The sequence below is a fragment of the Procambarus clarkii genome, chromosome 65 (genome assembly GCF_040958095.1).
Source record: "Procambarus clarkii isolate CNS0578487 chromosome 65, FALCON_Pclarkii_2.0, whole genome shotgun sequence".
Lineage (NCBI taxonomy): Eukaryota > Metazoa > Arthropoda > Malacostraca > Decapoda > Cambaridae > Procambarus > Procambarus clarkii.
In genome coordinates this window covers 26113372-26177508 of record NC_091214.1, presented here as the reverse complement: position 1 = coordinate 26177508, position 64137 = coordinate 26113372, and the positions used below count along the sequence as shown (strand labels likewise).

General features: G+C 43.4%; 2 protein-coding genes and 1 long non-coding RNA gene across 3 annotated transcripts; all 3 read right to left on the bottom strand.

Moving 5' to 3' along the window:
- Positions 1-15924: 15924 nt before the first annotated feature.
- LOC138354975 (uncharacterized) lies at positions 15925-25849 on the bottom strand. The gene is made up of 5 exons (XM_069309665.1): positions 25696-25849; positions 21771-21895; positions 20832-20936; positions 20159-20394; positions 15925-16961 (listed from the first exon to the last, which is right to left on the bottom strand). The coding sequence occupies exons 2-5, from the start codon at positions 21861-21863 to the stop codon at positions 16460-16462; spliced, it is 936 nt and encodes a 311-aa protein (XP_069165766.1). The 5' UTR covers positions 21864-21895; positions 25696-25849; the 3' UTR covers positions 15925-16459.
- Positions 25850-30920: 5071 nt separating this feature from the next.
- On the bottom strand, positions 30921-41122 carry LOC123753233 (small ribosomal subunit protein mS40-like). The gene is made up of 5 exons (XM_069309664.1): positions 40965-41122; positions 39846-40005; positions 34930-35027; positions 34111-34241; positions 30921-31305 (listed from the first exon to the last, which is right to left on the bottom strand). The coding sequence occupies exons 1-5, from the start codon at positions 41037-41039 to the stop codon at positions 31158-31160; spliced, it is 612 nt and encodes a 203-aa protein (XP_069165765.1). The 5' UTR covers positions 41040-41122; the 3' UTR covers positions 30921-31157.
- A 3930-nt stretch (positions 41123-45052) lies between these two features.
- Positions 45053-62478, bottom strand: LOC138354974 (uncharacterized). The gene is made up of 3 exons (XR_011223798.1): positions 62346-62478; positions 47872-48038; positions 45053-46801 (listed from the first exon to the last, which is right to left on the bottom strand). It is a non-coding gene; the product is annotated as an uncharacterized lncRNA (long non-coding RNA).
- Positions 62479-64137: the final 1659 nt, after the last annotated feature.

The window sequence follows — 64137 nt, the reverse complement described above, 5'->3', positions numbered from 1 at the left end:
TACCCTCTGGGAGATCATTTACATATATCAGAAACAGTATAGGTCCAAGGACTGACCCCCTGCGGGACTCCACTCATAACGTCTCGCCAATCCAAGACCTCACCCCTTACACTGACTCGTTGTCTCCTGTTGCTTAGGTACTCCTTTATCCAACGGAGTACCTTCCCTTTCACTCCAGCCTGCATCTCCAGCTTTTTCGCTAGCCTCTTGTGTGGCACTGTATCAAAGGCTTTCTGACAATCCCAAAATATGCAGTCTGCCCACCCTCCTCTTTCTTGCCTTATTTTTGTTGCCTGGTCGTAGAATTCAAGTAACCCTGTGAGGCAGAACCTGCCATCCCTGAACCCATGTTGATGCTGTGTTACAAAAGTTCTTTCGCTCCAGGTGCTCCAATAGCTTTCTTTGCACAATCCTCTCCATCAGCTTGCATGGTATGTAGGTTAGGGACACTGGCCTGTAGTTCAGTGCCTCCTGTCTATCCCCTTTCTTGTATATCGGGACTACTTTAGCTGCTTTCCAAATTTCTTGCAGTTCCCCTGTTGCCAGTGATTTGTTTTACACTAAGGAGAGTGGTAGGCACAGTTCGTCTGCTCCTTCCTTTAGTATCCAAGGGGAGATTCCATCTGGGCATATAGCCTTTGTCACATCCAACTCTAGTAAACACTTCCTTACTTCCCCGCTGGTAATCTCAAACTATTCCAGTGGTTCCTGGTTTGCTATTCCCTCTCTTATATTTGGAATTTCTCCTTGCTCTACAGTGAAGACCTCCTGGAATTTCATATTCAATTCCTCACACACTTCTTTCTCGTTTGTAGTGAATCCTTCCGCCCCTATCCTTAATTTCATAACCTTTTCCTTTATTGTTGTTTTTCTCCTGATGTGGCTATGCAGCAATTTAGGCTGAATCTTTGCCTTGCTTGCCATGTCATTTCGTATTGTCCCATATGTATGTATATATGTATACATACATATGTATTTATGTATACATATATACATACATACCATATATACCCCATATGTATGTATGTATGTATGTATGTATGTATGTATGTATGTATGTATGTATGTATGTATGTATGTATGTATGTATGTATGTATGTGAGTATGTATTCCCAGTCCCGTTAAAGATTGCCTCTCTTTCATCCAATTTAAGAGAAAAGCAACTAAGTACTGCATAATCAAATCCTTGTAACTTACCTTATCTCCTAAATGTCAACATATGTCAGTTCAGTTCATGCTGTTGATCTCAATTAGTCTTAAGTCTTAGTTTTAAGGTTTCCCCCAGATCTTTCCCAAAACGCTGTGCATATTTGTGCTTTAGGCATAGTATATACTAGTTCTATTTTTAAATCCAACATTCTACTTGTAACTCCCAACCATTCCCATCACCACAACCACTCCCAACACCACCCCCACTCCCAACACCACACCCACTCCCAACACCAACTCCCCGTGGGAAGTAGTGGAATTTATATCAATCCTTGAGCTGTAGTTGACCCCGTACCCATCTTGTGGGTGGTAGTGGACCCCATACCCATTTTGTGTGTGGTAGTGGACCCCCATACCCATCTTGTAAGTGGTAGTGGACCCCATACCCTTCCTGTGGGTGGTAGTGAATCCAATACCCATCTTGTAGGTAGTATTGGACCCCATACCCATCTTGTAGTTGGTAGTGGACACAATACTTATCCTGTGGGTGGTAGTGAGTAGTGGAAATGGCCCCAAATCTGCGCCGTTTTGCTTTTTCCGACGGCGCCAACTTGGCGCAGGGTTTTTTCCATATTTTCCTGACGACGCAAATTTGGAGCATTGGTTTTACGTTGCAAATGGCTACGGCCCCAACATGGGGCATGAGTTTTTTCCATATTTTCCTAATGGCCCCAACTTGGCGCATGAAAATTTTACCTTACAAATAGCTACAGCCCCAAGTTGGCGCCTTTTAATCCCCTTGAGCGAAAATTTCGAGGAGTAGAAGGGGGGTAACGGAAAAGATAGGCCCCAAGTTGGGGCTGTACATATTTGTAATGTAAAAACCCATGCGCCAAGTTGTGGCTGTTATGAAAATAATGAAAACTTGAAATGTTCTACAAATTAAGGGACCCAGAATGTGGAATGACCTCCCCAATCATGTCAAAGGCTGTACCTCTCTCAACCAGTTTATGATTCAGATTCAGATTCTTTATTTAGGTAAAGGTACATACATTGCAGATGAGTTACAAAAATATTGTTTGATTTAAAGAAAGAGCTAGTACATACAATACCTAAAGCCATTAGTACGTATAGCGTTTCGGGCAAGGTTGGGGGGGGGACACTTAGACTGAAACTTAACACTAATCTATATAAATACAAATGGAAATGTTCGTTTGTTCAAAATCGCTAATTTCCGAAAGTTCTTCACCGATTGCTTTGAAATTTTCACACAACGTTCCATTCGCATTCGTCCAGATTTTTATATATATACTATATAGATGTCACGTCTGTGACGGTAAAAACCATGCTTTTTCAGAAAAACTGTTTTTCATGTAAGGAAAATCTTCGAAACCTCTTTACCGATTACTTTGAAATTTTGACACAACGTTGCATTCGAATAAGCACGTCTTTTTATATATCTACTATATTCATGCCTCACCTGTGACAGGAAAAAACATGCGTTTTTTAAAAACCGCCATCTGTTGGATGAAAGAGCAACACACGCTGTAATCTTTGAAAGTTCTTCACCAATTGCTTTGAAATTTTGACATAACGTTGCGTTCGAATAGGAGCGTGGTTTTATATACCTGCTATATAGATGTCACCCTTGAGACAGGTAAAAACAAGCGTCTTTGAAAAACAGCGCCATCTGTTGCACATAATAGCAACATCCACGCTATACTGAATATGTCACGAATTCCACTTCAATGTTTCTGATTGCATTGATAAATTTTATTTGCATAGATTTCGATTTATTACATTTTTTCTTGAATTATTTTGTGTGATATTGATATGGAACTGAGCTGTGTTGGTGTGTGTGTGTGTGTGTGTGTGTGTGTGTGTGTGTGTGTGTGTGTGTGTGTGTGTGTGTGTGTGTGTGTGTGTGTGTGTGGAGGTGGAGGAAGGGAGAAGAGAGAAATGGAAGAGATGCAGACTAGCAGAGAGATGCCCTCTGGTGTTTGTCATTACCTGCTTGAATGGGGTCCTGGGAGTTCTTCTTCTCCCCAAGTAGACTTTTGAAAGTTTGGTCCACCAGGCTGTTGCTTGGAGCGGCCCGCAGGCCCACATACCCACCACAGCTCGGTTGGTCCGGCAATTCTTGAAGAAAACTATCTAGTTTTCTTTCTTGAAGATGTCCACGGTTGTTCCGGTAATATTTCTTATGCTCGCTGGGAGGACGTTGAACAACCGCGGACCTCTGATGTTTATACAGTGTTCTCTGATTGTGCCTATGGCACCGCTGCTCTTCACTGGTTCTATTCTGCATTTTCCTCCATATCGTTCACTCCAGTATGTTGTTATTTTACTGTGTAGATTGGTACCTGGCCCTCCAGTATTTTCATGTGTATATTATTTTATCTCTCTCGTCTCCTTTCTAGTGAGTACATTTGGAGAGCTTTGAGACGATCCAAATAATTTAGGTGCTTTGTCGCGTCTATGTATGCCGTATATGTTCTCTGTACTCCCTCTATTTCAGCAATTTAATTTCATTGCTTGCCACCACACCTTCTCTACCACTGACACTGGCATATTCATGCCCGTGCCACCTCTTGGGTGGCTTAATCTTCACCACACCCTCCTTACTGGGAAATAACGCGAAGAGTCATTTTAGCAAATTTTCTATTTCGAGGAAAAAGAGTAGGCAGTGAAGAGCTCAAAGTAGACTCGACATTTCACCAATAAAGGCAATAAATTACACCAATTATCTTAAAACAAACCGTTCCCTGTGCCTGGTAAGTCCACTACGGGCTCGCCATAGCCCGTGCTACTTGTCCCGCTCCTGTGCCAGGTAAGGTACGGGCTCACCATAGCCCGTGCTACTTGGAACTTGTTCCGAGTACCTGAATCTATAACAACAACAACAACTTAAAACAATAGATACATGATTCAATTCAAGTCTTCTCTCATCGTGGCTTTTTCCACATCATCAGGAATAGGAGAGAGAGGAACCATTCACAGTAATATTCGCTCCAGCGGTCATTCACTTGTCTCTTAACTCGTGTGTGGAACATGTCCTCACATCTAGCAGATATTGATGAAATCAAATCGGCTGAACACATGTAGTTTCTAATTCACTAATGGATCAAACATCACAATGTACCATTATTTATAACAAATTAGTATTAAAGTATACATCTCAATGTTAATTGATATAATAATAGGAAATGTTCAGGTCAGGGTTAAAATAAGCCGAAAATATCACTTTATACATAGAAAATAAATGAAAACTCTGGCATCATTAATCCCGTGGTATCCACTATGTTGATGTGAAAGAGACAGAGAGACAAATAGACATTGACAGACAGGCAGAAGCATCCTCGCGACATTATCCACAAAACAGCAGCAACAGGTCAGGCATATAGGGTATTATGTCTCCTTGGCACACAGACCCTCCTTCACCTGAGAATAGCTAAAACAGGTGCTGTTGTGGGTGGCTGGAGGTGCCACACAACACTCACTGTTCGACCCTGTTCGAACAGTAAGTGTGAAAAGTCCTCGTTTACAATCGAGGACCAGATTGTAAATGTATTCACGGATCATGTTCCAGAGAAAATGAGTAGGATGATTAAGATGATTGATGGGAAGAGAGAGATCTTTGCCTGCACACAAAAATTAAATCATTTACTCCTGTACCCTCCAGTGTAAACAAAACATATACCTGTTTTAATATGTGGATGCCTTATAGAGGCAGCAGGAGCATGGCATGCAACTAGGACTCTTAATGATCATGTTGCAATGCCTTTCTGGTGAGATACAGCGTTCCCTTAGTACACACACACACACAAATACAAATATAAAAGTCATTCGCCTCACCACTGACATTCGTTGCCAAATACTTGCCTTCGGAAAGCCATTAACTTGAGAAGAAATAAATCACATTGTTTATACAACACTTCAAAGCAAAAGGAAACGAGAGAGAGAGAAAGAGAGAGAGAGAGAGAAAGAGAGAGAATTCATTACGTATTTGCGTAAACAATGTTGTGCGTCACTTTTGATCCATCTAGCATCTGCAACTAGTTGATCCATCTAGCTTCTACTATTAGCTCCTTCAGCTAGCTTCTGCAACTTAAAAAAAAACTCCAGCTAGCTTCTGCAACTTAAAAAAAGCTCCAGCTAACTTCTACTATTAGCTCCTTCGGCTAGCTTCTGCAACTAGTTGCTCCAGCCAGCTTTTATACTAGCTCCTCCAGCTAGCTTCTACTACTAGCTCCTCCAACTGGCTTCCACAAGAAGTTCCTCCTGCTAGCTTCCACAACTAGCTCCTGCTAGCTTCTATAACTAGCTCCGCCACTCTTATGTATACATACACATGCATGAATGTTCATACTTCAAAATTATACATACAAGCATAGTATTACTGTAATACTAATCATTAATAATTATTATGTACAAATATCGAGACATATGCAAATTAACATAATTGAAGAATTGTATTTCTACAAGGCTTGAAATCGAGTAGCGGAAATACAACGGACGCGCTCACATAACTCAAATAACTTAACCTCTAAACCGGCTAGAGCGAAGATATTTACATCGGTTACTAGCCAAATATAGAAACAACGAATGGATAAATCTCAAAGCTATACTAAGCCAATACCTGCCCTGTCCACACTCAGATCTTCGAACGTCTCCGTTATTTGACGTCGAACCCAGTTTCCTAATCCTAAAGAGCTCTCCATTGTAAATTACTGCGAGCAGGAATTGGGTTATGCACTACATTATATTATTAAATGCCCAGTTATTCAGACTTGTCAGTTTGAGATACCTAGAGCTTGGTAATTACTTTATTTCCTGTTCTTGAGGATATCCCGGTATGTAAACAGTAGGTCGCAAGGGTGTACTTTGAAAATTGGACACCTAACCCACACATCAGAAAATAAAGGGAGTGGACGCCGTTTCAGTCGTCCTGAACCATTATCAAATGGTTAATGGTTCTATTGGTATCTATTCAAAGTTTGCTAGTACTGGCTAACTGATGGGGATCTAGATATTACATAGCTGTCTTATCTCATCGCACCTGAATTTAATTTAGGATAGCTGCATACAAGCCAAATAACTTAAGCGTGAATATTTTAGAAAAAGACACGTTCCCACGTGTCAATGAGCAATAGGGCCATTACACAACCACACCTTACAACAAACGACAGAAGCAAAAATACTGAGGACGCCGAGCAAGAACATCTGGGAGTATACAAGTTATATCGTATACATACATAAGATGGTTCACTAACGTGTTTTCAATTCTACTTAATTTTATCCAACTTGACCTAACTCAAACCAACCTAATCTATCCCAACGAAACCTAATCTAAGCTAATGCATCCTAATCTAACGATATATACGGGAGTAACAGTTAGAAACAAGACATTTGGTCACACGGGAGTCATCTCCCGTCACGCAGGGTGCAGTCGCACCTCCACAGATCTCCAGTATCAGCTCTTGATACTGGTAAGGCTCAAAAGGGCCACCATTTACGGGCTATTCATGCCCGTGCCACCTTTTGGATGGCTTAATCTTCATTAATCAATCAATCAGAAACAAGATTTGTCGGAACATCTGTGTACGATTTGACCATACGCCGCCTGTGTCGGTGATGGTCCCCCCGGCAGACGCCCACAGCTGTTGCCCAGCTGCTGCTCTCTGGCTGTCAAAAGTGTTTAGAACGATGTTTTTCTTTTTCTATTGTTTCGTAGCCTAAAATACATAACGTTACTTGTTGCGTTTGTATTCGAGTGTATTGGAAGATAGTTTGTAAACAGATGTTTGTACCAGTTTTCGACTAACAAGTGATATTATTTTTGTAATATTGGGTGTGTAATTTTGTGTGTGTAATGACACACCCACACGGACGTGGAGCTGGGGAAGCTGCACTTTGTATATAGTATTTACTGATGTGGTCTTACGGGCGCCGTCTGACATTTGTCGACATGATGTGGAACAATTTCATGCATTTGTTAATGCTCAGAAGGGGTCGGTTAGACGTGGAATTCAATGTTGGGTCATTGGACTGCACTGAGCCCTACATTACTTCAGATCAAATGATCCTTATTAATGCCACTGTTGACTCGAGCGATACCTTACAACACTCAAGATGTTAGTGCTATAGCTTCATACTTTTTAGAGCTATATATATTCCATGATTAAGTGTTTTTCAAACAGCCATGCCTGTAGAATTTTTATCATGTTGCATTTACTGTTTACACGCGTCATTGTCGTAGTTCTCAACAAAGAACTCGTGCGCTTCCTTTCTGGAACATGTTCATCATGACTGGTACTTTCTACATCTGTCAACACTGTCTCTCGGGAGTTCCGTATGGAGGAACTTCCAGCAGCATGAGTGACGAATGAAGGTGAACCAGCCGTGGTATGGTCAAAACGCCCGTTTACTAATTGTTGAAACTATATATCCTTTCTTTTTACGATATATACAGTTTCTTGACTTACGACTTGACATAGTCCACGACTAAAGTAAACTCAGAGTATATGCACCGCTTATAGGCGCCTGACAGCTGGGTGGACACTGCTTCGGATTCGTAGTCCTGAGGTTCTGGCTTCGATCCCCGGTGGAGGCAGAGACAAATGGGCAAAATGTTTCTTTCACCAGTTGCCCCTGTTACCTAGCAGTAAATAGGTACCTGGGAGTTATACAGCTGCTACGGGCTGCTTCCTGGGGATGTGTAACAAAAAGGAGGCCTGGTCGAGGACCGGGCCGCGGGGACGCTAAGCCACGAAATCATCTCAACATAACCGAGACGCAGGGTATGCTTTTATAGTGTAACCTGGATTGGTTTTGTGTTTAGCCTTTGAAGAATATGAATAACCCCAACATAATCTACTAAATATCAGTATGAATATTTTCGTCCTTCATAAAATCGGCGACTAATGTATGATTTGTGTATATCCAAGTACTGAGAAACACCTTTAAATGTATTTCGGTTCCTGGAATTTAACATGTAATCGTTGGTGTTGTTAAAGATTTGCTACCTGGAACAAAGTTCCAAGTAGCACGGGCTATGATGAGCCCGTAGTGCCCTTAACAAAATATATAATCAAAACTGCAACATTATTATATATCTCGACTGAAGACCTCATGCTGGTTTATGTTCGCCACCTGAAGTTATGGAATTTCTTCTTTGATGTTACTGATCGCGGTGGTTAAACAAATTAACTTAATAACGTTCTCATAATAATTTCTTTCAAATCATATTGATAATAACTTTAGACTTTCACCTCGGGATGTCAGGAATCCACTTGAGTTAGAATCCACAATGTCCACTGATGTGGTTGTCACAATGACTTTAAAGAACAGATTCTTAAAGGTTCTTGTCCTGCAAAGCCAAGCATTCAAGAAATTCCTAAATTCCTTGGTTGACAGGCCGCTTCCTGGGAATGCTAGCCTGAAGCATCCACTGATTGCAACAGTTTTAGTGATTGGTGGCCATTTTTTTTTTTAGATAAGTTTAGTTATCCCTCACTTCCCGATAAGTTCCTCACAAGGGAGATTTGTACAGAGTCTACTGACTTTGTTACTCTGGTGTGTAACGAGTCCCCTTGTTCTCCAGTTATGGTTTGTGCAGTCATTCGACTATAGCTGTGACTATTCGGAAATTCTGTAGCTCAACGACTGTGTTTTTCTTGTTACGTTTTCCTTGAATTTTAAATTAAAATAATTATCAACACTAAAGTGATCAGGCAGCTCGACTGTTCCATTGTTATGGACAGACTCATCAGCAGGAATCAAACCGGAGAAGATAGGCTGTGAAACCTAACAGAACGTGACGGATTATACGACGAGTGTTCAGTTCACAAGAGGAACTGAACATTTTTTGTCTATCTCAGCCTGAGGCGGGAAGAAGGGCTTCATAAGCCACACTTTCCTGCTCTCGTGACGTATAATCACGTATTCCACCCCCACCCCGGACAGCTATTTTTCCAGGAGGGAAAAGTGACGGTATACAATGGTTGGGAAAGAGACCTGGATAGGGATCTGGGGATTCATCTACTTCCCAAGCCTGGCCCCCTGGAGCTTGAGAGCTTGGTCCAACAGGCTGTAGGACAGTACACCAAGGAAAAGTGAACTAACTGTTATTGTCCCGTGGATGGGAAGAGCTTAAAAAGGAGGAATGAATTGAAACGATGAGTTGACAGGAGAAAGAGAAGAGTGAATGTGTAAAATTAACAGAAGAGAGAAGCGAAGGCTGTACCTAAGATAAAAGCAAAAATTCGAACACACCGTGAGAGAAAGGTCGTGCTAGACATTAATAGCTAAACGTCCATGGCAGCTTCCAGAGCGTTACATTAGGTTTACCGTATAATAATCAAACTCAGTTTTTACAAGTCTAATCATTTTAAATAAAAAAGCTTGTCAAGTCTCATTTTGTGGATAGGTACTGAGATTGTCATTATCCTGAGAGCTAACACATGTGAAATGGTGTTGACATTCTTAGTCAAACTATCCTCAGGCATCCCCAAACGCTCCCATTGAGGATCAAAACAGATATAAAGGATTGTCCGGGCTCAAATGGAGTTAAGAGCAAGAACATCTGTAGAATTTGTTCGGAGGTTATCAAATCATATCAAAAAATGTATTCAGAAAACAATTGTATATATATATATATATATATAATTGATTCACTTTCCTATAAATTATAGTACATTATTCATTCGCACAACGAAATAAACATAATAGCCTAACACACAATCAATTTAATTAAATACTATGTAATAAATGAAAAGGACAATTACAAGATGATGCTCAATACATGAAATAGTCATGGATATATATATATATACACACCATTAATTGTATCCAAATTTTTATGTATATACCCTGAATTTACTTTAATCTCTCTGACAATGTTAAAATTGATGAATGCATTTTGGGGTTGGTAAGTGATTGGATGAGCATAGCTTGAGAACGGGTTGAGTTATGGGTAAAGTATTTTTCATTCATAATCAGGGGATTTGGAGGCTGGATTAACAATTGTAAATTGTCTATGACAAACCAAGCTCTAAAGTTTTCATGTGGCCAAAGACAAGCAAATTCCAGACGTTAGTCCAACAATATATACACACACACAGAAGGCTTACCTGGGAGAGGTAGAACAGGTGAACACCAGGAGAGTGTCAGCAACACGAGAACAGTGATACCCCCACGCCTCGCTCCGTCACATGTCTGGAACATCGCCGCCATGATCGTGGCTTGGCGCACCTCACACCACCAAATACACCTCAGATGTGCGTTTAATTGGTTGGGTTTTTCTCTTGCTGATTTTTTGTATCCCCGTGTGTGCAGAGTTGATATTATCGTTTCCATAATTGTTACGGTTAAAACTTCTGATTAAGCTGTTTGTTTGTACCGGGTATATTTAAAAAACCAATAGTAAATTTAATCCTGGCATACAAGTTTGTCTGAATTATGTCAATTTCCTCTGATTATTAATATATAGTTTGGTTGTCAAGATATGCATACTGCTGTTAACACTTATATTTTATGACATTTTGAATTGAATTTTGAATTGAATAATGAATGAATTATTTAAACACTATTAACACTATATTTTCTGTATTTATCTGTGAGCTTCCAGGAGTCTGTTTTATGTTTACACTGACTACAAGTATTATGTCCTTAATTGCTTCACACTTCAGAAGGCAGATAAGTCATATATCTCTGGAATTTTCATAGGTTTTTCTTCCACATTCATCATTTTTCCCTCCCATCGGCTGCTGGAACTGGTGGGTCAATGCTTGCTGGAGGGGAGGCTTCAGTGAATGAGATATATATATCACCGAGGTCAAGCAGTAGATAGTTTCAATTTGCCCCTCATTAGGTCAGCAACACAATATTATGCCTGTTTTCCATGGATTTGTTAAAATTATTTTTCCTGAATGCCATTGGCAGTCACATTTCTAAATCCCGTTTGTTGTAAATTGACTCAGATCAGCTCGTATGAGTTCAAAGGTCACTCGAGATTAGCTGGCAATGTTTCAAACGACCCCTATATTGTCATCACATTTTCTGAAGTGTCCTGAAATCAAGCAAATATTCTGAAAAGTTATGCAAGTAAGTTTAGCATATTGCCTAAAATTGTTGTGAAACAAAATGTTAACATAACGATATATAATATTTATAAGACATACGCTCCATTAAGTTATGTTACAACATTTAGAGAATATTTTATGAACACCACAGGTCCACAGCTATTCAATATCCTCCCGGCAATAAAGAAATATTGCCGATACGAAAGTGAACGTGCTCACATGAAAACTAGACAAATTCCTTCAAGAAGCGTCTGTTGCTTGGGAATACGCATAAGGCAGTTGCCACAAATCAAGCCTAGCCCAGGCGGGGTTGGGGGAGTAGACGAACTCTCAAAACTCCCTACAGGTATACTTCAGGTATACTCCAGGTATGAGAACATTATCCGCAAGGATAGATTTTCCACGTGACAATAAGATTTTATATTTGAGGATAAGGCTTTCTATGTGAGGATAAGATTTTCTCCTGGTGATAAGACTTTCTACCTTATGACCGAGAATAAGACTTTATGCGTTAGAATAAAACATGTATGATAATAGGTCTTTATACGTCAGGGCAAAAAAATTATGAGTGAGGATACGGTCTTATTCGTTACGATAAAACTTTGTGTGACGATAAGACTTATTTCGTGAGGATCAAATTGATGCGGGACAATAAGACTTTATGCATGTGAAAAAACTAATATAAAAAGGATTAGAATTATTTAAACTGTATATAAATGTTGTATTTTTCCTTGTAAATTTATGTAAATATGATCTTTATATTGCATTTTATTTAATAAAGAAAAAAGTTAAAAAGGATAAGACTTTATGCGTGAGGCTAAAATTTTGTTCGCGATGACAAGACTTTATAGCGGAAATAAGACTTCATAGGTGTGTGTGCAAGATTTTTATACGTGATAGAATTTTATCACTGATAAGACTCTATACATGAGGATAGGAGATGCTTCAATACAGGGAATCTTGCATCGGAAGAAAGTTAAAATGTCAGGACACAAGAGCAGTATACACCAGGACAAGAACTTACGCATCATGGTAAGACATGCGTCTGCACAAGACATATGCGTCGGTCAGACATAAGGGAATCCTGCGCACACTGAAGTCACTCAAGTCAAAACACGTATCGTATTCCCTTTCCGTTTGATCCGCTAAAGCCTGTGTTTATGTTTGAGTGTGCCTAAGGTGTGTTGTCATGACTGTGTGAGGTCAGGTGTGCGGGAGTGTGTCGGGTGTGTGTGGCAGTGAGTGTATCACATGTGTAAGACATGTGTTTGTTTTAAAAATGAGATACTGTATGATACAAGATATACAATATTTATTATACAGCGAACCCCTTCTTGTGGATAATTGTCTGTACTTCCGTATCAGTGATAATAATTAACAGTTTGAAGCTCTTTGCAGATCATAAACATTATACAAACACTTTCAATTGCACTTCAGCAACTGCTCTTAACTCGCATGGTTTACACTACGATTATACCGTTAGTTGCGTGGTTTGCAGCTAGTTTACATCTGCAGTTTCTTGTATTATACAATGTACTTGTTCAGCTTATACACTGTACTTGTTCAGCTTATACACTGTACTTGTTCAGTTTCCACAATGTTTGTACTTGTTCAATTTACACAATGTTTGTACTTGTTCAGTATACACAATGTTTGCATGCGTTCAGTTTACACAATGTTTACACTTGTTCAATTTACACAATGTTTGCACTTATTCAGTTTTTACAGTTTTTATTTTATTTTACATGATTTTTTCGCTTGTAAGTACTTGTTTTAAAATAAAAAAAATGTAATGCTGTTTACAAATTCATGTTTGTTTTTTGCACATTTTCTCCCATGTTTCTTTATTGAACATTATACTTTACTCACTGTTCAATAAGTTCAACATTTTGCATGCTTGTTTTAGCAGCTGTAAATGTTCGTTGTGTACATTTGCGCTCATTGTCCTTTCAAGATAGCGAAAAGTTTTCTTTGGTGGTGAGCTTAATACCTATCAACTTCTTGAGTAATATTGTAATTGGTCTTACAGTTTCCAACCTCTTGGATATTGTAAGGCCACTGCAATAGCCCAGTGGATGCAACATCCAAGAGTTAGTTTAGCGTTGAATTTGGTGTTGCTCTTGGTTATTGTGGTAGCTTATTGACCAACCAACATATATACTTTAGTGTTGAATCTTGTCCAGGACTAAAGTAAACTATAAACACCGAGAAGTGAGTTCTGTATAATTCTTGGTATATCTCCTCCTTTTATATATATATATATATAATATATATATATATATATATATATATATATATATATATATAAATATATATAAATATATATATATATATATATATATATATATATATATATATAATAATATAATATATATATATATATATATATATATATATATATAATATATATTGTGTGTGTGAGAAAAGTGAGTGAGCTCAGAAAATACAGTAACAAACATTTTGCTCATTACGGGCTATTCATGCCCGTGCCACCTCTTGGGTGGCTTAATCTTTATCATCAATTTTGCTCAACATTCTTCATTACTATATGCTAAATGAGTTTGCCAAATATCAGCGCGTACCCCGTAAGAACGAAAGAGAAATTGTAACAGGCAGAGTGAGAACGAGTCCATTATCTGGAACAACAGGTGGTCAGCACAGATCTCCATACATAAACAAAAGATTGGATTATTTATTTAACATGATAAAAATGATACCGATTGTTTAATACAAGAAAATATACATTTGCATTGTAAATATCGGGTATCGCATGTTAATGCAGAAATGTTTAAATTCTTTTTTCACTAACAGATCACAGCCTACTACATCACAAGATAATTTTCTATTATGACGTAAATGAAGAAGACTTTGAGGACAGGCCTCTGTCATATTTTTATTATTGCTCTTATAAAACGTTGTTTAATAATGGAGCTTCGTTACTAAATATTATAGTTCTCCAAAATAGCTGCATGAAAGACAAGCGGATAATTTACCTTTAGTAAATTATCCTATTATTATTAATTTAATTCACGCGCGAAAAAATGTCTTTCAATGGTGGTTATTTCGCAGATACATTATTTTACATTGTTGTGTTCTCACTCTGTCATATACAAGAACAGTTCCCAGGTCATATTGCTAGAGCGAAGTGTTTGGTTTGGACGCCAGTTGGCAGCACTGGTCGAAAGCGGAGGAAGTTTGGCGGGCACCTTGCGAGAGGCCGCCTGCCCGGCACGTCTGTACTCCACACGGGCTAAGTTGGCACTGGCGAGAGGTACCCCAAGCACTGCCACCCCGACGTCACCATCACCACTGCCATCACAGCTACCTACACACTGCTACTACATTATCATCGCTACTAATATAATGATATGTTATCATTATGTTGTCATATCCGTCCCATCACCTGCTCTGATAATAGTCACAAGCACAGTACCCTTGTTATTCTTGACTTTACTTAACAAATATGTTGAGCTTTTCACCATACATCCAATCTTTAATCTGGATTCGAACATATACTTGTCTAATCACATATTGACCTTTGACCTTCCCTGAATTATGACAAAGACTAAAATATACTTGTTGGTTGGTCAGTAAGCTATTGGCCACGGCTTTAACTCTCCAACCGTTGATAGGATTTAAGGGCAACACCAGACCTGTCTTTCATAGTTCCTTCACTGCTTTTATTTTTCTGTTAGCTGGAAACATTCCCATCCATGTTGTCAACATCCCCTCCCCCTCTATATGTTCTAGCTTCCAGAACAGCGTTTTGTATGCAACTCAACGAAAAAGCTTAACACATTTAGCTCCAGATATTTAGTTCCAGCTGGGGTCGACCCAGCCCTCGAACTTTCTTGTAAGATCTCCGTAGTTCTTCTAAAGGTAATATAATGTTTGATAAATTCAAGAAAATCTGCATTAATGCAAACACTGCTTCGTATATATAGTCCTATAGGAGGCTTTGGGTAATTCTACGGATCGCTTTGGAACTACTAAATTTAGTGTTAACCATATTTTCTTTTTAGTTGTTGAATCTCTTAATCTTAATCTATGGATTTTATGTTAATGCAATTTGCTCCTTACAAGTTTATACAATAGGCTTTGTTCGGCTTAGCATTTGTCCACTATACCTTTCTCTAAATTTCTTTCTGGCTCTACTCTCATCGTTGTGTGTTTATAATTGTTTCGAGTCTTTATATGTTTATGGCTTATTTTGTTGATTTATTATGCACCCGATACCAATCCTGTGGACGATAGTAGGAAAAATTAGATGCACATCAGGTTCAATTAGATAAGCAAGTTACAAACTTATGAGCTAATTACACAGCTTAAAATATATATATATATATATATATATATATATATATATATATATATATATATATATATATATATATATATATATATTAGTAATATGTTATAGCACAATTGGTTCAAGAATTGGACCACAACAGTCTTTAAGATGAGCAATTTGCATCAGTGTCAAACCAGTTACATAAACATTAGTTTACTGATCATGCTTCCCACACTTATCCAGTGGTCTGTATAAGTGTGACTATAGTGTGTGTGAGTGTGTGTATTTGCAGCGAAGTGGTGGTTGACAGGTGCGGCCAGCATGGCCTGCTCTGCCGAAGTACAGGGGAAGGCACTCGAGGAATAGTGAACTTAACGGCATCATAAGAGGATAGTCACCTGTGTGTCCAGCTGAGAGTATTTCATTCACTCATTTATTTATTAAGCTCCCCATACGCATGGCGTGGGCGGTGGTGGAAAGAGTTACAGAGGCACATAATGGGCTCAAGAACTAAACCCCATAGTTCATTTAGCAAAGTGACAATCTTGTGAAGTTAATTACACAGTAGTTAATATTACATAAACATATACATATATATGCATACACAGATATAAGTAATGAGAGGGAGTCCATTACATAACGCTCCATAACTCGGATGTTGTAATTGGTCGAAGTGATGTGATCAGAGTAAACCCATGGAAGAACGGCAAGCAGTTTGTGAGTTACAGAATTTCCACATAATTTGTCGCAGAATTCAATAATCTTGGTTTATTGCTGAATCTTTTCGCAACAATGCTAATGAAGAATATTTGTTACATTGGAATTGTGTTTATTAATTATTAATATAATGACAATAATTATTGTTATTATGATTAATTTTTTATTTGTCATTATTAATTTTATGAGTTATCCTTTAGAACTTATAAAATATATTTTGCTATAGTAATTGGGGATCTTTGTCCTGTGATATTTCACTGATTCCATTTGTCTGCTCGAAGGCCATCCAGGCGACAGTGTGAGTGTTTTCCCAGCCTGGTATCTTGCTGAACGTTGCTATAGAAGATGGGTTGTCGTAGGCGACGTGGGCGTTAGGAATGAAGCCCTGGCTAGCATATAGCCTCCCCATGACCTTGATTACCAGTCTACCGAGCCCCAGCTTCCTGTAGCTGTCGTCCGTCCCCAACATGCCGATGCTTCCATACATAGTCGGCGACATCCAGGAGACAGGTGTTTCCTCATTTCCGGAGTAGTGCAGGTGCTGGGGGTCGAGCGGAGAGTCCTTAGTTACGCTCGAGTCGAGGAACACTCCAACAGATGGCAGATGCTGCGATAGGCTCCACGTGGACTCCAGCGGTTGCTCCTTGTTAAAGAGGCTCCTCTCCAGTAGGTGTTGGAGCCCAGTTTTGACAAGTTTACAGACGCGGAAACCTGGCTTGTTCCTGAGAGCAAAAGGGAAGAATGATATGCTGGGTACAGAGCAATGTTTTTAAGTAAACAGCCAAGGCAGCAAGCACATTTGTTACCTGATTTATACTCTCACACTATAAGTAAATCCGCTGAGTGTCCATCTTCCATAGGCACAGAAGCCGGGTCACTTATCGAGCTTACGTAATCTACTACTGGCTTAAATCAGTGTAATTTCCTCCTAAAAATCTGAGATTTTGACATAAGAAAAATTTTTAAGAGTAGGACGGTGATCGGTCCCAATATCTTGCTCCAAAGATTTTCTGGTATATCACATTGTGAATTCATTATGTATTCTTATGTAGTTTTTTATAATTTCGGCATGTAGTTTCATATTGTTCCTTAATTTACTCTATTTCAATTTTTTTTATTATTTATAAATATTTAAGTACGATTAAAAGTAGAATAGTGTTTTACCGTCTAGGTTCAATGGTAAATTGCTAAGAAAAGACCTTTAAGTAAATTCTATAAATTCCCTGCTTAAGCTTTTCCTGTTTTGTTTTATTCACTATACGTTGTAATAAAATATACGCTTCTTACTATGACAAAACTTTCTCTCTCAAACAAAGTTTTTCTTTACTAGTCAAAATCTGGCAAGTATTAAAACATTTCCAATAATAGGATTTTGGTTCCTACACTTATGTATATATAAATTATCTTTTGAGATATATACAAGAGTTGTTACATTCTTGTACAGCCACTAGTACGCGTAGCGTTTCGGGCTGGTCCTTAATCCTATGGTCCCTGGAATACGATCCCCTGCCGCGAAGAATCGTTTTTTCATCCAAGTACACATTTTACTGTTGCGTTAAACAGAGGCAACAGTTAAGGAATTGTGCCCAGTAATCTCGCCCAGTATCTCAGAGTTTATTCCACCAGTTACTTACCTGAATATTGTAATTATCCATGTTATAATGAATATAATAGCATTAAACTTTCTGCGCACACATAAGTAACAGTGAATCTAGGGAAAATAATGGCTATGACAAGCACTTAAATTACGCTCCTGTACAAACATCTGAAACCCATCTCTCAGATAATTTCACTATAAAATCAGCTTAAATATATCTGTCAAGTTGGTTAACCTTTTAATTGACAAATTACGACACTACATGAAAATGTAGTGAAATATGGAACTTGCACTTTAATAAGAACATATTAATGTTTATTGTAATGACCAGAGTTTGTCTTTATAAAGGTTTTGATAAAGTTTGAGCTCGAGTGAGAAGAAATTGTAAGGAACAAATTATGAAATCAAAAGGTTTTGGTCAGTACATCGTGCAACACTGCCTGAACATTACTAAATTGTTAAACATAAGCTACTGGCTGGCTTGGAGAGTTTTTATGGAAACAAGTAATTAAGTTGTAAACAGCCAGTAGGTTATATCAGTTAATATGTACTTAGTAAAGTCTGTTAGTGTAAATAAGATATTTGGAAGAGACGATTGGTATGACATGTGGACACATTTCCACCATGCGGTTTAATTTTAATTGTGTCTGGCTGGTGTTGGTAGACCATTACGACCAGGGTAGTCATAACCACTCACAGAAACAAGATTTTATAGAAAGAAACACAAGGGTTGGCCGTTGAGTGTCTACTGGTTTGCAGTGCTGCCGGCGGTACGATCAAGTAGTGATATGAAAACTACTGGGTGTATTTAAGACTTTGGACTTAGTGGTTGACTAAGTAGAGGGCAGCTAGTAGGGTATTAAATTTATAGATAATTTTGTTAAATATTTGGGCAGAACACATAAGAGAATGTAGATGGTTATGGTATGAGCTTTTTGCAGTATGCAACCGGAGGAGGCAGGCAAATTCAATTTGGGGATCTGTGAGTGAAGTTTTGTCCAGTTTGTCGGCATAATTTACTCTCAGTTACGACCGTTCCTTTATGTATCTGCCATCGAGTTTATATATTTTTATTATTTAGATTATAAATGCAACTTACAGCTCACTCACAGTTTTGTAGCAAGTAAAGTAACCTGTAAGAGGATATGGTATTTATGTGGTGTACCAGTGTTCTGTGTGTAATATTAACTTTTCCACCAGTGTTAATGTATTGTATCTTGCAATGCCTTGTATTTTGTTGGTGTAAATCCTTGCTTCTATCCAACGAGAGAATTGGATTTAAAGTAAATGTCAGTAGACTAAATAATTTGTTATGATTGTAGGATTTTTTTTTAATAAATAGATTGTTACCAAGCAATCTTTCTTTCCTGTGGGCTTGGTGAAGTCGTTATCTACCCTTAGACACGTACGTGGGAGTGTCTTCCTGGAGCCGGGTCTAGCAACCCACAAAGTTAGACTATTATACAGATAATGCATGTAAAGAACATTTTGGCACTATCCGAGGATAGTACTTGTGACTAATATTAAGTCCTCAGTGATGAACCGGGTATATGCCCTACCCTAAATATGCCACTGCGGACCCAAGTGTACTGTATGATCCTTCGAATGATATCATGGCAGACTTAACAATTGTTGTTAATGCTTGCAATGTGTTCTTATACTGATGTTATGCTTTACATTGTTTAATTATTTTTTTCATTTTTGTCAGCTTTTGAAATTTCATTCTCATTTATTACAACGTATTCAGTATCTTCATGCTGTTGAAATTGCAGTTAAATGTATAATTATTTATTATAACTATATATATTTATATTTATATATTTATTATATTTATTTATTATTTATTATTTATTATTTATACTATTTTGTATAATTATTCCTATTGTTTATATTTCATTTTCTTCAAACTATTTTCCTTTTCCCACCTTACATGTGTTAATAGCTGTCTTTGCCATCCCTGCCACACACACCAAGACGTTTCTAACATCTAACAGAATGAAGCTTGCGTAGTCCTAGAACAGCTCCCTCAACTGAACTGGTAAACACTTTCCTGAGTTTCTACATGAGCTTTCACTCTATGCGAAGTTTAGTTTGGTGTAGGACTTAAGACTTAAGGCCTATCAACTGCACGAGGGTTATTAAAGCCTTGACACTAGCTTACTGACCAACCAGCAAGTATACTTTAGCCCTGAACAAAGTCCAGAACTAAAGTAAACTGTCAATGTGTATACCGAGAAATGGAGCACACTTTTTGGTGTATATATCCCTGCACGGTTGATATTGCCACTTTAAAGTTCACTGTATGGTAAGGTAAGTACCAACCTGAGGAGTTCAGTATCCATGTTAGGGCGGTAAGTAAATGTGTAATTTGGATCCCAATAGACGAGGGAGCTCCCCAGCTCTTGGGCCAGCATCTTCAGCGGCTCAACCAGGTAGTGGGGAACATGGTAGATCATCAGGTGTCGTCGCCAGTCCAATAGAGGCGTCTCCCTCAGCGCCTCTATCAGTTGTTCGAATTCCGCTTCCCGGCAGTAGACGGCAATACTGGAGGGCACGTTCTAGAGGTAGAGAAACAGTGTAAGAACACCAGCGACTGTTAGTCTATTATTTCGAAATGCGCGCACGCAAGTACAAGAGGTCATAGATTCAAGCTAACGAAACAAATGTGGCAGAAAATATTAAAAATTTCTCTTTTGCAAAAAGTACAGCAGACGATTTGAATAATTGAAGTTAGAAGGCGGTTGATTCCAAAACTGTTAATACATTTTGGTTTTGGCGGCGTATGGCTGCCGGCTTCACAACATCACTAAAATGATGTATTAAATTGCCCGAACCAAACCTAACTAATGACCCGCAAGTAGAAAACTGATCATCGCATCGATTTTGCGAGCCGCTATGAATTGTAGCACATCAATTTTTGGTCTTAGGGGATTTATACGTCGAAATGCGATGTACTATGCGAGAGGGCAGGATGCAGGAGGTACGCAGTACTCACCGTCTTCTGCCACAAGAGTACGTGAGAGAGAGGCTGGGCAGGCAAGGTGTAGAACCTGGTCGTGGACAGCCACCCTCGAGCGTGTAGGAGCAGGTTGTTGTACATCTGCCATAGTTTACATTCACGTTAACAACTAAACAAAAATTAGTATTAAAAATGAGGCTTATCTTCATTCAAAAGCTCATTCTTGTTAATTAACTGAATTTTTACGAAATAAAATTATATTATTGCAATGTTTTGTGCAATATTATAGTAAGACAATAATTTTTTAATATTTTACTTGATAAATAATAATAATTACCAAAATTTTGTAGTCCTTCTGGTGGGGAGTGTTGAAAGCAATATATTTCAGTTCATAAATGTATTCAGCAATATGTATTTATATGCAGGCGATGAGTCACAATAACGGGGCTGAAGTATGTTGACCAGACCACACACTAGAAGTTGAAGGGACGACGACGTTTCGGTCCGTCCTGGACCATTCTCATGGTCCAGGACGGACCGAAACGTCGTCGTCCCTTCAACTTCTAGTGTGTGGTCTGGTCAACATGTATTTGTAACTCTAAGTCAAAATCAGATATATTTTTAAAACAAAAATATATCTGAAACAGTTTTCGTCTCACAGTTGCCAAGGAAGAAAGGTTGACTCATTGTTATAAATTAAGGCAAATCGACTCACGGTTACTGAATACATGAAGTTGTCTCGCGATCAATGAATAATGAAATGGTCCAATTGCTCTCTTGAAACTAAATTTAGCCATAACCGGCACTCATCATTTAAAATAGTTTAAGGAGCTTCTTAAAAATAATTTTCAAGAAGGGAAGGGAATTATCGGGAGCAATTGTCAAACCGCAACGACTATATCACTTGGAAGTGTTAAGGTTTTAGCTAGTCCACAGTTCTCTCCCGGAGCTACAGTCAAGTGAGGGTCAACTCACAGTGGCCGAGTAGGGTAGGTCCGCCATGAGGCTGTCAGCAAGTTCCATAAGTTTGCGCCTACTGGTCACTTGAGTGAAGATTCCCGCAGCCATGATGACTCTCCCTCCCTCACTCTACTGGTTCACTTGAAAGAAATGCATACATCGTAGGAAATATGATCATGGGACTGATACGATTAAGGACTTGCTCGAAATGCTATGCATGCCAGTGGCTGTACAAAAATCTAAGAATTGTGTATATAAATAAATTCAAAACAATAAAAATGAAATTAACAATAAGATATTTATTCATAATATTTAAAAAATAATACTCCCGAGTGTATAGTACCATGGGTATATACTGACGACCAACTAGCTAACTTTGCCCACAAGTAGATAGCCCCAGGCACTCTACCAAGCCCCACCTTAAATTGGCGGCATGTTTGACGGTCCCCCCCCCCTCCCCACCGGCTAACCGCCTGCAATTATGAGATTAGCAGAGACCAGGTCAACTTCCCGCAACCTGACCTTGGTCACTTGGTGTTCATTAACACTTAGAGGTGAGAGTTTCTTAATTACTCGGGGCCGCCAACCTGACGCCTCTCGAATTCTTGTCTGTGACTCCTGTTCTATATATATATATATATATATATATATATATATATATATATATAAATACAAAACACCTTTACAGTGTTACAGGACAAGGAAAAATCGGACTGCTCCTGGCGTGCATACAGGCTTGATTAAGAGCTTTGCTCAGTCCAGTGCATCTCCCAGGCCAGGCCTCTGGTGCCAAGACATGCCACCGGACGCTCGGCCGGGCACCCGCACCCCAACGACCAGCACTCCGGCTCCCGGCTGGCTACTGTTACACCTACCACTCGAGGGGGCGTCGGCTGCACCATCACCACCTATACCTTCAAGCACTACTGCCCGCGTTGCCGCAGGCGACACCCTGCTTACAGCCACTGTGCACCGAGCCTGGCCTTGAAGGGCTAGTCTCTGCAAGGGCGAGCTACAGCGACAATAATATCCACGAGGACGACCTGGTTTGCATACTAGGGGCGGTGCACAGCAAACCTGCTGCAGTACGACCACTTCACAAGAACATCCAGTAGTCTGCCTTGCCTATTCATACTCGGGATGGCGCCCCGGCCATTGATCCCATCCCAGGTGCTGCTTAACTAGCAACGGCAGCCTCGTAAGACCGAATCTATATCTTTTTCAGTTCAGGAAATCCTAACTTTTTTAATGGCAGACCAGGGAGTACGGCCACAGATGTGGACACAGACCAGGCAAGCAACAGTGGCCAAGGAAGCAAGCAACGACACACGGCAAGGTGGCTAACCCTGATGTAACTTATGGCCTACGTTATTCTCACATACCCCTAGTCTCTCTGTCCCATCTTGGCATACATACAACGCCTACGTCAGAAGGGACACTGCCGATAACGGCGGTCGGCAGGTGGAAGAGCGAGGCATACAACGCTTCCGTCAAGCAGAACGTCATCCAGCTCCCCAGGTGAGGACGGTTACCACAGCCAGCTGGCACTTGCCCTTCGGGGTGGGGGTTTTGGCATCGCTGGCCTGCAGGATGGCGGTGCTCCGCAGGAACCCCAGAGTGATATGCTGTCGTAGCTGTGGTAACTCAGCTAGTACATAATTGTTCAAGAACAGGTTTAATATGTTACTAAGCATACAACCAAGAAGGTACAATGCTAGGAACATGCAAGTCGTAAATAACAAAGGTTAATTCATCTTTCATAAATATACTAATAAAGGCACAATTAAGTTCTATCATTAACCGGAAAAAATGTATATGTAAATATTTATTTATACTTATGCACTGCCATACTTACATACTATGTAATACTTACCTTCATACTTAGCAATAATTATAAATTTACATTTACTTATGTAATACTTATATACTTGCATCTATATTTATTTCTATGTACCTACTTATACATTTACGTTTATAATACTCATATATGTAATAATTAAAAAATTTATTTATATATAATGAATAAGGACCCCCCCCTCCACTAGGCGTGAGTTTTTCCTCCCCGAACAGAAAATGAGACAAAGTGAAATCGACACCAGTAATTCCATCTATCATCGTACTATCATGCAAGAGGGGCCACACATCTATGGATCATACAATAAAATCAGCAGACTTCTAGATGTTACTACTGCTCAGCTTAGACATGGTTACAAGTATTTCTGGGAATTCTCATTACTGCTGATGTAGACCTGACCAAATGTATACTGTGTCAACAAAATTATTCGGTGAATTATTCACACACCCTCCGTCACTATGTGATAGAGTGCGAAAAGATACGTGAATTCAGAGACAATTCTATAACAAATGTTCCAAAAATGTGTAAATATTTCATTCAAAATTATCTGCTACCAGAAATTTTAGCCAAATATCCCCAGTTTTCTAACTGTAGGTAGTAACTAAGAGTGATTGTAACCTATCCACGCTGCCCACTGAATGGAGGCGGTTATCTTGAGATGATTTCGGGGCTTTAGTGTCCCCGCGGCCCGGTCCTCGACCAGGCCTCCACCCCCAGGAAGCAGCCCGTGACAGCTGACTAACTCCCAGGTACCTATTTACTGATAGGTAACAGGGGCATCAGGGTGAAAGAAACTCTACCCATCGTTTCTCGCCGGCGCCCGGGATCGAACCCGGAACCACAGGATCACGCATCCAGTGTTCTGTCTGCTCAGCCACCGGCTCCCTAAACATATAAATGCGGTGTGCAGGACAAACATAATTCTAGCTCTCCGCATATGTCAGTTGCTTAATTTAGAAACTGTACTTGTGGTCGATCTCGAACCCATTGTTGATGTGACGACTTATACTGAATTTTGTAACTAGCACATCAAGACTGTAACTTGCTTAGCTAAATGAATTGTGGGGTTCAGTCCCTGAGCCCATTATGTGCCTCTGTAACCCTTTCTACTACCGCCCACAAGATGGGTATGGGGTGCATAATAAATGAACTAAACTAACTGATCGTCACAATACAAATGTTTGATTCCAGCACAAATTGTATTTAATTTCATATGTACGCTGGGCGACTTAGTTGTAGGATTCCCGTCGATTATTGTGCTGTTAATCATGGCTTTACAAGAATGTTAATTCAACTGCCCAAAACGAATTCTGTCCTGCCCGAAACGCTGCGCGTACTAGTTATAGTGGCTTTACAAGAATGTAATTGCTATGCTATGTATCCTCACATCAACAATGGGTTCGACTTATATTGAATTTTGTAACTAGCTCATCAAGATTGTAACTTGCTTAGCTAAATGAATTGTGGGGTTCAGTCCCTGAGCCCATTATGTGCCTCTGTAACCCTTTCCACTACCGCCCACGGGATGGGTATGGGGTACATAATAAATGAACTAAACTAACTAAAAACTATGTATCTCACAATCCCAATGTACCTTCTTGTATATATATAAATAAATAAATAAATGATTATCCAACTTGGTGAGTTACTATGGCTCTCCGTTAGTCTTCTGTTTAATTTTAGTCACTGATTATTAGGTGTTTGCCAGTTTTTAATGGTTATTAATTTATCTTATCTATTATTTCACTCATTAAACTGGTCTACTGAGAGTAAATAAACCGTGTTGTATTCTGAATCGATTTTTCTGAAATCACTGACTTGGCAAGTGGCCGGCGAGACGCTGGTTCAAGGCCGTGATGACTCCTCTCTCTCCTATCCTCGTCCCCTCTACCCTAAACACACTATTATAGTTGGAACTGTAGCGCAGTTTGGGGACTTCTGGGATATGTCTGGTAATTTTCAAAACTGTGTAGTACTTTCATGATTACAATTTATAATGTATGAACTGGCACTTATTTTGGATGAATACTTATATAATTAGCTTTAGCACAGGAGCCTGTTATATACGATGAATTCTGAATTTACCTTCATGTTGATTCTTAAACACTTTGAAACTGTAAAAAAGCTTCTTTCATTCACAGCGCTGCTCTATATTTTTGGGACTATAGCAAGAAGGAAGTGTTGTAGGGGCGGCAGCCAGCCAGGGTCCTTCACCCTGCCACACGCCTGGTACACTGAGCTCCCGGGACGACCGTGAGATGTGTTTAGGGTAGATGGAGTGCGAAAAGATACGTGAATTTAGAGACACTTCTATAACCAAGCCGGTCGGCCGAGCGGACAGCACACTGGACTTGTGATCCTGTGGTCCCGGGTTCGATCCCGGGCGCCGGTGAGAAACAATGGGCAGAGTTTCTTTCAACCTATGCCCCTGTTACCTAGCAGTAAATAGGTACCTGGGTGTTAGTCAGCTGTCACGGGCTGCTTCCTAGGGGTGGAGGCCTGGTCGAGGACCGGGCCGCGGGACACTAAAGCCCGAAATCACTTCAAGATAACCTCAAGAAGATAACCAATGTTCCAACGATGTGTAAATATTTCATCCAAAATTATCTGCTACCAGAAATTTTAGCCAAATATCCGCAGTTTGCAAACTGTAGGTAGTAACTAAGTGATTGTTATTATTTTATTTATTTATACACAAGAAGTTACATTGGGGGTTAACAGAGAATATAAAAAATTAGTTGAATTAACATTCTTGTATAGCCACTAGCACGCATAGCGTTTCGGGCAAGCTATCCCATAACTGCCTATTGTAACATATCCACCACTGCCCACTGAATGTGGGCGGTGTGCAGGACAAACATATAAATTGTGACACTAGCTCTCCACATATGTCAGTTGCTTAATTTAGAAACTGTACTTGTGGTCGATCTCGAACCCATTTATGATGTGACTACTTATACTGAATTTTGTAACGTGCTTAGCTAAATGAATTGTGGGGTTCAGTACCTGAGCCCATTATGTGCCTCTGTAACCCTTTCCATTACCGCCCACAAGATGGGTATGGGGTGCATAATAAATGAACTAAACTAAGTTATGTGGCTCTGCAACCTTTTCCACTACCACCCACAGGAATGATATGCGAGCATAATGAATTAACTAACACTACCTGAGATTGGTGTTTATCCTTATGAGTAAATGAATATACTTATGAATATACTTACACATTTCTTGGACTTCATTGCTCGTGTTATTCTGAATTCTGCAATTTTTTCACATGCCCATTATTTAATGACGCAAAGTATGCGAATAGTTCTGCCGAGTTTAAATAGTCAAATCTACATCAGCAGATGTTGCAAACTCCCAATATTAGTTTAGCCAAATTAGTCGAATATTAATTCTTCTAAGTTTAGTTGTTCTTTCACTATCAGTGACGAAAAATCATCCCAGAAATGATGATGATCATCCCAGAGGATGAGGACCTGAGAGGATCATAATCATCTCCCATACTAGTTAAGGCTGCAGGTCATAGAACTAAAAATTCTACAAACAAGACACATAAAGGTTAATCTTATTGTGACAAATCATGAACAAGTTTTAAGATCTCAATTCAAGCTACAGGACTTAAACTTTAAAGTGTTTAATGCAACTTACACAAGAGGTAATTGTTTCACATTTATCTAGCTTGAATGTAGAGCATATATAATATGGGTCAGCTCAAGTTATAAAGAATGGAAGACCTACTCTCAAACTATGGACTTCCTATCCCCATGTTGGCCAGTAGTGGTCATCACTCTAATCAGGATCTGCTCAATATTTCACTCTGGCACATTAGAAGGGATTTTAACCCTTCAATAGATACCAAGCTGAATATGTGCAGATACTGGGCTTTATCTAGCTTTTGATTAGGTTCTAATATGTCAGTTGCTTTTATTTCTAGCTAGCAAAAGTGAGCATGAAGTTAATTTGTTGAGAACATTCCATTTTTGCTGTTTTCAAGTTTTTTGTGGGTTTTGGCCTAAAGATTTTAACATTATGCTGCTAAATTATCCTGTATAAAATTATCCCGCAACCCCATTGAACCTGCATTCATGTAGTGACATACCCCATTATCATATATGCCTGTATGTACAATATTATTTCATGTACTGTAAATATTCCCTCAATGTGTAATATGTAATTGTACCAAATGTTGTGCTTACAATTTAGAGAATTTAGGGCATCTCCATTGTGACGTATTATTGGAAATAAATTAATATTTTATGATGGCAAAAGGATGACAAAAAGATAAAAAATATATGTATAAAATCAACATTTATGCCTGCATTCAGTCCCAAGCTCGTTGGAAAGCAGGATGGGCACTTTATACACTAAACCCAAATACCATGGCAATTGCAAGAAAATAAATACTGTATAGGAATCTGAAGGTATAGATATAATCTGAAGGTATAGGTATCTGAATTAGACCTTAGTGTTACTCTTCACACTCTACACTCTGTGATACATTTGTGCTCTCATCAAAGTAACTGCATTTACTTGGAAGTGAAAACCATATTCACTTATGGTACTGTACTTATTTATAGAAGTACAGTATTACTCTGGCTAATATTGTATTGTATAACAACTTGTGGGAGTTTAAAACAGGAATATAAGTGTCATCACTTCCTAGATGTTACTACTACTTTCCCTACCACCTTATATATTTGTAATTTGTGATTTTATTTTATTTAAAACTTCATTAGACAAAATGGATTACAACATTGGTTATATGCAAGATACAAGGTTAGTTGTCACAGATTATCAAGTTCCTCCAGCTCCTCAGATGGCAGGCAGGAACCATGGATGTAGTGTTTCCTCTCTCTATCTCTATGCTGCAGAGCTGAAAAAGGAAGCTGGCAGCTCTAGGTTTTTTTGTTGTTTCAATTAACTTAGAGACCAGATCCTTCAAAAACCTGGTGGCACTTTTACCCCAGGTACAAGAGTCTCCAAGGCAATAGGGACAAAATTGTAGTGGTGATCCAGAGCTCTGTACTCACCTAGTTGTGCTTGCGAGGGTTGAGCTCTGGCTCTTTGGGCCTGCCTCTCAACTGTCAATCAATCAGCTGATCCCCCTCCCCCCCCCCCCCCACACACACACACACCAACCCGTTCTCGCAAATTCGTAAAGTCAATATTGACTTATTAACTACGTGCATAGGTGATATACTAAACATAATAGATACCCTTAAAAAGATTCATAGAAAACACCGACCTTACCTAACCTTGTTAGTATCTTAAGATAAGCATCTATTGCTTCGTAATTACAATTATTACTTAACCTATACCTATTATAGGTTAGGTAATACAGTAATTGTAATTACGAAGCAATAAGATGCTTATCTTAACATACTAAGTAGGTTAGGTAAGGTCGGTGTTTTCTATGAATCTTTTTAAGGGTATCTATTATGTTAAGTATGTCACCTATGCACATATTTAATAAGTCAATATTGACTTATTAAATTTGTGAGAACGGGTTGCACACACACACTCAGGAAGCAGCCCATAGTAGGTGTCTAACTCCCAGGTACCTCTTTACTGTTAGATGAAGAGGTATCAGGTGAAAGAAACTCTGCACATTTGTTATTCCCTCTGCTGGGGATCGAACCCGGACCCTTAGGACTACGAATTCCGAGTGCTGTCCACTCAGCCGTCAGGCCTCATCTGTATTTATGAGACCTTGCTGCTTCTCTGTGGATGGCAGCACCACCCAATATGCAATACTGAAGTCAACGAAGGTATTAGCCAAGGTCGAAACACACATGTTTCTCAGGAATGTAGGCTCAGGAATCTGTACACCTGTTGATTGACGGTTGAGAGGCGGGACCAAAGAGCCAGAGCTCAACCCCCACAAACACAACTAGGTGAGTACATGTAGTTCCACACTGGAGTATGGAATCAGAACAATCCTGGAGTATGCAACCCCAGCATACTCCAGGATTGGAGTATGCTGGGGCATACTAGAGCCCGTATCTAGTCAAGCACAAGACGAAGCTGGAAAAAGTTCAGAGGTATGCCACTAGGCTAGTCCCAAAACTATGAGGCATGAGTTATGAGGACAGACTACGTGAACTGCACCTCACATCGCTGAAAGACAGTAGAGCTATGGGAGACATGGTCACCACATACAAAATTCTCAGGGGAATTGATAGGGTGGACAAGGATGGATTATTTAACATGGGTGGCACATGCACAAGGGGACACAGGTGGAAGCTGAGTACCCAAATGAGCCACAAAGACATTAGAAAGAACTTTTTTCAGTGTCAGAGTAGTTAGTAATGGAATGCATTAGTCAGTGATGTGGTGGAGGCTGATTCCATACACAGTTTCAAATGTAGATATGATAGAGCCCAGTAGGCTCAGGAATCTGTACATCAGTTAATTGACGGTTGAGAGGCAGGACCAAAGAGCCAGAGCTCAACCCCCGCAAGCACAATTAGGTGAATACACTAACTGTCTACCGTTCTTCCAGGGGTTCGCTTTTATCTCATCTAGGTGGCCACATAAGCTCGTCAGAGTTGTAGGGCATTAGGTAATGGGGCTCTCTCTCTGCTGGGTTCTTTCCTCTCTCTCTAACTAGTTGTAGTAAGGCTACTCTTAATGATGTCACTGACATCAGTGTGTCTTAAATGCCATCCCTTGTGCTTTGGCAGAGCAGGCCATGCTGGCCATGCCTGTTAGCTACTGCCTCACTGCAAATACACCTATATTCAGTATGGATTAGGAAAGGAGGGCGGAGAGCCACTGCAATTCGGAGGGCCTGCGGTTTGAGATAGATGCTAGTTGCTAATAGGAAGTAACTTACATAGGGAGCTGTTAAAGCTCTAAGTTGAGCTGTATCATGTAGGTTGCAGCTTCTCGACATGTTGCACCTGTTTGATCTACAATGGGGCCATCCAAGCTGGATTGCTTGTGGACTTTTAATATATACCATACCTGCTTCACCAGCTATTGCCTACAAGGATTTGTTAATCCTGGAGCTTGTTAACTAAGGCCCATGATTAACCAGTCCTCAGCAATTCTTGTGGTGCAATTTTGGCACAGTTTTTTGTCAAATCCTGGTACAGTATATGGTAGGGCTGCACTGAGCCTACAAATGTGAAAACTTGAATTTTACCCAAAACATAAATCACTTAAGAACTCTATGACCCAACCAGGGTTCAAACCTGCATAACTAGGCCCCACCCCCTGGTGTACACACAACCAAAACCACTTCACCAGCGACTGCTTATATACAGTACAGTATATACATACAAAAGGGTTTATAAAAAGACAAATGATAAAGTTATGTCATGTTAGGCTAGGATTCTGGTATCAGGGTACAGGAAATCATATGCCAAAATAGCCCTTAACTAGCACTCTGATTAGTTTCAAGCAGTTTTGTTTAACAGAGACTCAACTGTACAGTAGTGTATATATATTACAAGAATCACTATGGCAGCTAACAAGAAAGTAGAATTACAACATATTATACAGCAAATAATTATATAATCCATGGAGACTTTTCAAGAGGTTTATACGTTTTCATGCTCAGCAGGATTGTAGTACTCGGAATAATCATATTCGCGTAAGGGAACATCGTAGGTTAGGAGACCATAGTCACGAGCTTTTTCTACAGCCACTTGCAGTTCCTTGTGACGCCTTTGACAGAGGTTTGTTTTCCTGCAAGAAAAGTAAGCCTTTAGGAAAATATAACCTACAGTATTAATCATAAAGCACTCTCCATGCAATTTAATAAAGCCAAGATTAGAAATGAAGTGGTATATCTATAAAAATTATATACTGTATAAAAATATACAGTACAGTACTGTAATTTAGTTTTTATGCAAGGGTTCCTTGAGACATGAAAATTATTCCAAGCATTCTACAAAGGTAAAAAGGTTGAGAAATGCTGCTCTGAAGTCAAAATTAATCGAAAATGGATCTGTTATGAAATGCCAAGTTTTTCACAGAATCAAATTGTTTGAATTTTATCATTACTCTGTGCTAATTTTTAATCACTGCTATTACCGAGAATAATAAAATACACATAATATATAAACAATGCATTTAAAAAACAAAATTATAAATTTGTATTATCTAAAAACCTAATTCTCTTTTCCCCCACATCAGTCAGGTTTATTGTGCTACTTTGGTTAGTTAGATCAGGGTGTGAATAGTCAAGGTTTCAAGTTAAGTGCTTATTTCCAGAGTACCAATGTGACGATGTCGACGCCATCTGTTGAGCGCACCCGACTCCATTTTCTGTTCCCCAGTTGAAGACTGTAATCTTATGGACCCCTGTGTAGTTTCCTTCTTACTATTCATCTTTACTCATCAGAAGTGATGTGGGTGGTACCTTGGTCAACAGGAATCAGTTCACCCTGGGCAGTCCTGAGCTCAAGGCGTGTTTCAGTGGGAATAAGTGGCGGAGTCGGTGTAGACTGTGATTTGTCTATGATAATTAAGTATTAGTGATTGAACCAACATATCCCGGTATGGCCAAGTTGAGTTACGAGATGAAATTAATGTCAGTCTGTTAAGGCTTGCTATAATTGAAGCCAGTGTGGAAGCCTGCCAGTGTGTGCTAGAGACCCCTGCCAGTGTGTTGCTGGAGACCCCTGCCAGCATGCTGCTGGAGACCCCTGCCAGCATGTGCTGTAGAGGACTGGCCATGATTTAATGAGAAAGGTGAAGTCACCAACGTGAGGACCATAGAAGACACTCGGGGAGGGAACCTTGAGTGGTGTACGACAGAAGATAGAAGTGGACTCGCCAGGAAAGAAGATTGCATTAGTTTTATAATGTCCTGTGTGAAGGTGACACCAGTTGTCATGTGCTGTACATATGTGTAAATAGTTAAGAAGTACACATAGTGAAGGTCTTGTTTAGTGTTGTTTATCCCCCCCCCCATTCCTGTTGGACTATTACTGCCAGTTCATAATAACTTGCCTATGACTCGGGGTTGGATCGAGTAAGAAGAGGCATTAAAGCCCCATATAAAGTTAGATAAGAAAAAACCCAGTTACTGGCTAAGTGAGGCCATAACAACCAAGACATTAAATAATTTAGGCAATAAGTGCTCAAATTTATGCAGTTTGTGCTGTGATCAGATTCCTAGTCACTAACTTTGCCATATAATCTAAGTATTGTTACTAAATACAGTATTGTTTTATTAAATTATAGAGGTCCAGCAACTATAGCAGACAGTCCCTGAGGAATCTGTGGTTCTTACAACTGAAGCAGTGCTAAACCTCTGAACAACCATACTGGGAATTGGAAAACATCAAACAAATGTTGCCAAACCATATTTTTTACAGTACTCTTGAAGTTATCTTGAGATAATTTCGGGGCTTTTTAGTGTCCTCGCGGCCTGGTCCTCGACCAGGCCTCCACCCCCAGGAAGCAGCCCGTGACAGCTGACTAATACCCAGGTACCTATTTTACTGCTAGGTAACAGGGGCATAGGGTGAAAGAAACTCTGCCCATTGTTTCTCGCCGGTGCCTGGGATCGAACCCAGGACCACAGGATCACAAGTCCAGCGTGCTGTCCGCTCGGCCGACCGGCTCGAATTACAATCTTGCATATTTTAGCTCTCAGCTGACATGAGACATCCAGCACAAGCTTAAGTATATTAACATTTTACAACAGTGTAGGAGTGACATGACTGATCACCAGACTAATGTAAAAGTTTGATCATGCCAACACGTCTTGATATTCTAGAGTCCTTGAGAAAATTAGGAAAAATATGATCTATAGCAAAAGCAACAAAATACTTCCAAAAGCATGCATGCATGCAGAGTGAGAGAGGAAGCCGGTGGTGTCTGGGCAAGGCAGCACTCTCGTCTTCAATGCACATATCTGTACTTCACGGAGCTCGCACCACACTCATGCTCCCTCCCTCACTTCCTAAGTACTAAAATACCCATTCATAATTATATCAAGTACTTATAGTAAATATGACTTTAAGAAGTTTATTTTAAAATTACAGTAGTAAGTGTACTGGAGACGGTTACTCAATAACACGTCACTTGTGCACAGCAAGACCCACAGACACCTTCAGATTTTACAGAGGACAAAAATGCACAATAATGCCATACATTATCTTAAAATCATTTTGGATTTTATGAGTTTTCAAACTTCAGTGTGCAACTGTATAATTACTGTTTTAATTTTTATACAAATTTACCGAATATATTTTTACCATCATATTAAAGATTATAAATTGTTATCAACAACACACTATTGTACACTGAAAAAGCATAGATGATTATCAGGATGCAAACTTAAGCATACACAAAACATTTTGAGATGAATGGTCAAGAAGAGAAATTAGGAAATTAATTGCCCAATTTTTTAAATTAAAATGATAAAATTAGTTTAACAGATTAACTCTACAAATAAAAATTAATTGTAAAAAAAAAAATTACCAAAGAGGCAAACAACCTTACTGAAAAACAATTGATAAAACATGATGCAGTACTCACTGATAAGAAATTATTGCCCCAGTGTGTTCTGCGATAAACTGATTCAACAAATTAACATTACGATAGTCCAAGACAAGGAATTCATCCCGACAAATTGGACATGGGTTTCCAGTAGAGATCATTTTCCCACGCTGTAAAATTAAACAATTTTAGTTGGCAATTATAACATTTGCAATGTACTTCTAAGAATATCAGATATTCATCAAGTATATTACAGAAAAAGTAATGATAGGCAGACAGAAGTATCACAGTCATGTGCAGAATAAGTATTGTAACATGGATGAAAATATTAAACTGTCCTATACATATGAAAATGAAAGTGATGACATTTAAATCCGTCCTGGAAAAGGAAATTCATTTTCATATTCAAGAGGGAGGGAGGGGATGGGGTATTTATCAGTCACTTAGATACAAAAAATAAACAAGAAACAGCCTTTGTCTACATATCAGACAGCACATCTGAACCTCTAGAAGGGGAGCCAGTTTCTTGTTCTGGTTCACATTAGGACAAATGGAACTCCTGCAACTGCTGTGACCCAGTAGTGAGAGGCCACCTCAGCAAGACAGCATCAGGGAGCCACCAACTGGCTCCCCATAAATGTCCCATTTGGCAAAAAATGATATTTGTAATTCACATTTTGTAAGAGGACATAGGAAAATTACATCTCATTGAAAGGCAAGGGCCTTGCCAAACTAATTATTTTGGCAGGTGATACAATTACCTCTTCTATAAAATTAGATAAATCGTATATTAACAAATTATGTTAGTATATCAATGCAACTATCCTAAGATATACTCTATAAAAAAAAATAACTTACTATACATGTCTTCCTGGTTTTTCGTGGAGGAAGGCCACCCTTAAAGTTTCGACGATACTTTTTCCATACCGGCTCAGAACCATACGTAGTTTGATAAGCTGAAAGAAGGAAATATCCAGTATATTATTTTCCTTGGAATACAGTAACAGGGGAAAAAAAGGGAAAATGTCCACATTTCTACATTTTACAAAAAAAGAACCTGCATACCACACATTTATATAAAATACATAACTACTCTAATTGTCTCTGGAGGTAGCGGATCATCTCTTAGTGCATCCATAATGTCCTCCTGCTATGGAGTTGTGCAAGGACAGAGAACAAGAATAAATCTCTATGTGTGGTTAAATCTAATGGAGGAATTTCAAATGAGATTAATTACACGAGAAAGTAATCCAGAAAGAATTTTTTGTGCAAGAACTTGGATACAGGAAAGTGGCAAAATATATCGAGGAGCCTACATTATGCATGAAGTGTTCTCGCTGGGGATATACGGCTTGGAAATGTCAATTTGACCCCAGATGTCATTATTGTGGAAATAAGCGTGACTCACGACAGTGACTGTCAGGATTGACATAGACAAAACAATTTTGTCATCTTGCTACAATTGTTGAGGCATCCACAATGCTGGTTCCTCTCTGTCCTATGTCCTACAAATTTGTGCGATTCCAAGCCGGTAACTATAAGCAGGGTAAATGAGGCTCCGAAGGAAGGCAAGATCGTACAACAGGAACAAGGAAGAAACAGTGGAAAGACAACGTTTGCCTCTGTGACCAACTTTTGGGAGAAAGGCACGGCAACGATTAAAGATAGCCTAGTGGCAGTAAGAAACGAAGTCAAAAAAGTGTACCCTCATGGTGATGAGGTGCAGGGCAACGTCATGGATTTTGCGGTCGGTACACAGATCTTGGAATACCTAAAAAAAAGTTGGACAAGAGGATTGAAGCTCTTGAAAAATTAGCTATGGTAAACAGATGGTGTGTAGTGGGGAGTGAAGTGGGTAAACAGATGGTGTGTAGTGGGGAGTGAAGTGGGGAGTGATGTAGGGTGTGTAGTGGGGAGTGTAGTAGGGAGTGAAGTGGGGAATGAAACGGAGGGAAAAGAAAGTAAGGAAGAGGATGGTGTATCACAGATGGAAGAGTTTCAGGAAAATGAACTATCCACTAATGATGGCAGTGTTCAACCCTGTGTGGTGGAAAATGTTGATGGAGAAACTCAAGAAAAATGGTTTACAAAAATAGAATTGGAAGACATTGTTAAGAATAGAGTTACCTTTTATGGTAGAAGGGGATGTACAAGTGCTGAGCAAGAAGAAATTTCAAAATGTTGGGAGTCTCTGACTAAGTGGATATTGCTTCTCAGTGACTTAAAATGTGTGTGGAGGGTGTGGACAAGGTGATGATGTCGATTATCAGTGAATTGGCAAACCACAGCAAAGTTCAGTGTTGGAACATAGAGGGAAAAATTACTGCATCTATTTTGTATTCCTCCCATTTTGGTGTTAATTGTTAATCATGCTCTGTAACATTAGAACATAAGGATCTTATTATGCTTTCACATGCATTATTCATTTCGTCCCACCTTTTGAAGTGAGAGGATTAATTCATTAGCTCCCCCACCTCTCATTACTCTAATCGCCAAAGCTTCATTTATCTCTGAAATTCTATCCCCAATACTCTAAGTTTAATCATATCATCATTATCTCAGTAATAGCATTTCTTGGGTTATGATAATAATCTTGGTATTATTCTCATGGCTTCATGTTGAATCTTCTCCAACTTATTTAGTCTGCCTTTATCAACACAATACATGACGGGGGACAGCATAATCAATAAGAGATCTCACAGTATGCCATGTGATTACCACTGGAATGTGAAATATAGAATATAATTAATAATTGTGTACTGTATGGGTTTGTGAGCCCCCTTGAGGGACCTTATATAGAGGGTAGAAATAAGAACATAAGAACAAAGGTAACTGCAAAAGGCCTATTGGCCCATACGAGGCAGCTCCTATTTATAACCTTGTTGTTGTTTTAGATTTAGCTACTCAGAACAAAGTGTCCATGTAGCACGGGCTATAGTGAGCCCGTAAACATATTTATAACCACTCAATCCCACTTATATACATGTTCAACCCACGCTTGAAACAATCAAGGGGACCCCACCTCCACCACACCACGTGGCAACTGGTTCCACAAATCAGCAACCCTGTTACCAAACCAGTATTTACCCAGCTCTTTCCGAAATCTAAACTTATCCAATTTATATCCATTGGTCTGTGTTCTGTCTTGTGTTGATACTTTTAATACCATATTAATATCTCCTTTGTTATGTCCATTCAACCACTTGTAAACCTCTATCATGTCAACTCTAACTCTTCGCCTTTCCAGTGAATGCAATTTAAGCTTTGTTAATCTTTCTGCATATGACAGGTTTCTAATTTAGGGGATTAACTTTGTCATCCTGCGCTGGACACGTTCAAGTGAATTTATATCCATTTTATAGTACAGCGACCAAAACTGAACTGCATAATCTAAATGGGGCCTAACCAGAACTATATATGAAATATATAATTTAAATGGTCATACATTAAATTATCACTATATTATGAAATAGCCTAAGCTACTCTATCCTTTTGAGATGTACTTCATTTTCTCAATAAACTTACTTGAACTTGAACCTGTGTTAATGATGGAAAAGTAGGAGTATAGCTCATCTGCAGCTCATACTGGTTATATGACCCATTAAATATGAAAGTCTTGGAGTCATTTTTGGATTGTATATAAAATAACTGCAATTTTACATATTTTCTTCTAAATATAATACTGTACATCAGTTTACAATGAGCAAATCCACAAGGGCAGTGACGAGGGTTCGAACCTTCATCTGAGAGGATCCCAGACGCTGCCTTAATCGACTGAGCTACGACATGGTTAAAAGAATTGGAGAGACTGCAGGATCCATGGTAGGTAAGGATGATTTCCCAGTTGCAATTCTTTTAACCATGTCGTAGCTCAGTCGATTAAGGCAGTGTCTGGGATCCTCTCGAACATAGGTTCGAATCCTTGCCAAGGCCCTTGTGGATTTGTTCATTTGATGCATCACGGTATTGTGATTTCTGTGTGTAATGAAGTGGGGGCGAAGAGGTAGGAGAGCCTATTGACAGAGCTTGGGTGCATGGAGGAATTGTGTAAAACCCTGGTTTGTGTCTCAGAGAGACTGCAGGATCCGTGGTAGGTCAGGATGATTTCCCGGTTGCAATTCTTTTAACCATGCTGTAGCTCAGTCGATTAAGGCAGAGTCTAGGATCCTCTCGGACGTAGGTTCAAACCCTCATCACGGCCCTTGTGGATTTGTTCATTTGATGCATCACGCTATTGTGATTTCTGTGTGTAATCAGTTTAGAATATTACAGCACCATTAAAGATTTTGAAAACATGCATTTGTAGTAATATTATACATTACAGTATATGATTGTTTCTCACTATACTGTATGTACTGTATTATGTATTGTTTAGGTTGCTTATTTATAGGCAATTATAGCTCAGCCAATCTGGCTCCCAGTATTCCACCGTGAAACATATTTCTTAAAACAGATGGCTGTACCAAAGCATCTTTCCAAGAAGATAGAAAAGTTTTAAAGAATTGAAGACAGCAATACAGGTGAGTCAACACAGATGTAGGTAGAGTAGTAAACTCCGAGAAAAAATGGAGAGAAACCTTCTGTGCAATATATTCTTTTTGTGTTCAATACTTTCTTTGCTTGGCAATTTGAATCAACTTATTTGTGAAGTTAGTTTATATTTATGTACCTGTGAATTATTATGCCTTAGAGATATTTATCACTATTATAAACACCCTTGTCTCATGAAGTAGTGGACTGGTTGATGAATATTTAATTTCTCTGGTGCTATAACAAGATCACTGATGTCATGTAAACAATACGTATAGTACTCATCAAACGTTTGGCTAAGATTAACATATCTTGGCTCAATCCACCCATCCATCCCTTCAGTCATTAAGCAATAATTGTATTACTTGAGTGTTAAACAAAAACTTAATTAAGCACTATAGCACTCTTCGAACATCCCTAGCATCCGATTTTTCCTCTTGAGTCCGAGCATCGGACTGTGCTGGTGTCCAATAAAAAAATATTTGTATAAAATTCATTTATTATCCAATTGACTTCGGGATAGTTTCAAAATGAGCACCTTTAGAGTGCACACAATTTGATACCAAAATGAAAGATGTAAAACGAAACTTGATGTTAGAACACTTGAAAGATTATGAATACGTTTTGGTCAAAATTTTAAAATATTTGTTAAAATTCTATTTATTGTGTTATTATTATGGGACTAGTTTTAAAATGCGCACCTTTAAATTACAAACAATTTGATACCAAAATGAAAGATGTAACACGAAAATTTATGTCAGAACACTGGAAAGGTATAAATAATTTTGTGATGATGAGTGTCCAAAATTAAAATATTTGTTAAAATTCCAGTTACTGCTCTATTATTATTGCTGTCTCTCTACCGACCAGCCCAAGTATAAGCGTGTGATTACTGTACAGTACTGTAATAATTTGTATTTATGCTTTCAAAGATCTCTATGCACTTGATGCACACCACCTAATTTTGTAGTGAATTCAATCTATAAAAACTATGGTAGCTGAGAAAAATTACTCCCACATATCTTCTGGATTTTATTTTGCTACTTTAAGTGAATCAGCTGGTGCAACATGTAGCTGGAACATTGAAATCTTCCTTGTTCATCTTTTTACAGACATAATTCTCTTACAAATAATGTAGCCATATCTTCCCCTTTTCTTTAATTTTTCCAGAATATCAACAGAACTTACAGGCATGAATCACAAGATACTCGGATGCAAACATAACACACAATACATATTTATACCTTCACTCTTCATGTACTTCAAGCTTGTCTCCAATGGAATGACTCTTGAACGGTCTTTGGTCGGATCACGTTCTTCAACCATCGTCTCTTCCTCGCTGGCCTTGCACTGTAATCTTGTACTGGTAACCAAACTACATCGTATTGGATTGCCATCTGTAACCTGAAAGTGTTTCAAATTTAAGCATGAAGTTAATTGAGGAAATCATTTTAATGACTGAATAAAATACTTTGACAGTAAAATGTACATACCTAATGAAGAGGTATCACTGTGTGATACCATGCTATGTTCATCACACAGCATAAAATAGTTTAAAACCTTATACAGGTTAAATTTATACAGGTTATAGCAAGCAGTATTTCTGAATTCTGTAAAACTGATTATGCACCAAACAACACTTAAATATATATTGTATTTTAATAGCTCAAGCAGAAAATATAGTAATGAAGATAAATCCCAATGCATTACAAGATACTTTATAGTGCTCATTACCCAAACTGGGTAACTCTGAGGACTTTATAAGACTGCAGATGATATGCTCGTCAACCACTGAAACATCTTTCAGTGGTTGTTGGCCGATTTTAATTGTTCCAATTTAATCGCTATGCGTACTAGTGGCAAAACGTACCGAAAGCATACCGAAACGCTATGCTTACTAGTGGCTATAGGTAATAATAATATAATAATAATTTTTATCTTTTTTTTTTTTAGGTACTGTATGTACTAGCTCTATCTATAAATCATTCAGAATGTTTGTAACTCTGCATCTATGTATGTACTTTTCCTAAATAAAATATTATTATATTATTATTATTAATCTTTGGGGGCAGAGTCCGGGCGTTGGCTCGGCCGAGATGGAGGCTGATGCTCTAAGTCTCACTTGATGGGATACGCAGCCGCAAGTATTAGTGTTATTCCCGACAAAGGAAAGGCTGGGCTTATTCGACACCTGGGCCTTCGTAGCTCATAAATCAACACCAACAGAACAAGGTTGCTTTATAAACTAAACAAATTGTGATTTAACGAGATTGCAAAGTTATCGCTCACACACACGAAGTAAAGCTGTACAGCACCGTACACAAGTGAAGAGAAAACATGGACTCCACATTATATCTCTATACCTGTAATAATGCCCGATTTCTTACAAAATCGGTGGCTGCAGCCCTGTAGCCGGAGATGAGAGACCTGAGGAACATGGTGATGCTGCCAGTGTTTATGTCTCAGACCCTGTTGGAATATAACCAGTCTCTCAATCGGGTCAACCCAAGTGTGGCGTTTCCATGAGCGGGCGGCGTCCTTACCAACTCCGGATTATGTCTATTACATTACTAAACTTCATTTAATAACTATATGCCTGTTAAATAGAAGATTTTAATTGTTAATAGCATTATATTGTCGTTTTAATATGGAACACGTACACATATGCGAAATGTCCGAAGTGGTAAAAATATTAGTGTGCGATGTTGTCAATGTACGGAGTGTCTTGTATCCTTTTCCAAAAGGGTCGCCCATGTTGGAATCGGTGAACGCCCTAGTAATATTGTTGAAAACATCTTAATAACTTATTAAACCAAAGGTCTTTTTATGTCAGAAGAACGGCAGAAACTGGATCTATATATGAAAACTCTTTCAGGGCAAAATTTAAAGTAAAACTAGATTAAAGTAAATTTATGTTTCTATCTTTCTTGAGACGTATAAAAATCTTACGTTTATTAACGATTCTGCGTGAAATAAGCATTGTTCTGAGATGAATATTGCGGATTTCCGGCTCTACGACCGATGAAAAATGCAACTTTTATACAACTACAAATATCTTTAGTTTTACTTTAAATTTTGTCCTGAAAGAGTTTTCGTATATAGATCCAGTTTCTGCCGTTCTTCTGACATAAAAAGACATTTGGTTTAATAAGTTATTAAGAAGAAAACACGTCAATTTCTACTTTCTAATTGTGTTGTACATCGGTATATAAGAATGAAGGTAACTGCAGAAAGCCTATTGGCCCATATGTACATGTATTAGCGTCCTCATCCTTCCTATAAGTACTATTAAAACAGGTGAATGGGCTGCAATATCTTATTAATGCCATTACCTGTCAACTTGATATTACACAAGTTACTATGGTATAACGAGTTTAAATTGAAATGGGGCAGTGTAGTTCTCTAGCGACTTCTTGGATCAAATCTTGTGCATATCTTCCCAAAAACATAGCCTAAGGGCCAGCTCTGTGTATTACATTAGAAGCTGTTACATTTGTTGTTTACCTACGTAATTCTAAGAGATACTGTGTAGCTGTCCTTGTTGCTCGGAAGATGCGCTGACAATTATTGTATATATTTACTGAATTTACCCAAGGGCCACTAACTATCTAGTGACCTCGAAGAGGACAGAAAGCCGGCGACTTGTTAAAGGGCCCGCCAATTGTCTTAATTATATTTTTTAGCTGGAATTTGGCATTTACAGCTTCAGCGGGTAGGCGGTTCCATGGGTTTATAGTCCTCTTGGTGGAAAAAAAACATCTGTTTTCAGTCCTACTTGAGAGAACATACTCTCCAACACTATATCTGTGATTGTCCTGTTATCAGTGACTTCATACCAAATGGTATGAGGTATTTTGAGCTCTGTAATTACTTCATTCACTCAGGAATATTGGAAGATATTCTTGTGCTGCACCCAGATTTTGTCAGTGGAGGCTAATAGATCAGCATTAAGTATTTTGTTCTCTCCTAATTCCATGTATGACTGGCCATCCTGTGAGATGAGGATGTTGGGTGAGCTTGTAGCTGGTTTTTGATCTACACTGTGTGGTCCTTTATACAGAATAGGGAAGCAGCACATTGCTGTGTATACCTAAACATGTTTAAAAATACATTGTTTGAGAGGAGTTTTGTAGAAACTGGTATGAGTAATTATAATGTTTCCATGATTCAGTGCTTACCTCTTGTGAAAATTGCTTAGAGTTGTTTAGTCAGAGTTGATTTGTTTTTTGTATTGAGGCTGGTATTTTCTAAATTGATTCCATGTACAGTATGTCTAACCATCCTGTGAGATGGGAGTATTAGATAAATTTATAGCTAGTTTTTTATCTACACTGTGTAATATTCCATATAGACTAGGGTAGCAGCACATTGCTGTGTATACCTAATCTTCTTAATAAAAAAAATCAGTAATAAAGATTTTAAATTATAGTTTGTATTACAAATACAGTACTGTATTATCCTTATTAAATCATGTTGACCATGGATCATTAAGATCTCATGTTGTATTACATGATCTCATGTAATACAAGTCATATTTCTTTTGAACTGCTAATCATTCATTAAATTGTGCATTATGTCTCAATTTTTCACTTCCTTGGATATACTGTACAGTACAAAAAGATAGGATAAAAATAAACCAGTAATATTTCTTTCATTATATTATTCATTTAAATAACTGCATCAATATTTTTACAGCTGACAGGATTTGTTTTCCCATACAGGTGCATTATTTGTTAAAAAAAAAATGGTTTATTGTTACACACAATGGTGCTACATAGCCTTCCCAGCTTGGTGCCTTCTTTTAATACTTACTGATTAAAAAATAAATAATAAATACATTTTATTCAGGAAAAGTACATACAGTTGATTTACAAACATAATGATGGATTTATAGGCAGAGCTAGTACATACAATACCTAAAGCCACTAATACTCATAGCATTTCGGGCAAGGTGTGGGGGAAAAAAAACAGACTAAAACTTAATAGTAATCGGGATTAGGTATAAATTGTGTTGAAAGAAGGAATAAAAAATACAAAAAGGGGGTTAACATAGCATAAATCAGCAATTGCACATGTTGGTGAACAGCGTTGTTTAAAAAATAGCAAGACATGGGTTGACATTTAGGAGGTAAGTTAGGTTACATGGAGTTAATTTGGCAGTACTTAGTTTAACTCTTAAACTGGTTGAGAGAGGTACAGCCTTTGACATGATTCGGGAGGTCATTCCACATTCTGGGTCCCTTGATTTGTAGAGCACTTCTAGTTTGGTTACACACAGCCAAATTGAGTAACAGGAAGAGGTCTTGGACACAAATTTGTTCCATGCTAAATGTAGAGGAATCAGCTGAGTATTCCTCAAATAAAATAAGTTGCCTCAGCTTATAAGGTAAATAAAATAAGCATTTCTCAAATAAGTAGCTGCCTCACCTCACTGCCTTACTGCTACATAGCCTTCCCGGCATGGTGCCTTCTTTTGATAATTGTTCCACACCCAAATTATATAACAGGAAGAGGTCTTGGACCCCTACTTCCCTCTCTCTTTTTTAATAATCTATATAGTCATAATTATAGCTTTAAGTATTCAATGAATAAAGTTTTTGACATTTTTACCCTTTTCCTTACCTAACATCATTTGTGCAGCATATTTTTATTTTATGTCTCGCCCAGATTTAATTTCAAAATAAAACCAAACTAAATAAATTAGAAATGGGTATGTATAGCTAAGGTACACCCTTACTACTAGGTGAACAGGCGCATTTGGTGATAGTAAATGATCCCATCAGGCAGGGCTCATCACCTTCTCTCATATTTCATGTTCAGTGTTTATTTACTTAATAACTACTGGTATAATATCTTGCTATTATAAAACTAATTCTACTATCATCAAACACATATTTACTTCGTTTCAAGCAGAGAATGCATATATAACTAACACGAAGGATTCCTCTTCACTAGATTCACCAGCTATAATATTTTGGTCATGTTCCAATATCATAAATCGATCCCAGTGTTATGTAGTAGAGAAAAAATTACTTATATCCAGTTCACGTAAAGCTACGAGTGGTCGAAACCACACTTAAATCCAGGAATGAACTTACGAAGGTTTTTCCACTTAGGGTAGTTAATTGAATACGGACGTAGCCGCCACGAAGGCGCTAAGACGGAAAACGCTCTTGGCTAAGAGGAAAAACCTTCCTAAGTACCTTCCTGAATCCGGCCCCAGGTCGTGTAACTTTTTGCACATCCTAGTCCATGGGTTAAGGTGCACATCTGTGGTTATCCACAACATTGGTTCGATCGTGCTGTCCTGCTCTAAAGATTATATCATTGATTTATCACATTGTGTACAATATCTTTATACATTTAATATTTTTTATGTTCGACATACAATACTGTGGTGTAAATACTTTCTAATGAAAGGATTCTAAATGGGAAATTGTAAACAACGCCACACCTTAGGGATGGCATGTGACTGAAAGCTTTATTGTACAGATTTTAATGGACAACAAGATCCACAGCATTCACCCTTTATTTGTGCACATGATAGGACATACATTTGTGCATAATTTGATGCAGAAATCCCATGGAAAAAGCACTGTTTGAATTTTTTAGTAATATTAATTTAAAATTATCAGTCTTGGAGGAATTCTGCATTATCTAGATGCCAAATTCATTGTACAGGTCACTGGCTAGATTAAAATCCCTATCTTGGACCAGGTTCCCATGTAGTACAAAATCCACTGAATTTATATTCAATATAGTATTGTATAGTGAATATTCTTTGCTTGAGCCAGTGAGCCCAACCACCTTACTGATACATCTCAGCGTAATACTGTAATGGGAAGGAGAGATACTGTATACAGTATAGTAACGGGAGGAACACGCAGTCAACAAGGTAGTACCGATAAAATCCTGATATACCATATAATTCAACATGACAAATGCACTATTGAAAGGAGAAGATAATTATATATTATGGTAAAAGGTTTACTATGAAATACAAAAGTACATATTTAACAATAATACATATGGCCTGCATTAATATATATTTTATACACTAAGTATAGTACTGTATAAACTGTTATACATACTGTACTTACAACCTGTAACTATATTTTAGAAATTCTAAATTCTGATACAGTCAAAATAAGAAATTAAGGAATTATATGTTTCCTTTGTAACCATAAAACAACAACTTTGCATAACTAAGCAAAATGGAAGAGGAGGCAGTCCTAAAAGAGGAATTAACAATTTACTGTAGAATCTGTCTTTATCCCCATGAACGCCCCTCTGATGGAGTAACCACAACTGAAACCTATTCAGGTAGCCCTATCTTAACATGCTCTTCTGATTTGTCCTCTTTCCTTTATGTCTAAGAATTATTAGCCAGCAGTAACTGGTTGGAGTTAATGTAATTTCATGATCAAAAAGATATTATGCAGTTGATGTCACCTCGAAGAAAACTATAAAATCAGTGCTAGTGACTGATAACTTTGCCTGTCATCCGATCAGGTGACAGCCTGGCTCTACTGAATGGACAGCACTGTACTGTACTCCAAAAGTCTCCCTTTCCCCATACTGACTGCCTACCATTCCACTCCCAATTCCCTTTCACTCTTCTATTTCTAACGTGGTGATCAAGTCTTCCTTTTATGTCTAATATGGAGGCTATCTACTGTACTAATGTGGTTGTCACTCGAGGATCAACTCGTATGGTACTTCATATTCCAGGATATTTCAAGCTTTGACCTTCATGCTATTGCCTTTTACACTGGCATGAATGACATGATAATGTTATGGGACAATACAAATTTGTCCATTTGTTAAAGAAAAAAAAAGACAAGCTGCTTACAAGAAACTTTTGGATGGGAAGTATAACACAAGAATTATATAGTGCAGGCTACACAAATTAAAAGATTAACAAACCAAGCCATTTTGTAACTCATGCACATCATCAAATGTTGGCACTGTTCCATATTGCACATCATAATACAAACCTGGCACCATAAGCTAGTTTATTAAAACTAAAATTGTCACTCATTCAGCAGTACAATTTTAATACAAGTATGGTGAGGCAATTATACATTTCCATTCAACCAAAAACAATCGATAATATAGAACTGTTTATATATTGGACCATGGAGGTGTCATTGGCTGTGGGTTTTGAAGGTAGGACATCACAACTGCAGAAATGGACAACCTGAAATGTTAATATAATTAGTAAATTATTTGTGACAAGCAAATAAAAGTATATTTGTTTAATTATGATAATTTACTTTGAAAATCAGAACTATTAGCCAGTAACAATGGGTTGGATTAATGTAATTTAAATTACATTCAATAACAAAAGACAATTATGCAAGTGTTGTCACCCTTAGGAAAATCATGAAGTCAATGCTATAGTGACTGACAAGTAAGCTCAGAAAACTACTGACAGGGCTCTCCCAAAAATCGTGTATGTGGTATGACTTGTATCTGATTTAATATGGTCTTATCTGTTAAAACTAAAAATTAAGTAAAAATCTTATATACCTTCTTGTATATAAATAAATAAATGAGCTTTGTTTAACCCTCGCCATTTCTTTTCAAACTCCAAACAAAATGGGAGTAAAAAATCATTTCAACAAGGCTAGTTTTCTGATAAAAATGTACTACTAAGTTAGACTTGGTTATGTTATATGGATTAGGTTGTTTTATCATTAATCAATACAATACAACAATACAATACAATTTTATTTAGGTAAGGTACATACATACAATAAATATTTACAAGGATTGTTTGAGTTATAGGTATAGCTAGTACATACAATGCCTAAAGCCACTATTACGCAAAGCGTTTCGGGCATGATAAACTTAAATGACAAGCTTAATACTAATTGAGCATAATGAGTAGAATGAAAACAAGAAATGAAAACATTATCATGATAACATTAAACATGATAATTAACATTAACATGATAACATTAAAACATTGAATCATTATCGTTTTAAGTCTGCTAACTAAGCATCTTGTATACGTAATGACCTATACCCCCTACAGCAAAAATACCGAACTATAATACCCTAAATCCCACCCATATAGGTGTACAGACAAGTAATTCTTTAAACATCACACCAAAGCATTGTACAGAGACAAGAAAACCCATGCCTATATAAGAACGAATTGTCCATATGATGACCTACTAACTTCCTCCCCCACACACACACAGATCCTCATCATTACACAATAATAACATCTTGCACTACAATATCCCCCCTACATTCACTTACCTAACAATCTTATCCACTCTCCGTGGGTCAGAGCTGTTGTTTGACGTCTGCATTTTGAGTGGGAATGTTGCTGGCGAGCTGCTCCTGTATGTCGTCTGCTGGTCCACAACAGTGCTGGTGGAGGCCGAGGGTTCCGGGCCACGGGGACCTCGGTTGCCAGATCCAAACTGCGGTAAATACCGAATTTGTAATAAGAGTAATATATATATATTATATATAATGTATATATTGTTAAATATGACCGAAAAGGTAAGATTAATAATTCTACCACGAATTTTCTCAATATTTCTTATGTTTCTTTTTTACTGTGGATGGTAATTGAAAAATCAATTCTCCAAAATTCATTTTTATTTCTAGTCTGACACGAGGCTTGAACGCGTTTCGTAATAACTTGTTACATTTTCAGAGACTTTAGTTTATACACACACAACTGTAACCTGAGAACACTAAACAGAGTTTTACTTATGCTAACATTAAACAGCTTGTCTTATATACTCGCATTTGGGTGAGGTGATGTGTTGCAACAGTTTTGGAAGAGGTGAACAAACTTTTGACCAACGCAGAACACGGAACAATGGGTATAAATTGGATAAATGAGAGGGAAGAATGGAAGTAACTGCAAAGGGCCTATTGACCCATACTTCCTCTTGATGCTTCTATATTGGTACGGAGTCTTGAAGTGGGTAGAATATAGTTGTGCATCAATTGGCTGTTGATTGCTGGTGTTGACTTCTTGATGTGTAGTGCCTCACAGATGTCAAGCTGCCTGCTATCGCTGTATCTATCGATGATTTCTGTGTTGTTTGTTAAGACTTCTCTGGTGATGGCCTGGTTGTGGGAAGAGATATGTTTCTTAATGGAGCCCTGTTGCTTATGCATTGTTAATCGCCTGGAAAGAGATGTTGTTGTCTTGCCTATATACTGAGTTCTTTGAGGCTTACAGTCCCCAAGTGGGCATTCGAAGGTATAGACGACGTTAGTCTCCTTTAAGGCGTTCTGCTTTGTGTCAGGAGAGTTTTTCATGAGTAGGTTGGCTGTTTTTTTGGTTTTATAGTAAATTGTCAATTGTATCTTCTGATTTTTGTCTGTAGGGATAACGTTCCTATTAACAATATCTTTCAGGACCCTTTCCTCCGTTTTATGAGCTGTGGAAAAGAAGTTCCTGTAAAATAGTCTAATAGGGGGTACAGGTGTTGTGTTAGTTGACTCTTCAGAGGTTGCATAGTGTTTCACCTTCCTTTATATGATGTCTTCAACGAAACCATTGGAGAAGCCGTTGTTGACTAGGACCTGCCTTACCCTACAGAGTTCTTCATCGACTTGCTTCCATCCTGAGCTGTGGCTTAGAGCACGGTCGACATAAGCGTAGACAACATTCCCCTTGTACTTGTCTGGGCAGCCAACCCTATGCCCTACCAAGAACCCACCCGAAGCCGGACAGACACCCACCTGGAGCCCGAACAGTCACCCACCCGGAGCCCGCCAGCTGAGTGAACCGGGGCCCGCCAGTTGAATGAACTGGAACCCATCAGTTGAGTACCTGGAGCCTGCCCCGAGCCCGACCAAGAACCCACCCAGAGTCCTACCGAGAACCCACCCCGATCCCTACAGAGAACCCACCCCAAGCCCTACAGAGAACCCACCCTGAGCCCGACCAAGAACCTACCCTGAGCCCTACAGAGGTACCCCAAGCCCGAGAGCCCACCCCGAGCTTGACAACCGAGAGCCAACCCTAAGCCCTACCAAGAACCCACCCCCAAGCCCTACCAAGAACCCACCCGAAGCCGGACAGACACCCACCTGGAGCCCGAACAGTCAAACACCCAGAGCCCGCCAGTTTAGTAAACCGGAGCCCGCCAGTTGAGTGAACCGGAGCCCGCCAGTTGAGTGAACTGGAACCCGTCAGTTGAGTACCTGGAGCCCGCCCCGAGCCCTACCGAGAACCCACCCCGAGCCCGACCAAGAACCTACCCCGAGCCCTACAAAGGTTCCCCAAGCCCGAGAGCCCATCCCAAACCCAAAAGAGCCCACCCCGAGCCTGACCAGGAGTCAACCCTAAGCCCTACCAAGACCCCACCCCCAAGCCCTACCAAGACCCCACCCCAAGCCCTACCAAGACCCCACCCCCAAGCCCTACCAAGACCCCACCCCCAAGCCCTACCAAGACCCCACCCCCAAGCCCTACCAAGACCCCACCCCCAAGCCCTACCAAGATCCCACCCCCAAGCCCTACCAAGACCCCACCCCCAAGCCCTACCAAGACCCCACCCCCAAGCCCTACCAAGACCCCACCCCCAAGCCCTACCAAGAACCCACCCCCAAGCCCTACCAAGAACCCACCTCCAAGCCCTACCAAGAACCCACCTCCAAGCCCTACCAAGAACCCACCCGAAGCCGGACAGACACCCACCTGGAGCCCGAACAGTCACCCACCTGGAGCCCGACCAGTCAAACACCCGGAGCCCGCCAGTTTAGTAAACCGGAGCCCGCCAGTTGAGTGAACCGGAGCCCGCCAGTTGAGTGAACTGGAACCCGTCAGTTGAGTACCTGGAGCCCGCCCCGAGCCCTACTGAGAACCCATCCCGATCCCTACAGAGAACCTGCCCTGAGCCCTACCAAGAACCCACCCCGAGCCCAACAGAGAACCCACCCTGAGCCCGACCAAGAACCTACCCCGAGCCGTACAGAGGTTCCCCAAGCCCGAGAGCCTATCCCGATCCCGAAAGAGCCCACCCCGAGCCTGACCGGGAGCCAACCCCAAACCCTACCAAGAACCCACCCCCAAGCCCTACCAAGAACCCACCCCCAAGCCCAACCAAGAACCCACCCCCAAGCCCTATCAAGAACCCACCCCCAAGCCCTACCAAGAACCCAGCCCCAATACCTACCAAGAACCCACCCCAAGCCCTACCAAGAACCCACCCGAAGCCGGACAGACACCCACCTGGAGCCCGAACAGTCACCCACCCGGAGCCCGACCAGTCAAACACCCGGAGCCCGCCAGTTTAGTAAACCGGAGCCCGCCAGTTGAGTGAACCGGAGCCCGCCAGTTGTGTGAACTGGAACCCGTCAGTTGAGTACCTGGAGCCTGCCCCGAGCCCGACCGAGAACCCACCCAGAGCCCTAACGAGAACCTACCCTGATCCCTACAGAGAACCCACCCCGAGTCCTATCAAGAACCCACTCTGAGCCCTACAGAGAGCCCACCCTGAGCCTGACCAAGAACCTACCCCGAGCCTTACAGAGGTAACCCAAGCCCAAGAGCCCATCCCGAACCCGAAAGAGCCCACCCCGAGCCTGACCGAGAGCCAACCCTAAGCCCTACCAAGAACCCACCCCCAAGCCCTACCAAGAACCCACCCCCAAGCCCTACCAAGAACCCACCCGAAGCCGGACAGACACCCATCTGGAGCCCGAACAGTCACCCACCCGGAGCCCGACCAGTCAAACACCCGGAGCCCGCCAGTTTAATAAACCGGAGCCCGCCAGTTGAGTGAACCGGAGCCCGCCAGTTGAGTGAACTGGAACCCATCAGTTGAGTACCTGGAGCCCGCCCCGAGCCCTACCGAGAACCCACCCTGAGCCCGACCAAGAACCTACCCCGAGCCCTACAGAGGTTCCCCAAGCCCGAGAGCCTATCCCGATCCCGAAAGAGCCCACCCTGAGCCTGACCGGGAGCCAACCCTAAGTGCTACCAAGAACCCACCCTGAAGCCCTACCAAGAACATACCCGAAGCCGGACAGACACCCACCTGGAGCCCGAACAGTCACCCACCCGGAGCCCGACCAGTCAAACACCCGGAGCCCGCCAGTTTAATAAACCGGAGCCCGCCAGTTGAGTGAACCGGAGCCCGCCAGTTGAGTGAACTGGAACCCATCAGTTGAGTACCTGGAGCCCGCCCCGAGCCCTACCGAGAACCCACCCGAGCCCGACCAAGAACCTACCCCGAGCCCTACAGAGGTTCCCCAAGCCCGAGAGCCTATCCCGATCCCGAAAGAGCCCACCCTGAGCCTGACCGGGAGCCAACCCCAAACCCTACCAAGAACCCACCCCCAAGCCCTACCAAGAACCCACCCCCAAGCCCTACCAAGAACCCACCCCCAAGCGCTACCAAGAACCCAGCCCTAATACCTACCAAGAACCCACCCCAAGCCCTACCAAGAACCCACCCGAAGCTGGACAGACACCCACCTGGAGCCCGAACAGTCACCCACCCGGAGCCCGACCAGTCAAACACCCGGAGCCCGCCAGTTTAGTAAACCGGAGCCCGCCAGTTGAGTGAACCGGAGCCCGCCACTTGAGTGAACTGGAACCCGTCAGTTGAGTACCTGGAGCCCGCCCCGAGCCCTACCGAGAACCCACCCTGAGCCCGACCAAGAACCTACCCCGAGCCCTACAGAGGTTCCCCAAGCCCGAGAGCCTATCCCGATCCCGAAAGAGCCCACCCCGACCCCTACCGAGAACCCACCCCCCAAGCCCTACCGAGAATTAACCCACCCCCCAAGCCCTACCGAGAACCCACCCACCAAGCCCTACCAAAACACACCCTCAAGCCCTACCAAGAACCCAGCCCTAATACCTACCAAGAACCCACCCCAAGCCCTACCAAGAACCCACCCGAAGCTGGACAGACACCCACCTGGAGCCCGAACAGTCACCCACCCGGAGCCCGACCAGTCAAACACCCGGAGCCCGCCAGTTTAGTAAACCGGAGCCCGCCAGTTGAGTGAACCGGAGCCCGCCAGTTGAGTGAACTGGAACCCGTCAGTTGAGTACCTGGAGCCTGCCCCGAGCCCTACCGAGAACCCACCCTGAGCCCGACCAAGAACCTACCCCGAGCCCTACAGAGGTTCCCCAAGCCTGAGAGCCTATCCCGATCCCGAAAGAGCCCACCCCGACCCCTACCGAGAACCCACCCACCAAGCCCTACCGAGAACCCACCCCCCAAGCCCTACCGAGAACCCACCCCCCCAAGCCCTACCGAGAACCCACCCCCCCCAAGCCCTACCGAGAACCCCCCCCCCAAGCCCTACCGAGAACCCCCCCAAGCCCTACCGAGAACCCACCCCCCCAAGCCCTACCGAGAACCCACTCCCCCAAGCCCTACCGAGAACCCACCCCCCCAAGCCCTACCGAGAACCCACCCCCCCCAAGCCCTACCGAGAACCCACCCCCCCAAACCCTACCGAGAACCCACCCCCCAAGCCCTACCGAGAACCCAGCCCAAAGCCCTACTGAGAACCCAGCCCAAAGCCCTACCGAGAACCCAGCCCTACCAAGAACCTACCCCAAGTCCTACCAAGGACCCACCCGAAGCCGGACAGACACCCACCTGGAGCCCGGACAGTCACCCACCCGGAGCCCGACCAGTCAAACACCCGGAGTCCCCCAGTTTAGTAAACCGGAGCCCGCCAGTTGAGTGAACCGGAGCCCGCCAGTTGAGTGAACTGGAACCCGTCAGTTGAGTACCTGGAGCCTGCCCCGAGCCCTACCGAGAACCCACCCTGCGCCCGACCAAGAACCTACCCCGAGCCCTACAGAGGTTCCCCAAGCCCGAGAGCCTATCCCAATCCCGAAAGAGCCCACCCCGAGCCTGACCGGGAGCCAACCCCAAACCCTACCAAGAACCCACCCCCAAGCCCTACCAAGAACCCACCCCCAAGCCCAACCAAGAACCCACCCCCAAGCCCTACCAAGAACCCAGCCCTAATACCTACCAAGAACCCACCCCAAGCCCTACCAAGAACCCACCCGAAGCTGGACAGACACCCACCTGGAGCCCGAACAGTCACCCACCCGGAGCCCGACCAGTCAAACACCCGGAGCCCGCCAGTTTAGTAAACCGGAGCCCGCCAGTTGAGTGAACCGGAGCCCGCCAGTTGAGTGAACTGGAACCCGTCAGTTGAGTACCTGGAGCCCGCCCCGAGCCCTACCGAGAACCCACCCTGAGCAAACCAAGAACCTACCCCGAGCCCTACTGAGGTTCCCCAAGCCCGAGAGCCTATCCCGATCCTGAAAGAACCCACCCCCAAGCCCTACCGAGAACCCACCCCCCAAGCCCTACCGAGAACCCACCCTCCAAGCCCTACCGAGAACCCACCCCCCAAGCCCTACCAAAACCCACCCCCAAGCCCTACCAAGAACCCAGCCCTAATACCTACCAGGAACCCACCCCAAGCCCTACCAAGAACCCACCCGAAGCTGGACAGACACCCACCTGGAGCCCGAACAGTCACCCACCCGGAGCCCGACCAGTCAAACACCCGGAGCCCGCCAGTTTAGTAAACCGGAGCCCGCCAGTTGAGTGAACCGGAGCCCGCCAGTGGAGTGAACTGGAACCCTTCAGTTGAGTACCTGGAGCCCGCCCCGAGCCCTACCGAGAACCCACCCTGAGCCCGACCAAGAACCTACCCCGAGCCCTACAGAGGTTCCCCAAGCCCGAGAGCCTATCCCGATCCCGAAAGAGCCCACCCCGACCCCTACCGAGAACCCACCCCCCAAGCACTACCGAGAACCCCCCCCCCCCCCCAAGCCCTACCGAGAACCCACCCCCCCAAGCCCTACCGAGAACCCACCCCCCCAAGCCCTACCGAGAACCCACCCCCCAAGCCCTACCGAGAACCCACCCCCCCAAGCCCTACCGAGAACCCACCCCCCCCAAGCCCTACCGAGAACCCTCCCCCCAAGCCCTACCGAGAACCCCCCCCCAAGCCCTACCGAGAACCCACCCCCTCAAGCCCTACCGAGAACCCACTCCCCCAAGCCCTACCGAGAACCAACCCCCCCAAACCCTACCGAGAACCCCCCCCCCCCAAACCCTACCGAGAACCCACCCCCCAAGCCCTACCGAGAACCCAGCCCAAAGCCCTACCGAGAACCCAGCCCAAAGCCCTACCGAGAACCCAGCCCCAAGCCCTACCAAGAACCCACCCCAAGCCCTACCAAGGACCCACCCGAAGCTGGACAGACACCCACCTGGAGCCCGAACAGTCACCCACCCGGAGCCCGACCAGTCAAACACCCGGAGCCCGCCAGTTTAGTAAACCGGAGCCCGCCAGTTGAGTGAACCGGAGCCCGCCAGTTGAGTGAACTGGAACCCGTCAGTTGAGTACCTGGAGCCCGCCCCGAGCCCTACCGAGAACCCACCCTGAGCCCGACCAAGAACCTACCCCGAGCCCTACAGAGGTTCCCCAAGCCCGAGAGCCTATCCCGATCCCGAAAGAGCCCACGCCGAGCCCTACCGAGAACCCACCCCCAAGCCCTACCGAGAACCCACCCCCCAAGCCCTACCGAGAACCCACCCCCAAGCCCTACCAAAACCCACCCCCAAGCCCTACCAAGAACCCACCCTAATACCTACCAAGAACCCACCCCAAGCCCTACCAAGAACCCACCCGAAGCTGGACAGACACCCACCTGGAGCCCGAACAGTCACCCACCCGGAGCCCGACCAGTCAAACACCCGGAGCCCGCCAGTTTAGTAAACCGGAGCCCGCCAGTTGAGTGAACCGGAGCCCGCCAGTTGAGTGAACTGGAACCCGTCAGTTGAGTACCTGGAGCCCGCCCCGAGCCCTACCGAGAACCCACCCTTAGCCCGACCAAGAACCTACCCCGAGCCCTACAGAGGTTCCCCAAGCCCGAGAGCCTATCCCGATCCCGAAAGAGCCCACCACGACCCCTACCGAGAACCCACCCCCCAAGCCCTACCGAGAACCCACCCCCCCAAGCCCTACCGAGAACCCACCCCCCAAGCCCTACCGAGAACCCACTCCCCCCAAGCCCTACCGAGAACCCACTCCCCCCAAGCCCTACCGAGAACCCCCCCCCCCCCAAGCCCTACCAAGAACCCTGCCCTAGTACCTACCAAGAACCCACCCCAAGCCCTACCAAGAACCCACCCGAAGCTGGACAGACACCCACCTGGAGCCCGAACAGTCACCCACCCGGAGCCCGACCAGTCAAACACCCGGAGCCCGCCAGTTTAGTAAACCGGAGCCCGCCAGTTGAGTGAACCGGAGCCCGCCAGTTGAGTGAACTGGAACCCGTCAGTTGAGTACCTGGAGCCCGCCCCGAGCCCTACCGAGAACCCACCCTGAGCCCGACCAAGAACCTACCCCGAGCCCTACAGAGGTTCCCCAAGCCCGAGAGCCTATCCCGATCCCGAAAGAGCCCACCCCGACCCCTACCGAGAACCCACCCCCCCCAAGCCCTACCGAGAACCCATCCCCCCAAGCCCTACCGAGAACCCACCCCCCCAAGCCCTACCGAGAACCCACCCCCCGAAGCCCTACCGAGAACCCCCCCCAAGCCCTACCAAGAACCCTGCCCTAATGCCTACCAAGAACCCACCCCAAGCCCTACCAAGAACCCACCCGAAGCTGGACAGACACCCACCTGGAGCCCGAACAGTCACCCACCCGGAGCCCGACCAGTCAAACACCCGGAGCCCGCCAGTTTAGTAAACCGGAGCCCGCCAGTTGAGTGAACCGGAGCCCGCCAGTTGAGTGAACTGGAACCCGTCAGTTGAGTACCTGGAGCCCGCCCCGAGCCCTACCGAGAACCCACCCTGAGCCCGACCAAGAACCTACCCCGAGCCCTACAGAGGTTCCCAAGCCCGAGAGCCTATCCCGATCCCGAAAGAGCCCACCCCGAGCCCTACCGAGAACCCACCCCCCAAGCCCTACCGAGAACCCACCCCCCAAGCCCTACCGAGAACCCACCCCCAAGCCCTACCAAAACCCACCCCCAAGCCCTACCAAGAACCCAGCCCTAATACCTACCAAGAACCCACCCCAAGCCCTACCAAGAACCCACCTGAAGCTGGACAGACACCCACCTGGAGCCCGAACAGTCACCCACCCGGAGCCCGACCAGTCAAACACCCGGAGCCCGCCAGTTTAGTAAACCGGAGCCCGCCAGTTGAGTGAACCGGAGCCCGCCAGTTGAGTGAACTGGAACCCGTCAGTTGAGTACCTGGAGCCCGCCCCGAGCCCTACCGAGAACCCACCCTGAGCCCGACCAAGAACCTACCCCGAGCCCTACAGAGGTTCCCCAAGCCCGAGAGCCTATCCCGATCCCGAAAGAGCCCACCCCGACCCCTACCGAGAACCCACCCCCCAAGCCCTACCGAGAACCCACCCCCCCAAGCCTTACCGAGAACCCACCCCCCCAAGCCCTACCGAGAACCCACCCCCCCAAGCCCTACCGAGAACCCACTCCCCCCAAGCCCTACCGAGAACCCCCCCCCCAAGCCCTACCAAGAACCCTGCCCTAATACCTACCAAGAACCCACCCCAAGCCCTACCAAGAACCCACCCGAAGCTGGACAGACACCCACCTGGAGCCCGAACAGTCACCCACCCGGAGCCCGACCAGTCAAACACCCGGAGCCCGCCAGTTTAGTAAACCAGAGCCCGCCAGTTGAGTGAACCGGAGCCCGCCAGTTGAGTGAACTGGAACCCGTCAGTTGAGTACCTGGAGCCCGCCCCGAGCCCTACCGAGAACCCACCCTGAGCCCGACCAAGAACCTACCCCGAGCCCTACAGAGGTTCCCCAAGCCCGAGAGCCTATCCCGATCCCGAAAGAGCCCACCCCGACCCCTACCGAGAACCCACCCCCCAAGCCCTACCGAGAACCCACCCCCCCCCCAAGCCCTACCGAGAACCCACCCCCCCCCAAGCCCTACCGAGAACCCACCCCCCCAAGCCCTACCGAGAACCCACCCCCCAAGCCCTACCGAGAACCCCCCCCCCCCAAGCCCTACCGAGAACCCCCCCCCCCAAGCCCTACCAAGAACCCTGCCCTAATACCTACCAAGAACCCACCCCAAGCCCTACCAAGAACCCACCCGAAGCTGGACAGACACCCACCTGGAGCCCGAACAGTCACCCACCCGGAGCCCGACCAGTCAAACACCCGGAGCCCGCCAGTTTAGTAAACCGGAGCCCGCCAGTTGAGTGAACCGGAGCCCGCCAGTTGAGTGAACTGGAACCCGTCAGTTGAGTACCTGGAGCCCGCCCCGAGCCCTACCGAGAACCCACCCTGAGCCCGACCAAGAACCTACCCCGAGCCCTACAGAGGTTCCCCAAGCCCGAGAGCCTATCCCGATCCCGAAAGAGCCCACCCCGAGCCCTACCGAGAACCCACACCCCAAGCCCTACCGAGAACCCACCCCCCCCCCAAGCCCTACCGAGAACCCACCCCCCAAGCCCTACCGAGAACCCAGCCCCAAGCCCTACCGAGAACCCACCCCCCAAGCCCTACCGAGAACCCAGCCCCAAGCCCTACCGAGAACCCAGCCCAAAGCCCTACCGAGAACCCAGCCCCAAGCCCTACCGAGAACCCAGCCCCAAGCCCTACCGAGAACCCACCCCCAAGCCCTACCGAGAACCCACCCTCAAGCCCTACCGAGAACCCACCCCAAGCCCTACCGAGAACCCACCCCCAAGCCCTACCGAGAACCCACCCGAAGCCGGACAGACACCCACCTGGAGCCCGAACAGTCACCCACCCGGAGCCCGACCAGTCAAACACCCGGAGCCCGCCAGTTTAGTAAACCGGAGCCCGCCAGTTGAGTGAACCGGAGCCCGCCAGTTGTGTGAACTGGAACCCGTCAGTTGAGTACCTGGAGCCCGCCCCGAGCCCGACCGAGAACCCACCCAGAGCCCTACCGAGAACCCACCCTGATCCCTACAGAGAACCCACCCCTAGTCCTACCATGAAAACACCCTGAGCCCTACAGAGAACCCACCCTGGGCCCGACCAAGAACCTACCCCGAGCCCTACAGAGGTACCCCAAGCCCGAGAGCCCATCCCGAACCCAAAAGAGCCCACCCTGAGCCTGACCGGGAGCCAACCCTAAGTCCTACCAAGAACCCACCCCGAAGCCCTACCAAGAACATACCCGAAGCCGGACAGACACCCACCTGGAGCCCGAACAGTCACCCACCCGGAGCCCGACCAGTCAAACACCCGGAGCCCGCCAGTTTAATAAACCGGAGCCCGCCAGTTGAGTGAACCGGAGCCCGCCAGTTGAGTGAACTGGAACCCGTCAGTTGAGTACCTGGAGCCCGCCCCGAGCCCTACCGAGAACCCACCCCGAGCCCTTCCAAGAACCCACCCCGAGCCCTACAGAGAATCCAACCCCCCCGAGCCCTACCAAGAACCCACACCCCCCCCCGAGCCCTACCAAGAACCCACACCCCCCCGAGCCCTACCAAGAACCCACACCCCCCGAGCCCTACCAAGAACCCACACCCCCCCCGAGCCCTACCAAGAACCCACACCCCCCCCGAGCCCTACCAAGAACCCACACCTCCCCGAGCCCTACCAAGAACCCACACCCCCCCGAGCCCTACCAAGAACCCACACCCCCCGAGCCCTACCAAGAACCCACACCCCCCCCGAGCCCTACCAAGAACCCACACCTCCCCGAGCCCTACCAAGAACCCACACCCCCCCGAGCCCTACCAAGAACCCACACCCCCCCGAGCCCTACCAAGAACCCACACCCCCCCGAGCCCTACCAAGAACCCACACCCCCCCGAGCCCTACCAAGAACCCACACCCCCCCAAGCCCTACCAAGAACCCACACCCCCCCAAGCCCTACCAAGTACCCACACCCCCCCAAGCCCTACCAAATACCCACACCCCCCCCAAGCCCTACCAAGAACCCACACCCCCCAAGCCCTACCAAGAACCCACACCCCCCCAAGCCCTACCAAGAACCCACACCCCCCCAAGCCCTACCAAGAACCCACACCCCCCCCAAGCCCTACCAAGACACCACACCCCCCCCCAAGTCCTACCAAGAACCCACACCCCCCCCCCCCCAAGTCCTACCAAGAACCCACACCCCCCCAAGCCCTACCAAGAACCCACACCCCCCCAAGCCCTACCAAGTACCCACACCCCCCCAAGCCCTACCAAGTACCCACACCCCCCCAAGCCCTACCAAGAACCCACACCCCCAAGCCCTACCAAGAACCCACCCGAAGCCGGACAGACACCCACCTGGAGCCCGAACAGTCACCCACCCAGAGCCCGCCAGTTGAGTACCTAAAGCCTGCCCGGAGCCCCGACCGACAACCCACCCCGGAGCCCCGACCGACAACCCACCCCGGAGCCCCGACCGACAACCCACCCCGGAGCCCCGACCGACAACCCACCCCGGAGCCCCGACCGACAACCCACCCCGGAGCCCCGACCGACAACCCACCCCGGAGCCCCGACCGACAACCCACCCCGGAGCCCCGACCGACAACCCACCCCGGAGCCCCGACCGACAACCCACCCCGGAGCCCCGACCGACAACCCACCCCGGAGCCCCGACCGACAACCCACCCCGGAGCCCCGACCGACAACCCACCCCGGAGCCCCGACCGACAACCCACCCCGGAGCCCCGACCGACAACCCATCCCGGAGCCCCGACCGACAACCCACCCCGGAGCCCCGACCGACAACCCACCCCGGAGCCCCGACCGACAACCCACCCCGGAGCCCCGACCGACAACCCACCCCGGAGCCCCGACCGACAACCCACCCCGGAGCCCCGACCGACAACCCACCCGGAGCCCCGACAGAGAACCCACTTGGGGCCCGACAGAGAACCCACTTGGGGCCCGACAGAGAACCCACTTGGAGCCCGACAGAGAACCCACTTGGGGCCCGACAGAGAACCCACTTGGGGCCCGACAGAGAACCCACTTGGGGCCCGACAGAGAACCCACTTGGGGCCCGACAGAGAACCCACTTGGGGCCCGACAGAGAACCCACTTGGGGCCCGACAGAGAACCCACTTGGGGCCCGACAGAGAACCCACTTGGAGCCCGACAGAGAACCCACTTGGAGCCCGACAGAGAACCCACCTGGAGCCCGACAGAGAACCCACCTGGAGCCCGACAGAGAACCCACCTGGAGCCCGACAGAGAACCCACTTGGAGCCCGACAGAGAACCCACTTGGAGCCCGACAGAGAACCCACTTGGAGCCCGACAGAGAACCCACCCCGCGCCCAACCTTTCATGGAGAAAATTGAACACCAGGCGACAAAAATAATTGCAGAATGAGGTCTAGTTTCATACCATGAACGGTTGAGGGTCACAGGGCTAACAACACTGCAAACTAGGCATGCCAGGATGGATCTCACCGAAACTATTAAAATATCGACTTGAATCGACTTGAGAATGGTCCAGGACGGACCGAAACTCGTCGTCCCTTCAACTTCTAGTGTGTGGTCTGGTCAACATACTTCAGCCACGTTATTGTGACTCATCGCCTGCCTATTAAAATATTGAACAGTTTCGAAGATATGGATCCAGAGAACAACTTCAAAAGGTCAGATGGAACACAAACAAGGAACAACAGTTTCAAGTCCAACAAGCCGCAGTGTAGGACTGAAAACATAAGCTATATTTTCACCCACAGGGTTATAAACCCATGGAACCGCCTATCTGCTAAAGCAGTAAATAACATAACACTTGAATTGTAAAATCCAATTTGAAAAAAAATCTGAACAAATGGGGGATCTGATCTGCTACCAGAAATTTTAGCCAAATATCCCCAGTCTGCTAACTGTAGGTAGTAACCGAGTGATTGTAACCTAATCCACCGCTGCCCACTGGATGGGGGGCGGTGTGAAGGACAAACAAATTGTGACACTAGCTCTCCACATATGTCAGGTGCTTAATTTAGAACCTGTACTTGAGGTCGATCTCGAACCCATTGTTGATGTGACGACTTATATTGAATTTTGTAATAGCTCATCAAGATTGTAACATGCTTAGCTAAATGAATTGTGGGGTTCAGTCCCTGAGCCCATTATGTGCCTCTGTAACCCTTTCCACTACCGCCCAGCAGAGGTACAGCAGGTACTCAGAGAGAACTATCAACATCAGAGGCCCGAGACTGTTCAACACGCTTCCACTACACATAAGGGGCATAACTGGCCAACCCCTCACAGTGTTCAAGAGAGAACTGGATAAGCACCTCCAAAGGATACCTGATCAACCAGGCTGTGACGCATACGTCAGGCTGCGAGCAGCCGCGTCCAACAGCCTGGTTGATCAGTCCAGCATCAGTTACAGTCTCCGTGGTGTAGTGGTAAGACACTCGCCTGGCGTTCCGCGAGCGCTATGTCATGGGTTCGTATCCTGGCCGGGGAGGATTTACTGGGCGCAATTCCTTAACTGTAGCCTCTGTTTAACGCAACAGTAAAATGTGTACTTGGATGAAAAAACGATTCTTCGCGGCAGGGGATCGTATTCCAGGGACCTGCCCGAAACGCTACGCGTACTAGTGGCTGTACAAGAATGTTACAACTCTTGTATATATCTCAAAAAAATAAAAAATAAACTAACATTGATAGGCATTGTTCGAAGCAAACTCCATACACAAAACCCCATTATATTATATAATTCTATATACTGTGTATATATAAGATATAAATATGTCAAAAAGAATTATCACTCTTACCTGGAGCAATGTTGCTGATGTCGGAAATCAGCGATACATGTTGTCGCGATGGCGGCAGCGACGTTACTGAACGCCTGAGCCTTCAACGACCATCCGCCGTTTGAACGCCATTTTGAAATTCCAGGCGTACTACCCGAAAAGTGCGTAAACTAGTATTTGCGTGCATTATAGGCCATTCCAAGAAACCTTATTGCTATGAATATCTTGTTATCTAACAAACGAATTATTTATGTTAATATTTTTAGCATATATGTTAAATTAGGCCATTTTTCATTTAGAGGGGGTATATATATATAGCTATTTACATTTTAAGTTTGAAAAATTACCGTACAAAATTGAATGCAAAGATAAGATAAGATTTATTTATACAACCCTGTTTGGAAATTAACTCCTTTTACAATGAAATAAGACGCAAATAAGAACCTCAATTGTGTAGTGAATTTATGCATTTTGTTTTGATTAACATATTCAGAGATTTGAGTAGGGGTACCGAGGGGGTATCTTATGATAATGAGGTTTCAATGCTTGGAGTCAATAATCAAAGTGAGGCTTCACCACTGTAGCGAGTAAGCCTTATACTTGCTCCATTATCTCATCATCTTAATGGCATAACTAATTAGCACTAACTACACAAGCTATAATCCTATCCCTATTTACAGGTAACGGTTTCTGCCCTCCTATCTTATTGTGAGGTGTAGTCATTGTATATAAGCAAGCGATTTGAGAATAGCAAAAACACCATCTGGTCACCACTTGGTCCGGGAGACATCTCCCGTCACGCAGGGTGCAGTCGCGCCTCCACAGATCTCCAGTATCAGCTCTTGATACTGGTAATGGCTCAAAAGGGCCACCACTTACGAGCTATTCATGCCCGTGCCACCTTTTGGGTGGCTTCATCTTCATAACACATTCACAAGGGAGACATCTCCCGTCACGCAGGGTGCATTCGCACCTCCACAGATCTCCAGTATCAGCTCTTAATACTGGTGATGGCTCGAAAGGGCCACCACTTACGAGCTATTCATGCCCGTGCCACCTTTTGGGTGGCTTCATCTTCATAACACATTCACAAGGGAGACATCTTCCGTCACGCAGGGTGCAGTTGCACCTCCACAGATCTCCAGTATCAGCTCTTGATACTGGTGATGGCTCAAAAGGGCCACCACTTACCAATTCATGCCCGTGCCACCTATTGGGTGGCTTCATCTTCATCTTAACACAAGGGAGGGATGTCAAGGGAGACATCTCCCATCATGCAGGGTGCATTCGCACCTCCACAGATCTCCAGTATCAGCTCTTGATACTGGTAATGGCTCAAAAGGGCCACCACTTACGGGCTATTCATGCCCGTGCCACCTCTTGGGTGGCTTAATCTTCATCAATCGAATAGCAAACCTCGATCGGGAGACATCTCCCGTCACGCAGGGTGCAGTCGCACCTCCACAGATCTCCAGTATCAGCTCTTAATACTGGTAATGGCTCAAAAGGGTCACCACTTACAGGCTATTCATACTCGTGCCACTTCTTGGGTGGCTTAATCTTTATCATCAATCAATCAATCGAATAGCAAAGCAGTACAATTTCAAGTCAACAATGTAGCACTCGACGTGTACAGTTCTAATCGACCCAAGATGCTACAGCCTCGACACAGCAGACAGCAGACTACGACCTCATCGAGCTACAACGCTCTCCCACATAGAGCTCCGCGACTCCGGCCACACTCAGCTCTCTGCTCTGCTCCAAGCCCCGTCTCAACGTCTACGACACTGCTGTATCTAGGACTACTAAATAA

What these genes read in the sequence shown, in the direction of transcription:
- LOC123753233 (XM_069309664.1), bottom strand. Translation starts at nt 41,039, where the DNA reads ATGTTCCTCAGGTCTCTCATCTCCGGCTACAGGGCTGCAGCCACCGAT. An exon ending in AAACCAGGAAGACATGTATA is followed by an intron (nt 34,242 to 34,929) that starts GTAAGTTATTTT and finishes TTAATTTTACAG; the next exon opens with CGTGGGAAAATGATCTCTAC. An exon ending in GGGGCAATAATTTCTTATCA is followed by an intron (nt 31,306 to 34,110) that starts GTGAGTACTGCA and finishes CTTTTCTTGCAG; the next exon opens with GAAAACAAACCTCTGTCAAA.
- LOC138354975 (XM_069309665.1), bottom strand. Translation starts at nt 21,863, where the DNA reads ATGGCTGCGGGAATCTTCACTCAAGTGACCAGTAGGCGCAAACTTATG. An exon ending in TACTCTTGTGGCAGAAGACG is followed by an intron (nt 20,395 to 20,831) that starts GTGAGTACTGCG and finishes CTCTACCTCTAG; the next exon opens with AACGTGCCCTCCAGTATTGC. An exon ending in ATGGATACTGAACTCCTCAG is followed by an intron (nt 16,962 to 20,158) that starts GTTGGTACTTAC and finishes TTTTGCTCTCAG; the next exon opens with GAACAAGCCAGGTTTCCGCG.